This window comes from Pantherophis guttatus, chromosome 15 (assembly GCF_059756535.1).
Source record: "Pantherophis guttatus breed Tessera chromosome 15, ASM5975653v1, whole genome shotgun sequence".
Classification (NCBI taxonomy): Eukaryota; Metazoa; Chordata; class Lepidosauria; order Squamata; family Colubridae; genus Pantherophis; species Pantherophis guttatus.
In genome coordinates, this window is record NC_142077.1 from 8,887,813 (window position 1) to 8,957,471 (window position 69,659).

Sequence of the window (69,659 nt, forward strand, 5' to 3'; positions counted from 1 at the left end):
GTCTTTGGGTGTTAAGCGAATTTCGTTGTATGGGTATACTGTGTATACACGGACAATGACAATGAAGTTTTTTTTTAAAGTTTTTTATTTTTATTGCTCATAAACACATTTACATGTATAGTCATTTCCATTTGGGATAGTTTCTCGGGCTCCTGCCTCAGCAACGAATAAAAACAGCAGATTTGCTTTCTGGCACGTTTCTCAAAAGCGCCAGCGTTAATATTTAATGGTCCTCTTTGAGAGCAGCGCTTCTGGATTGTAGGCTGCGCTCCTCCTCCTGGGGATCGGCCCATCGTCAAATCCGTCTCGCGGGGGGGCTTTGCAGAAGGAAGAAGGAAACAGAATGGCCTCCGATCGATTCAACCAGACGAGAGCTTCGTAAAAGGATCGGTTAAATGTTTAAAAAACACCGACTTCTTTCCCCTTCCTTATCCACTCCCTGCCTACTTTGAGAGCTTCCACAAACATTGTGTGCAGCCTCTCTTACCCCTCTACTTAGAATAGAATAACGAAGTTGGAAGGGACCTTGGAGGTCTTCTAGTCCAACCCCTGCTTAGGTAGGAAACCCTACACCACTTCAGACAAATGGTTATCCAACCTTCTTAAAAACTTCCAGTGTTGGAGCATCCACAACTTCCAGAGGCAAGTTGTTCCACAGATAAATTGTTCTCACTGTCAGGAAATTTCTCCTTAGAACGAAGGAGAAATTTCCTGACAGAACAATTAAATCAGTTAGAACCAGGGGTGAAATCCAGCAGGTTCTAACAGGTTCTGGAGAACCTTTTGAGTAGTTCAGGGAACCGGCAAATCCCACCTCTGGCTGGCCCCAGAGTGGGGTGGGAATGGAGATTTTGCAATATCCTTCCCCCAGAAGTGGGGTGGGAATGGAGATTTTGCAGTATCCTTCCCCTGGAGTGGGGTGGGAAGGGAGATTTTGCAATATCTTTCCCCTGCCATGCCCACCAAGTCACGCCCACAGAACCAGTAGGGAAAAAAATTTGGATTTCACCCCTGGTTAGAACAATTAATCTCCTTGAAACTAATCAAGGAGAGAAGCAATAAGTTGCTTCCCTCCTTGATTAGTTTCCACTCGTTGCTTCTTCTCTATTCTATTCTATTCTATTCTATTCTATTCTATTCTATTCTATTCTATTCTATTCTATTCTATTCTATTCTATTCTATTCCATTCCATTCCATTCCATTCCATTCTATTCCTATTCCATTCCAATTTCTTTATCCTATCCTATCCTATCCTATCCTATCCTATCCTATCCTATCCTATCCTATCCTATCCTATCCTATCCTATCCTATTCCCTTCCTCTTCCTATTTTTATTTCTATTTCTATTCCTATTCCATGTCGTCATTTGGCTGAAAAGGTGAGAATCTGGGCCTTGGTTTCCAAGCCCTCCCCTCATCTTCTCATCACCCCACAATCTTATTAACATCCAAAGGGGATGCGCGTTGCCACATATGACCCTCTGACCGCTCAGAGCGGAAGGGCATTCGGTCTCCTGGGCACAGATACTGGCTGGCCCATTTCTTTGTGATGGCTTCCGGCCTGCTGCTGCTACGCAGCCCCTCCTTCTCCTCCTCCTCCTCCTCCTCGCAGAGCCCCCACACAGAGCCAGCCTGGGAAAGAGAAGCTGGAAAGCAGCAGTAGCTCTAGCCGATTTCCATAGCTACGCAGGAGGCGGCAAGGGGACCAAGGCAGACGGGAAAGAGGGAGGGAGCCTCACAGATGCCCCCCTTTGCCAAGCTAGGCGTCTGTTGTTCTTGGACGCTGGGATAACAACGCCACCGCTTCGCCTCCTCCAGAAAATGCTGCACAGGCGTCTCCACAGCAGCTTCCAGGACCAGGGATGAGCTGAGAATCAAGAGTGGGAGCCCTCTCTCTTCTCGACAACAGCATCTTCCCTGGCTGGGCTCCTCTCCTGGCCTCTCCCCCACTCATGGCCAAGAGCTGACGGGAAGAAGAGAGTAAGTCCCGGTGTTTCCTTCCACTGCCAAACACCATGATCCGCAAGAAAGCCTCGGCTCCGAGTCCCCCCGATGCCAGCCTCCTGCTCAGCGGTGCCAAGGGCTCCTCCGGGGGCCACTTGGGCGATGCCGGAGCCATCCGAAACGGGGCCTCCACCGGCAGCTTCGTAAGTACATGGGTAGAGCGAATTTAGAGTTATTGTTGGGATCCAATGTTGTTTTACAAAAAAAGATCTGTCCTGCTCAGGGATGGCTGTGGGATCTGGTTGTGGTGATGGCGTAAGCGGGCGAAAGCACTCTGCGCACGCTCGGGGTGCCAACTCTAGCATCGATCCCGTTGGAAGTACCCACAAGAGAACAAGGGCTGATTCAAACCCCCAGCAGCGCCTTAAAGCTTGATGGCGGGAGGTCTCTCGTCATGCAAATAAAAAAAAACCAGAAAGTTAAGAGGGTGAGAGTTGTAAGGTTCCATCAGGGAAGGAAGCTGGCTGTTCCCTTACGGGATTGCAATGAATTCGGGACCCTGAACATTATCGAGGTGTCAGTCTTCATGGGTTCTACGTAGAGGAAAAGGGAGAGCACGAGTAACTGCATCCTTGCCTAGGGCAATACATTCTGTGATGCCAAACCACCCTCTGCGATGTGTGGCACAGCCGGTCACCACAAAACGGGACGCTCTGGACCCCTGGTGCAGCACTAGGCAAGCAGTCAAGAGAGAGCAGGGTGGACACACACCGGATTTGTGGTCCGAGCTGATTAAAATCTCTAAAAAATACAGCCTCTAATAGAGGACAGCAGTACCATCCAATGTCCCCTGCTCAGTGGTCATGTTTTCCGAACCCACAGCCTGAGTTGGCTCCAGAGGCTTCCCAGACTCCTTTTCTCTGTCTAGATCTGTATGGTTTCACTTAACCTTCTTCTTGGTAGGATGCGGAAGAAGAGGATACGGTCTACATTTACAACAGAGACGTATATGATTCTTCCAACAGTCCCAGGGGAAATTACTTCAGGGATGGGAAAACGAAGATTGGTGAGCAATACCTTTCTCTGCCCTATATCTCGGTGGCATAAATGGATAGCTCTGGAACGGATCTCGGACGCTGTCCCAACTGAACTCTTGCTTGGTATGAGATTCCAGCAGAGTTAAAGTGTGGGCTGGTTTTGCGTTTTTTTGTTTTGGTTTGTTTGGAAGTTCATCCGGATGATTTGGCCGAAGCAGTATCCTTGATGAAACGGGATTCCTCCCCAAGAGCTCTTTCCCAATGGGGACGCGGTGGCTCAGTGGCTAAGACGCCGAGCTTGTCGATCGAAAGGTTGGCAGTTCAGCGGTTTGAATCCCGAGTGCCGCGTAACAGGGTGAACCCCCGTGACTTGTCCCAGCTTCTGCCAACCTAGCAATTCGAAAGCATGTAAAAAATGCAAGTAGAAAAACAGGGACCACCTTTGGTGGGAAGGGAACAGCGTTCCGTGCGCCTTTGGCGTTGAGTCATGCCGGCCACATGACCACGGAGATGTCTTCGGACAGCGCTGTCTCTTCGGCTTTAAAACGGAGATGAGCACCGCCCCCTAGAGTCAGGAACGACTAGCACATATGTGCGAGGGGAATATCTCCCAAATATCGAAGATAAACTATGCCAAGAACCAGCTTCCAGGGTGAGGGACAGCACTTGGGAAAACTCGGAGCAATTCAACTGCGTGAAAATTCAGAACACTTGCAACTTGTTTTATAATAATAAGGCAGCCTACTATGTATGAAAGCCTTTGGACCAAGGTTCAAAATGCCCATTTGGTTGGCTTGCAGACTTCGTGCTGGTTTGGGAGGAGAAAGCCCATCCCTCAAAGAAAAAGCATGGCAAACAGCTGCACCGTCAGGGAGAGGCAGCAACGGGCTCAAGAGCTGGCTGGGACCAACGCTACGGGCGGCACAAGAGATGGAAGCGGAAATTCCTCAAAAATTTGAGGAACACTGGCCTCTTGATAGAGAAGGTGAGGTCGGGGGTGGGGGCAGCACCTCTGGCCTTGGAAGGCCCCCCCCCATGGGTGGCAGTAATATAGAGAGTGCCATGTTGGCATCAGAGACTGTCTAGGTCGGGGGTCAGCAACCTGTGGCTCTGGAGCCGCATGTGGCTCTTTCACCCCTCTGCTGCAGCTCCCTCTCACTCAAAATATGTGTCACAACTTCCAATGTGCGACACCTGTCGACATGCGATTTATTGAGCTTTTCAACCCCCGGTACGCCAACCCCATGGGCAAATCCAAGAAAAGAAAAGTTTCAGAAGAAAACAGAACGTTTAATTCGACTACATATGCTAGTTTTGTGGCCGCTCAAGAAATAGTCAGGCACGGGAAGGGTTTTGTGGCTCCCGGTGTTTTCTTTTCTGTGGGGAAACGTGTCCAAATGGCTGTTTAGATTGTTTAAGGTTGCAGACACCCTGGTCTAGGCTCAGTTGGCATTGGCGGAAATAACATCCCAATCTGACGTTTCTTTGCATTGAAATGGAATTGACCCAAGTATTTGGCAGAGGGCAGAGCTCCTCTGTCCTCATCACTCAGAAAATTGTTGGCTTTTCATTGGGGTTCCTGGAGTTCTTTCTTGGGTGTTCTCCCCCTCCTTCTCATCTTGACACACTCCCCAACCCAAATGAGTTGCTTTTACAGGAGGAGATCCAGAGCGAACACAAGAGCATCCACTATCTGAAGCTGAGCACCCCCTGGGAGGTGCTGGTGTATTACGCCGAGGAGCTCTGCATGCGAGCACCTCTCCAAGTAAGCCCTTGGCTAATTTTGTGTGTCTGTGTGTTTCAGAGTGCGGTACAGGAACTCCACTTCCTCCCTGTCCTGCCACCTGGGTCCCCTGAGCGCAGGGGTAGGATTGAAAAATTTTAGCATCTGGTTTTCTGCCCAGTTGCTCGGTGGTCATGGCCATGGGGGCGTGGCCTAGTCGGCTTCCTGCACCATGGCAGGGGGGCATTCCCACCCTCCCCAGGCTCCGGAGGCTTTCCTCAAGCCTCCGGGATGGCAAAAACGGCCTCCTCCGGACTCTGGAGGGCCTCCAGAGGCCAGAAACAGGCCCGTTTCCGGACTTCTGGTAGACCTGTTTTTCGCCCTCCCAGAGCTCCCTGCGGGCCCTGCACTTAACTGGCATCCAAAACTGGCCATGTGGAGACTCCTGGGAGGGGAGTGGTGGGTGGGGTCAGCCAGTCCTTGCAACTACCGGTTTGGCGAACCAGATTAAAATTAACATCCGGTTCGTCCGAATCAGTCCGAACCGGCTGAATCCTACCCCAGCTCTTTTCTTCCCAGGCTCACCCCAATCCAGACAGAAATAGTTCCGACCACCTGCTTCGGAAGTTGTGCATCCCCAACGTCATGGATCAGAGGGTGCCTAACAAGCCTGTGGACTACTACACCTGTGCCTTCCGCAAGTCCAAGCTCGACAGGTAAGCAAGGGCAAGGGGTGCAAGGGCACCGGTGCTCTGATGGAGCATCGGCCTGGGTGAAGCGTTCTGGCTCCAAGTTGGCTGCAGCAGCAAAAGAGAGAATTTCCTGGTGCCTGTAGACCAGGGGTATCAAACTCACGGCATCGTGTGACATATTGGGACTTTTTTCCCCTTCACTAAACCAGACATGAGGGTGGCCAGCGCATGACACATCTGGCCCATGGGCCAGAAGTTTGACAGCCTGCTGTAGACAATCTCCTGGGAAGAGAGATCCCACTTTCCTAGGATTTTCCTCCACCTGACGGGAAGTGGGGTGGATTGCTGGACCAGAGGCGCAGGTTCAGGTCAAGGATGGCAACTGCACCCCACAAAGGCCGGTTCAGCTTTGAAGAACATTCCATGTTGGGTTTGGGCTTGAAATCTGTTGCTCTCTTTTCCAGGTTCCTGGGCAGTGATTTGCACAACTCCTACTTCACCAATACGCAAAGGCATCGCATCGTAAGCTCTCTTAGGGGCTGGGGCAGAAAGCTTTGGAACTGGGGCAGATGAAGCCAATTCAGAGGAAGGAAGGCCCCCCCTTTCTCTGCTGTTTTGGCCATGGGCTCGCTTTCTTGGGGGGATGGCCAAACATTGCCACTGCCACTCCGCTTTCCTTTCCTTTTTTTTCCCCTGAATTTTTATTTTATTTTATTTTGATTCAAACATCATCTTCCATTAAACTGTGTGTCGTCCGGGTACAAATATTTTGTGCAAATATTTTATACAGTAACAATTACAATTTGCAGTCATGTTTATTATTTTATCTAGTCTTAAGACTAATATTAATATATACCTGTGATGGTGAACCTATGGCACGCGTGCTACAGGTGGCATGCGAAGCCATTTCTGCGGGCACACGAACCGTCGCCCTAGATCAGCTCTACCGTGAATGCGCATGTGCCTCCCACTGGCCAGCTGATTTTCGGGTCTCTGCCATGCATGCGGGAGACGCGCGTGCATGCCCATGCTGCCCCTCCCCTCCCGGAGTCTCTACGCAGCCCATTTTGGATACCAGGTAAGTACAGGGCTCGCGCACAGGCTCTGGGAGGGCAAAAAACAGGCCTAATGGAAGTCCGGAAACAGGCCGTTTCTGACCTCCGGAGGGCCAGTGGAGGCCGTTTTCCCCCTCCTGGAGGCACCAGGAAGGCCTCCGGAACCTGTGGAGGGCAAAAAATGGGCCTACCAGAAGTCTGGAAAAGGGCCATTTCCGGCTTCTGGAGGCTTCAGGGAGGCCTGCTAGGCCCAAAACAGGGTGCTGGGCGGGGGGGGGGGGCAGCACAGAGGGGCGGGGCATGCATGTGGGCCATTGCATTATGGGTGTGGGCACATGCGTGCGTGCTATTGCGCGCACACACTTTTGGCACCCGAGGAAAAAAAGGCTAGCCATCACTGATATATACCATACCTAATACTGTAACAGTCTTCTTATTTAACTTTATTAAAACGTTTTCTCTACTCCTCTGCTTTTTTCCACTTTTCAGATTTATTCTCTAACCATTGATAAAATGATTCCCATGTGTTACAGTGATTGAATTGTTTCTTCTCTTTAATTTCAAGTGTTAACCTATTCATTTCTGCACATTCTCATCCGTAGGGATCTTTTCATTTTTCCAATTTTGTGCAAATACAATCCTAGCTGCAGTTATTACGCGAATTATCAAATATACATTTTCTTTATTGTTAAGTTTCTGATAAATATCCCCAACAAAAATAATTCAGGTTTCAGATCAAAACGCTGTTGTATCATCTCCTCCAACCGCCTACATATTTTTATCCAATATTTTTTGGCTTTTGCGCATGTCCACCGTTTCTTTTCTTTTATCGGCAGTTCTTGTTCTGGCTTTCTGTGTCCCGGTGCATGACCCGTTAATACCACCTGCAGGTGTATGAAATCTTGGCACGGACGATTTACGGGAAACGGAAGCACGCGGAAATAGGCATCGACCGGCTGCTGAACGAAGGAGTCTATTCCGCCGCTTTCCCGCTGCACGAGGTAAGCCTGTCATGGAGGCTTCCCAACCAGAGGTGGGATTCACTTACCTTCCCTACCGGTTCATAAATGTGAGTGTGCATGCTTTGCTCGCACACATCACCTTTGCACATGCGCACGGCCTTCTGTGAATGCTCAGTAGTCGCACATTATATCCGGGCGGGTGGACAGAGCCTCCCGCAGTCGCCGCTACCGGTTTGCGCGATCCGGAGAGAACCGGCTGAATCCCACCAATGTTCCCAACGGGGAGCAGAGCATCAATGCAGAGAGGTTGTGGCTGGAAGGGTTGGGTCAGTGGTGAAATGTAAAATGTGTTACTATTAGTTCTGTGGGTGTGGCTTGGTGGGGGGGTAATGTGACTGGGTGGACGTGGCCAACTTTTTTTTTTTTACTTTACTTTTAAAAGCATTTTTTCAGCCGAAGAGATTGTACAAAAAATGCTTTTAAAAGCCTCTGACGATCCCAACTGAGCCGCCGGATCATCAGAGGCTTTTTTTTTTAACTTTTAAAAGCATTTTTTCTACAACCTCTTCGGCCGAAGAGGTTTTAGAAAAAATGCTTTTAAAAGTTTTTTAAAAAAAGCCTCTGATGATTGCGCGGCTCAGCTGGGCATGGGGGATAGGCAGGGATTTTTGCTACCGGTTCTCCGAACCACCCGCCACCATCGCTGCCAGATCAGTGATCCGGTCCGAACCTGGAGCATTTCACCCCTGGATTGGGTCCATCTCGGCCCAGAGGTCCTGCCTCTTCAGCCCGAGTGCGGTCATCGGTCAACGAAGGGCTCCCCTGTCTTCTTCCTATCTTTTCTCTTTTGTGGTGCTCAAAGGAAAACAACACCTGGCATTTTTGAGCATCCCAAATCAGTCCTTCGCTAACCTTCCTGTAATATCCTTTAAATTTGGTTTTATTTTTTTTTAGGGATAAGTTGTTTGGGTACCGTTCTTCTTACTGGGTTCCATATTCCAGATCTAGCATTTTAAGAGCCCTGCAAAAGTCTTTGAGGATTGACCTCCTTGACTTGTGGATGATGGGTATCCCCTCAATCTCTCTCTGTCTCTCTCTGTCTCTCTCTAGGGCCCCTATGAGCTGCCAGACTACGAGGTGCTAAATGAAGAACTGAACCCCCGGCAGATCCTGTACCGTTTTTGGGCCCGCTGGGCTTGCTGGTACAAATATCAGCCCCTTGACCACATCCGGGAATACTTTGGAGAAAAGGTGGCCATCTACTTCGCCTGGCTGGGTGAGACATTGTTGTGGCTGGCCAGAGGCCAACAGAGCTGGCGGCAGACTCAGACAGTGAGGAGATTGGGGAGGAATGTGGGCCAGTCCTGGAGTCTGGAGAAGGTACTGATGAGTGCTCTGCATCGGAGGCAGAGAGAGGGCCAGGGCCGTCTGACAGTTGTCAGCTACCTTCGGAGTTAGACATCAGTGGGGCAGAAGAACAGCTGGAGCCTGTTCCCAGTGTGCGCATGCGCAGAGCTGCCAGGAGAAGGGAACAGCTTAACCCTTGTTCCTTAACAAGGGTCGACTCAAGAGTAAAGCCACAGGTGGACAGTGAATGGCCCCTCCCACAGGGAATAAAAGAGGAGCGAAAGGGGAGTGGAGTTTGCAGGAGACAATTAGTTCGCTTAATTGGTTCGTGACTCTCCGAGACTCCTTGCCAAGTTTGGAAGATATCGGCCTGGCAGGTCTCGAAGCCAGATAAGGTCTGTGATTGTATAATTCTCCCTTGAAAGACTTTCCTGGATGTGAATGAGAGGAATTCACAGTAACTTAATAAAAAGATTTTTTTATCGGGACAAGGAGTCTGCTCCGTGCTCTTGGGAAGCCTCGGTCAGAATAGACACATCCATAGGACTGGGGGTGGGGTGGGCCGGAGGTCTTGCTTCCTTTGCCCAATCTAACCTCTCCCCCTCCTCCTCTTTCAGAGCATAAAACATAGATCAGGCTTTGAGCAAACTCAAAGACTATCAAGTATCTTGCACAGACCCTTAGCAAAGTCAGATGTATTGGCACAACTCGCCTTTCATGGACCCATTGATTCGCTTTAACCTTTCTTTAATCCATACGCAGATCACATTGTGGTATTGGGCAATCTCCGCTCATATTTAAATTATGGCTTAATCTACTGTGAGACCCCTGAAGCCGTTTCATGCCAAAAGCAAATTAAACATACGTGTGAACCGAAGTGGCAAGCTTGTCGTGATCTCAAGTGTCTGAGCCTGGCCCGAACGAAGCTGTACCTGTGCTATATGATTTACCATCTCTGACAGATTACCATATTTTTCGGAGTATAAAACGCACTTTTTTCCCTCCTAAAAGAGGCTGAAAATTTGGGTGCATCTTATACTCCGAATGTAGCTTTTTCAACACTATTTTTCAGGCCTAACAAGGCGCTAGTGATCTTCCGGGCTTTGCCTGCTCCCTCCGACACTCAGCTGTTCTTTAGAAGCTTTTTTTCAGTGAAGTGATCCAGGCTTTGCCTGCTCCCTCCAACTCTCAGCTGTGAAGCTTTTTTTCAGCCCTAACGAGGTGCTAGCGAGTGAAGCGATCTCCGTGGTTTGCCTGCTTTTCTCATTACTTCTCACCAAAGATCAGTTGTGCTTTAGAAGCTGTTTTTTTTATCCCCAAGCAGGGGATAAAAACCAGCAAACTAATGTGCTGAAGCTGAGCAGACTAAGGACACTAACCAGATGAATACCTGGTAGGCAGATTTTTTCCGCCTATTTTCCTCTCCACTAAGCTGCGTCTTATACTCCGGTGCATCTTATACTCCAAAAAATACGGTACCTTCTCTAGGTGTGGGGAAAGGGCACGGGGGCCTCTTCCTGACCCCATTGTCTTCTTTGCAGGCTTCTACACAGCCTGGCTGATCCCATCCGCAGCCATTGGCAGCTTTGTGTTCCTCGCTGGCCTCTTCACCATGGACATGAATGTGCCGGTGTGAGTGTAGAAGGACGCTGGTGGGAAGGTGGGGAAGAGAGAGACATGGCTGCCTGGGGTGGACATCCAAGAGTCGCACCTTTCTCCTCCGAGTTGTTTAATTCCTTTTCCAAAACGAGCACTTATTTACCGAATTGACAGAGCACCATTGTGTTCACTGAAAGTAGCGGTTGATGAGGCTCTTCCTAAGAGAAATAGGCCACTTCCCTCAAGCCTGCCCTTACGCATGGGCACAGCCCTTTCATGCCCAGGGGCAGTGGTGAAATTCAAATTTTTTTTACTACTGGTTCTGTGGATGTGGCTTGGTGGGCATAGCAGGGGAAGGATGCTGCAAAATCTCCGTTCACACCACACTCCAGGGGAAGGATACTGCAAAATCCCCATTCCCACTCCACTCCAGGAGAAGGATACTGCAAAATCCCAATTCCCGACCCACTCCAGGGGAAGGATACTGCAAAATCCCCATTCCCTCCCCACTTTGGGGCCAGTCAAAGGTGGGATTTGCCAGTTTTACGAACTGCTCAAAATTTCCACTACCGGTTTTCCAGAACCTGTCAGAACCTGCTGGATTTCACCCCTGCCCAGAGGGCATCTCCATCTCTGAGGTGGGAGACGGAGGCTCTTCCTACTCCTTCTAACTGACTTGGCCCCATCTACTATCACACAGCATCCAGGTTGAAGGGCAGTCTACCTCGGAGCAACCAGGGCATCAATAGGGGCTGTTGGAGTCCTCCTGGAGGTCTCCTTAACAACAGAATCCCCTTAAGTTGAGGGGAGGCGAGGCTCTGGCACTCCGCAGAAGCCGTTTCCCCCAAAGGCTTTGTCAACCGTTCCAACTCAGTCGTCTAGCAAGGATGGCCATTTGTTTTTGCCAAGAGTATACTTTACTGAGGTCTTCCCGCACAAACAGGGACGCGGTGGCTCAGGGGCTAAGACGCTGAGCTTGTCAATTGAAAGGTCAGCAGTTCAGTGGTTCGAATCCCTAGCGCTGCGTCACGGGGTGAGCTCCCATGACTTGTCCCAGCTCCAGCCAACCTAGCAGTTCGAAAGCACGTAAAAAAAAAAAATGCAAGTAGAAAAATAGGGACCACCATTGGTGGGAAGGTAACAGCGTTCCGTGCGCCTTTGACGTTGAGTCATGCCGGCCACATGACCACGGAGACATCTTCGGACAGTGCTGGCTCTTTGACTTTGAAACGGAGATGAGGACTCCCCTAGAATCGGGCACGACTAGCATATATGTGCAAGGGGAACCTTTACCTCCCACATTTTTCTTTTCACCTCCCCCCCTCGGCCATCCCCCATTATCTGTAAATGTCCAATTAGGCGCTTGTATCTTGTTTAGGAAACAGGTTCACAGTTCCCAGCTCTGTATACCGATGGCTGGCACTATTCACATGGTTCAGCTGAGCTTCCATTTCCCCTCCCCTTCTTCCTACTTACTTTCCAATCTTTCTCTCCCCCTCCTCCGCCGTTGCTAATGTCAGGATGTCAGCTCATGAAACTTGGATCGGCGAAATGCAAGCATGACACCTCTTCTCTTTTCCACCTCTTTTCCAGGAAAGAGATCTGCAACAGTGGGGGGGAATTCCTCATGTGCCCTCTGTGCGATACTTGTGGCAACTGGAATATCTCCGAGATCTGCCCCATGGCAAAGGCAAGGGGGCTTCCCTCACCTTCGGGGGGTGGGGCGGTGCATAGCAATAGTACTTAAGACTTATATACCACTTCACAGTGCTTTACAGCCCTCTCTAAGCAGTTTACAGAATCAGCCTATTGCCCCCAACAATCCGGGTCCTCATTTTACCATCCTCGGAAGGATGGAAGTCTGAATTTTAGACTGAGATTTGAAGTGCGAAATTGCAGGCAGCCAGCAGGCTGCAGATGTAGCCTACAGTACTGCACTCTAACCACTGTGCCATTGTGGCGCATAGCTGAGGGGGAACAGGGCTCTCTTGTCACCTCAACAGTTGGAGGGGACATTTTTCTTAAGGAGGGCAAGGGAGAAGATCTAAGATCCACTGGCTCCCAAGACGGACACACATTAGCAGTTTTGAGTTCCACCTTGGAGAGGCAAAGGGTACAGGCGATCCGGCTCCTCCATGTGTAAAATAGGAACAATTGCCGAACTAAATCACCAGCTTGCTTATATATATTTTTTTCATTCCTCATATATTTGCTCAGTATCCCAAAAGATGACAGTTCTATCGTAGGGAACCACTGGAATCATAATAATAATAACTTTATTATTATTGTAATAATTGTATGGGTATATTCACAGTATACCCATACAGCGAAATTCACTTAACACCCAAAGTCCAGGTCCAACACACATACCGTGTTTTCCCGAAAATAAGACCCTGTCTTATATTTTTTTGAACCTTGAAATAAACACTTGGCCTTAGTGCCTTGTGCTCAAAAGCCCGATTGGGCTTATTATCAGGGGATGTCTTATTTTGGGGGAAACAGGGTAACAATCTCCAAACACACCCCAACCCACCACAAATTCATGAGGGCAAACCCAAAAAATCATGGGGGCAAACCCAGTATCCAAAGTCCTAAACCTGGAATTATTCGCTCTTATTTATTAGACTCGGGAATTAGATGCTTTTTTGGTGACTCCTGGGATTGTGGTGAAAAAGCAGGATAGATCCCTCCTAGGCCGAAGTTGCTCATCCCTCGCAGAATCGAAACGAGGGGAGGTAGCCACTTGCAAATCAAATCCTCCAGTCTGGGAGAGTTCTTCCCAATTCTGTTTCTCCATCTCTTCAGGTTGGTTACCTCTTTGACCATCCGGGAACGGTTTTCTTCAGCATCTTCATGTCCTTCTGGGCTGTGACGTTTCTGGAGTACTGGAAACGGAGAAACGCCACTCTGGCTCACCACTGGGACTGCATGGACTTCCAAGAGGAAGAGGCAAGGGCTCTCTTTTCCCACTCTTTTCCCGCCGCTCTGCCCAAGCAAGCCGGCCGTCATTCCTTCCCTTCTCCTGCTGTGCAGGAGAAGCCTCCGTAGAACCCCAATGGAAACCACTTGGAGCCATCACACTGAACGTACACGAGCCCACAATTAATATTAAGAAAATTCCAATTAAGTTTCGCCTTTTATCTTTGGATGGCCAGCAGGCATTTCCCAGAGCAGTTTACCAAAGAGAGTTAAGAGGTTGACTCAACCCAAAGAAGCTGTAATTCTGCCCAACTGAACATTGCCTCACTGAAAGGCATCAAATTCTGTTATTGATAACTCCAGTACAAGAGCAGAATAATGCCGGGAAGGATGCCGTTCACAAATCAGCTCGTAATAAGACCAAGTGAAAGACACCGTCCTCATCAGGGGTGGGATTCAGCCGGTTCGGATCGGTTCAGGCGAACCGGTAGCTCCGATGATCAGCTGAGAGCACACTAGTTCGCTCCGACAATCAGCTGGGCCTGCCCGTCTGCCCCTGTACTATACCGATCTATATTTCCTTTGTTTGAAGCCCAGCTGATAGGCGCGGCAGAGCAGATTGCCATGCCTCAGCTGTTTTACTCACCGGGGCTGCAGTAAAGGTAAATTTTAGAACTGTTTTCAAATGGACTGAGCATGCGCAGAGTGCGCGCTCAGCAAACCGGTTGTTACACCGGTGGAATCCCACCACTGGTCCTCATGTAACTGGAAGTAGCTCCTATTGAGAGAGTCTGCTTGATGTAAGTGCTTAAGGCACCATGTTACAAAACCGGGAGTTCTAATCCTGTCCTAGGCACAGCTGGCCATCTTGGGCCGGTCACTCTCTCTCAGCCCTAGGAAGCAGGCAAGGACAAGCCACCTCCGAAATCTTGCCAAGAAAACTGTAGGCAACTTTCCAGGCCAGGAATCAGCCCCGAGTTGAAGGCACAAAAACAAAAAACTAAACCTCCCATTGTGTTTACACAAAGGTTACTCCCTTGTTCATTCCCACCCTGATTTTTTTTTCCTTTCCTCTCCCACTCTCTCTCTCTCTCTCTCACCTGCTCCTAGGAACGTCCTCGCCCAGAGTTTGCTGCTATGGCCCCGTGCCTGGAACAGAACCCCATCACCGGACTGAAGGAGCCCCATTTCCCCGAGCACGACCGACTATCACGAATCTTGACCGGATCCATGGCTATTGTTATCATGGTGAGAGCAGGAGTGGGCTGCTACGGGTTTGCCTGGGTTCAGGAGAACCCGTAGCTAATGTTATGGATGGTTCAGAGAACCTCCAAATCCCACCCCTGGCTGGCCCCGCCCACCCTGCACCTCCCAGGAGTCTCCACACGGCCCATTTTGGATGCAAGGTAAGTACAGGGCCCACACAGAGGCTCGGGGAGGGGGAAAAACAGGCCTCCCAGAAGTTCTGGAATGCCGGAAACAGGCCCACTTCTGATCTCCGGAGCCCAGGGGAGGCAGTTTTCACCCTCCCAGCGGCTCGAAGAAAGCCTCTGGAGCCTGGGGAAGGCAAGAATGCCCCCCCTACCATGGTGCAGGAAGCCGACTAGGCCACACCCACCATGGCCACACCCGCCCATCAACCAGGCAGAGAACCCATTGCGGAAATTTTTGAAGCCCACCCCTGGGTGAGAGGCTATTGCCATCAAGGTGTGGGGAGACGAGAGAGTGATCCCTGACCCAAATCCCTGATGTTCCTCTCGTGTCTTGGCTCCTCCTCTTCCTCCATAGCTCTGTGTAGTGATGATCTTTTTGGTGTCGGTGATCATGTACCGTGGGATTGTCAGCACCGCAATGTACCACACCGGGAACCGAGTTCTGATGACGCAGGTGAGGGCTGCTTGGACTCCTCCTCCCTCAATGATTCCTTTGTGCTTCCCCAGAGATATTCCATATCGTCCTTTCTCCAGATTTAGGATTTCACAAGAGATTCACAGAATTATGGGCAGTTCCTCTTTTCGTTTGCACAGCGGGGAAAAAGCGTCTGTGAAGGCAGAACTTGATTTTAAATTATCCACAGTCCAGTTTGCTAATACTGTAATACAAGGAACCATAAGACAACAATAGCAGTCATATAAAGAGAGGCTTTTAACCTGCCTTCCGGACTTCTGGTTGGTAGCCATAAATTATGGTGATCTGAAATTACTTTCTGTGTAAATATTATCTTGAAAGCCTCTGGGCTCTTGTGTGCTTTAAGGTCAGCTATTTGATTATTGCTCTCTAGAATTTCTAGATAGGTTCGAATCCCGAGTGCCACGTAAGGGGGTGAGCTCCTGTTACTTGTCCCAGCTTCTGCCAACCTAGCAGTTCAAAAGCACATTTAAAAAAAATGCAAGTAGAAAAAATAGGGACCACCTTTGGTGGGAAGGGAACAGCGTTCCGTGCACCTTTGGCGTTGAGTCATGCCGGCCACAAGACCACGGAGACGTCTTCGGACAGCGCTGGCTCTTCGGTTTTGAAACGGAGATAAGCACCGGCCCCTAGAGTCAGGAACGACTAGCATATACGTACGAGGGGAACCTTTACCTTTAGAATTTCTTGCTGGGGTACCCTGAAAGTTCAGGAAAGTTCAGAGCAAAATGAGGTCCCCTCTGGGAGGAGAGCTGTTGAGGGAAGAGAAATCGGGGTGACATGGGGCCTCTTTCCCCCTCTTCCTGCAGGCAGGTAACATTGCGAATATCAGCAGCTCCATGGTGAACTTGGTGCTCATTCTTCTCATGAGCCAGGTCTACACCTCCTTGGCCGATAAACTTACCAGATGGGGTGAGTGGAAGTTCTTACCACAGGTGCAGAGGTGTTATTCAACTGGTTCTGACCAGTTCTGGAGAACCGGTATCGGAAATTTTGAGTGGTTCGGAGAACTGGCAAATATCACCTCTGATTGGCCCTGCCCCCATCTATTCACTGCCTCCCGAGGCCCAGCTGATCGGGAGGAAATGGAAATTTTGCAGTAACCTTCCCCTGGAGTGGGGTGGGAATGAGGATTTTGCAGTATCCTTTCCCTGGAGTGAGGAGGGAATGGGGATTTTGCAGTAACCTTCCCCTGGAGTGGGAATGGGGATTTTGCAGTATCTTTCCCTTGGAGTGGGGAGGGAATGGGGATTTTGCAGTATCCTTCCCCTGGAGTGGGGAGGGAATGGGGATTTTGCAGTATCCTTCCCCTGGAGTGGGGAGGGAATGGGGATTTTGCAGTATCCTTCCCCTGGAGTGGGGAGGAAATGGGGATTTTGCAGTATCCTTCCCTTGGAGTGGGGGGGGGAATGGAGAATTTACAGTATCCTTCCTCTGCCACGCCCACCAAGCCACACCCACCAAGCCACACCACGCCCACCAAGCCACACCCACAGAACGGTGGTAAAAAAAAATTTAATCCCACCACTGCACAGGTAATCCATTAGCCCACAGGATGTTTTGCTTTTATGAAACTCAAAAACTTTCTTTCACATCATTTGGGAAATTGTGGGGGGACGGAGGACACCACATTTCACAGAATTGGAACTTTTACCGCTGATTCTCGGACTTTCCTCTTGCTGAAAAAGGAACCTGATCAGAACTCCGGCTGGTTCTGTTGGCATCTACTGACCCCGACTGTCTTCATCCATCTCTCTTGCTTCCCCACCCCTTGCAGAAATGCACCGGACTCAAACCCAGCACGAGGATGCCTTCACCTTCAAAGTTTTCATTTTCCAGTTTGTGAACTTCTATTCGTCTCCTTTCTATGTGGCTTTCTTCAAAGGCAGGTAGGGGAACGCGGTGAAAAGGTTTCCGCTCGGAGGTAGGGATGGAAGGGGGCTCCTCGGAGGGGGGTCCTAGCGCAATCTGGCCCTTCTCACAAATCTAGGGCAGCGGTCAGCCACCTGCAGCTCTGGAGCCGCATGTGGCTCTTTCACCCCTCTGCTGCGGCTCCCTGACACTCAAAATATGTGTCACAACCGCCAATGTGCGACACCCGCCGGCATTATTGAGCTTTTCAATCTCCCGGTAGGCCAACCATGGATAAATCCAAGAAAAGAAAAGTTTCAGAAGAAAACACAACGTTTAATTCAACTGCATATGCTAGTTTTGTGGCCGCTAAAGAAATAGTCAGGCACGGGAAAGGTTTTGTGGCTCCCGGTGTTTTCTTTTCTGTGGGAAACGGGTCCAACTGGCTCTTTGAGTGTTTAAGGTTGCAGACCACTGATCTTGGGAGTTGCAGATTTGAGGAGCCTCTGAGTTGAGCTGGGGCTTCCCTGTCTTTTCAGCCTGCACTCTCAAGTCTTCCTCAAACCTTATTAGCCAAATCTGGATCTCTCCCTGTCAAAAGTCTGTGCTGGCCCAGAGTTGGGTTCATAACGCAAACACACAAGCAAGAATTGGGCTTCCTATCCTCAGGGCTGGACCTGCCCATCCTCGGATGACTTTCCGTTCTTTTCAATCCCTTCCATTTTTCCCAGCAGGTTTGTGGGCTACCCTGGTCAATACGGACAGCTCCTGGGCATGAGGAACGAAGATGTAAGCACAATGCAGCAGCGGGTCCTTGTGCATGCTGGCATTTCTGAGCACTGATAGCCTCTTCTCAAAAAGATTGCCCAATGGTGGAGGCCACATTCCACCATGCACATCTGCATTTTCTTTTGCTGCACGGTCACTACTGAGCAAATGGGTTCGGTCGGTGAATGCAATATTTAATGTTATGCCTATTTAACCAAGGCCACGCAGAATAACAACAGAGTAGAGTAGAGTAGAGTAGAGTAGAGTAGAGTAGAGTAGAGTAGAGTAGAGTAGAGTAGAGTAGAGTAGAGTAGAGTAGAGTAGAATAGAGTAGAATAGAGTAGAACAGAGTAGAGTAGAATAGAGTAGAATACAACAGAGCAGAGTAGAGTAGAGTAAAGTAGAGTAGAACAGAGTAGAACAGAGTAGAACAGAGTAGAATAGAGAAGAGTAGAGTAGAGTAGAAGAGAGTAGAAGAGAATAGAATAGAATAGAGTAGAGTAGAGTAGAGTAGAGTAGAGTAGAGTAGAGTAGAACAGAGTGGAGTGGAATAGAATAGAATAGAATAGAATAGAATAGAATAGAATAGAATAGAATAGAATAGAGTAGAACAGAGTAGAACAGAGTAGAACAGACAAGAATAGAGTAGAGTAGAGTAGAACAGAGTAGAGTAGAACAGAGTAGAATAGAAAAGAGTAGAGCAGAGTAGAAGAGAGTAGAGTAGAATAGAATAGAGTAGAACAGAGTAGAGTAGAGTAGAACAGAGTAGAGTGGAGTGAATAGAATAGAATAGAATAGAGTAGAACAGAGTAGAGTAGAGTAGAACAGAGTAGAGTAGAATAGAATAGAGTAGAACAGAGTAGAGTAGAACAGAGTAGAGTAGAACAGAGTAGAGTAAAGTAGAACAGAGTAGAGTAGAACAGAGTAAACAGAGTAGAGTAGAGTAGAGTAGAGTAGAATAGAACATAGTAGAATAGAATAGAGTAGAACAGAGTAGAACAGAGTAGAGTAGAGTAGAATAGAATAGAGGAGAACAGAGTAGAATAGAGTAGACCAGAGTAAAGTAGAACAGAGTAGAGTAGAGTAGAACAGAATAGAATAGAATAGAACAGAACAGAAAAGAACAGAATAACAGAACAGAACAGAATAACAGAATTGGAAGGGACCTTGGAGGTCTTATAGTCCAACCCCCTGCTCAGGCAGGAAATCCTATAGCATTTCAGACAAATGGTTATCCAACATCTTCTTAAAAACTTCCAGGGTTGGAGCATTTACAATTACAACAGTAGAGTGAGCAGCAAGTGTCTTTTTAAGATTCGTGCCTTATTATTCATCGTGGCCCAAAGTGACAGCTTGTAAACCAGCGCCTGGAGTTTTCTAGGCCGTCTTGAGGCTCCAGTAACGGTTGTCCTCGATCTAAAGAGATGACGTACATCTATGTCCCCCACTCTCACCCTGCAGTGCGGTCCCGGCGGATGCCTCATTGAATTGGCCCAGCAGCTGTTCATCATCATGGTTGGGAAGCAGATCGTCAGCAACATCCAGGAATTCTTCGTTCCGTGAGTTGCTTTCTTGGGAAACGGGGTGAGAAAAACGGTTTGGTGAAAGGAGTGCCAGGACCCGAGGGGGACAGTCAATCTGAAGTATTCCATTTCTTTTTTCCTGCAGAAAGCTGAAGGCTTGGCACCAGAAAAGGAAGCTGGCCAAGGTGCGAGGGGGACAGATCTGCCAGGAGCCCAAACGGTGGGAGGAAGACTACGAACTGATCGAATGCGAAGGCCTCTTCGAGGAGTACCTGGAGATGGGTGAGCAGGACGGGAGAACAGGATTCAGCTCCTTTGGAACACAGAGGAGCAAAAAGGAGTTTGGGGGTCTAGATTCAGCCCATCCCTTGGTCCAGTGAGACTTGGAGATCCTTTCTACAAGTGGCTGTCCAAAGATCGACAGCTACAATGATTTAGTGGTGGGCAGCAGACTTGTCCGCCCTCCCAACTTCCAAAAGATAACCTTTCAGCAAAGCGAATCCAAATGATATTGGATGCTCCCACTTTCGTTAGACTTAAGATGTTTAGGATAACTGAATTCCTCCAGTTCTTCTGAAAGTTTGGTCATCCAAACAGCCTTTGATTTTTTCCACTAGAACAGGGGTCAGCAACCCACAGCTCTGGAGCCGCATGTGGCTCTTTCATCCCTCTGCTGCAGCTCCCTGTCACTGGTCAGCGCCACAATTTTGAGAGGAACTTCCGGTTGCCGGTGGGGAGGGGGAAGCATGGTGTGCCAGGAGGAGACTCTATGGCAATGGATGGGTTTTCCAGTCAGCTCCACAATTGATAGGGCTTTTGGTTAGGACAGGTAGAGGAAAAAGGACACCGCACTAGGAGGAGACTCTATGGTGGGAGAACCGGATTTCCAGTCGGCTCCAGAATTGAACGGGGAGCTTCCGGTTAGGACCTTTGTGACTCTTTGAGGGTTTAAGGTTGCCGAGCCTTGCACCAGAATGACACGCAGAGCAGTGGTGGGATTCAAAAATTTTTACTACTGGTTCTGTGGGCGTGCCTTGGCGGGCATGACATGGCTTGGTGGGCATGGAAGGGGAAGGATACTGTAAAATCTCCATTCCCACCCCACTCCAGGGGGAGGATACTGCAAAATCCCCATTTCCTCCCGATCAGCTGGGACTCGGGAGGCAGAGAATAGATGGGGGCCAGTCAGAATTGTTACTACCGGTTCTCCGAACTACTCAACATTTCCGCTACCGGTTCTCCAGAACTGGTCAGAACCTGCTGAAACCCACCTCTGATGCAGAAGTAAGGAAGGGCCACCCAAAGGAACGTCTTGTCAGTCTTAAGAGACACAAGCCTTGCTCCTCTGGTCACTCCGAGGATTGTTTAGGATTCTGTAAAACAGTGACACTAAATATGGCCTCTTCTTTCTTCCTCTTCTTTCTTAGTGCTCCAGTTTGGCTTCATCACCATTTTTGTAGCGGCTTTCCCACTGGCCCCTCTCTTCGCCCTGCTCAATAACTGGGTCGAAATCCGTCTGGACGCCCAGAAATTTGTCTGCGAGTACCGCCGACCAGTGGCTGAGCGAGCCCAGGACATCAGCGTTTGGTTCTTCCTCCTTGAGGTCTTGGCCCAAATCTCCGTCGTTGTCAATGTGAGTCTGGAAGAAACGGCGGAGATCCTCAAGCTGTTCCCCACTGACTGGTGGCTTCCAAGATCCCTTTCCTGGGGGGAAAGTGGAGGTCCGCACCTTCTCCAGAGCTATGAGTTAAAGAGCAGAAAACCTCCCCCTCCTGATGACGGTCACTCTTGCCTGTTTGCCCCCAGGCCTTTCTCATCGCCTTCACCTCGGACTTCCTGCCACGGCTCCTCTACCAATATGAGTATGACAGCCACCTCCACGGCTACGTGAACTTCACCTTGGCTTACTCCCCACCCGCTTACGTGCACAGCAACCATACCATGTGCAGGTGAGCGGAGGGTCTCCATCGCCAGCAAACATGGTTAAGTGTTCTGACCTAGGTTTCCTGAGTCAGTAAAACACACGAGTGGTCCCAAAAACCTGTTTTATTTTAACAGCTGTGAATTCTGTTCATTCACTATCCCAAATAGTTGTAAAGAGTCCTTCGGGATAAGGCTCATCATCACCCACCTTTATCTCCCTTGACACGCTGCCAAAGACCTAATTGGCAAAGCTACACGGAGTCCAGAATCAAACAGAGCTTCAGACTTTAAACTGCACAGAATTAACAATGTTGCTTCCTGCAAAGGCCAACGTGCCTTTGCTCCTCTTTTAAATCTTATGGGAGGGGTCAATCATCTCCTAGCCCTACTCCCGAATCTTCCCTTTTGTTTTAACTGTTCTTGCCTTCTGGCAGCTCTGCACATGGGCACACTGGGAACAGGCTCCCTGTTCCTCTGCCTCTCTGAGGTCCGACTTTGGAGGCTCCGGAAACAGCACGTACCTCCCTGATGGCCCTTTCTCTGCCTCCGATGCAGAGCCCTTGTCCAAGCCTTCGCCAGACTCCAGGACTGGCCCATGTTCCTTCCCAGTCTCCTCACTGTCCCACTCTGCTGCCAGCTCCACAGGCTGCTGGCAGACCACAACATTAGGCCTCCCCCACCCCATGATACTGATCTGCCATGGCTCATTCACAGGTACAAAGCCTTCCGCGATGCTCAAGGGAACTACACCCTCTTTTATTGGAAACTTCTGGCCATTCGCCTGGGCTTCATCATCGCCTTTGAGGTGAGTCCTTTTTATGAAAAGAGTTTGAGTAGAGAATTACGACCATGTTTCCCCGAAAATAAGTCCTGTCCCAAAAAATAAGTCCTATCATGTTTTATGCACGTGCACCCAAAATAAGCCCTACCCCCCAAAATAAGCCCTACTTAAGTGCCTGTGCAGGCACCCAGTATTCTGTCTGGTTGCTCATGGTGGCACTTACTCTGCCTCCGATGTACGAGGGGAGGGGAGGGGAGGCAGGGGTGAAATCTAAAATGTGTTACTACCGGTTCTGTGGGCGTGGCTTGGTAGGGGGGTAATGTGACTGGGTGGGCGTGGCCATTTTTTTTTTTTTTTACTTTTAAAACCATTTTTTCTACAACCTCTTTGGCTAAGAGGTTGTAAAAAAATGTTTTCAAAGGGCTCTGAGGATCCAAGCTGAATTACCTGATCAGCTCAGGCTTTTTTAAAAAGCCTCTGCCGATCAGGGAACTCAGCTGGGATCGTCAGAGAATTTAAAGGAAAGAAAAATCCTTGTTTTCTTTTAAATGCTCTGACGATCCAAGCTGAGTTCCCTGACTGCAATTTGGCAGTTCAGATCTCACCAGGCTCAAGGTTGACTCAGCCTTCCATCCTACCGAGGTGGGTAAAATGAGGACCCAGACTGTTGGGGGCAAGAGGCTGACTCTGTAAAACCGCTTAAAGAGGGCTGCGAAGCATTGTGAAGCGGTATATAAATCTAAGTGCTATTGCTATCTTCCTTCCTTCCTTCCTTCCTTCCTTCCTTCCTTCCTTCCTTCCTTCCTTCCCTCCCTCCCTCCCAGTGGTGAGCATACAGTATTGCAGGCTAACTCTGCCCACTGCAAAGAGTTCAATCCTGACCGACTCAAGGTTGACTCAACCTTCCATTCTTCTGAGGTCGGTAAAATGAGGACCCAGATTGTTGGGGGCAAGAGGCTGACTCTGTAAACCGCTTAGAGAGGGGCTGTAAAGCACTGTAAAGTGGTATATAAGTCTAAGTGCTATTGCTATTGCCATAATTCTGGGATGGGCGGCTCCTCTGGGCCCTCCTCCCTCCTTCTTTTTCCAGCATGTCGTCTTCTTCTGCTTGCGCCTGATTGATTGGCTGGTGCCAGACATCCCCGAATCCCTGGAAGTCAAGATCAAGAGGGAGCGTTACCTAGCCAAGCAGGCACTGGCTGACAACCAGGAAGCACTGTTGACGACGGTGAGTGACGACTCTTCTCCCACCCCAGGTCAGTCCACGAGTGCGGCACAAAGCACAAAGCACGTGTGTATCCGTGTGTGTCTGTATGTATTGCTCCAGTGCCAAGAGATGGGTTCAGAAGAGGGAGAGGCAGTGGTGGGTTTCTACTGGTTCGCCCCGGTTCAGGCGAACCGATAGTGGCGGCAGTGGGAGGCTCTCTCACTCGCCCGGACATCATCACAGAACCTCTGCGCATGCGCAGAAGCGCCGCACGCAAGCAAAGCGAGCGAGCATACGCGCACGCTACTGCTTCCGAACCAGTACTGAAGTTAAGAGGATCCCACTACTGGGGAGAGGGATGGACCCTTCCCCAGAACCAGCGCCACTTGGGCTTCCACGTTTAACAAAGGGCCGTGCGTCGCACTCTGGGCAAATCCAGATTTCCAGCCGAGAAACTCAGGCAGACTTTTAGCCCCCCTCCCCAATCTCTCTGAATCTGTGCCTCTCTATTCACCGCTCACTGCAAGTTGAGCTACTGTAGTGTGGTGGTGTGATCGCCCTCTGTGTCGTGGTGCAGTCTGTAGTGTGACGCTTGTGCCATCTGTGCTTTCTGTACGGCAAGATTGTCAGAAGGTGGCCCCCGCAGTGAGGTCTTCTTGGCTGCAAGGGCGACTCGGCTCCAGAATCGTAGGCGTGGTGGGGTGGGGGAGGGGTGTGTCTTTCTTTCCACTGGAGGTATTGAAATATGGAACCAGTAGGGGGGAAAAAACTGGATTTCACTCCTCTGAGGCTCGTTTAGCTGAGGATGCAGTCCTGAGGCTGTCTAAATCAGGAGTCTCCAATCTTGGCAACTTTAAGCCTTAGCGGACTTCAACGCCCAGAATTCCCCAGCCAGCTTTCTGGCGGACTTCAACGCCCAGAATTCCCCAGCCAGCTTTCTGGCGGACTTCAATGCCCAGAATTTCCCAGCCAGCTTTCTGGCGGACTTCAACGCCCAGAATTCTGGGAGTTGAAGTCCACCAGGCTTAAAGTTGCCAAGGTTGGAGACCCCGGTGTAGATAACAGAAAAGAAAACAAGTTCGGAGGTCACACAGAGAGAGCTTCCTGATCTGCTGATCTGACCCGGCCCCCGATCATTTTCACAACTTATTGGGTTAAAAAAACCGCTTCTCCCCTTAAATACTCAACTAAAATGACTGCTTTCCTAAGAGCTTGCCCTTTCAATTCCTCGCTGCAAGCCGCTCTGCAGAGCGGTGTTGAGATCTTGGGGAAAAACCGGAGCAAGCTTTTGCTCTCCTAACTCTAAATACGCTCTTCTATTTTATTTCTACTTCTTTCTGTGCAGCAAGCAGCCTCTTATCCAGCAGTGTGAATTAGCAATACCACGAGTGAGGTCGAAGCATGGGCACCCGGGGCATCCACGTTGATCAGGAAGCGTCTTCTCTCGACAGCGTGAACAATGCCAGCGGGGACAGGAGGGAGGCCCTTTCCTGCAACAGTCTTTGGAAGACCCAGAAGATTGGAGTTTTTTCTGTGTTACCTGAGATTGTCTCTCTCTCTCTCCACTTCTCTCTCTCCACTTCTTTCTCCATTTCTTTCTTTCTCTTTCTCCCTCTCCCACTCCCTCCTTTTCCACCTTTATCTCTCTCTCTCCGTCTCTCTCATTCCCTCTCCCCCTCCCTCCGTCTCTCTCTCCCTCTCCCACTCCCTCCCTCTCCACTCTTTCCCTCTCCCATTCGCTCTCTCTCCACTCTTTCCCTCTCTCCCTGTCTCTCTCTCCCTCTCTACTTTTTCTCTCCCACTTCCTCCCTCTCTACTCTTTCCCTCTCTCTCCTTGTCTCTCTCCCTCTCCATTCTCTCCCTCTCACTCTCCCTGTCTCTCCCTCTCCACTCTCTCTCCCTTTCCAACTCCCTCCCTCTCCACTCTTTCCCTCTCTCCCTCTCTCTATCCCTTTCTCTCTCTCTCCCACTCCCTCCCTCTCTATCCCTGTCTCTCTCTCGCCACTTTTTCTGTTTCTCTCTCCCCCTCTCCCTCTCCACTCTTTCCCACTCTCCCTGTTTCTCTCTTTTTCCCTCTCCCTCTCCCTCCCTCTCCTCTCTTTCCCTGTCTCTCTCTCCCTCTCCACTCCCACCTTCTCTCTCCATTTCTCTCTCTCCCTTCCTCCCTCACCCCTCTTCTCTCAGCTTCCCAGGCAAGGGGCTTCGGAGACCACTTCTGGGGCAAACCCACTCAGTCTCTGCTCTGATTCCCTCCAGCCTTGGGCAATCCTGTTGCCAATGGCTTCTTCTCGGCAATTCAGATTTCAACCTATGTCTGCATCTCACCCCTTCCCATCAATACCTAGGCTTGCCTGGAGGGAGGGGAGGGAAACAGTCAAACATTTGAGTCCCCCAAAATGAAACTTCAATCAAACCACCAGAAATCCTGGTGGAAGGCAAGAGACATGGGGGACGGGGACGAGGCTGTGGAATGTGGGAGATGTGGTGCTTTCCTACCTCCCCTTGTCCCACAGCTGTGGCTGATGGCTCGGGGAGTGAAAGCCAACATTCTTTTAGCACGATTACGGTTCAGTCCTAATCCCGTCTTTCTATCTGCCACCACTATTCAGAGTTGCTACTGTACAGCTTGTTATCATCAGGGGGTTTAATAAAGTCTGGAAATGATATGGATTTCTTGTCTCTCTGGGCGGCTGAGGGAGGGGCGGACCTAGGTTCTTTGCTGGTGCCAGGGGTGCTATTCAGCAGGTTCTGACAGGTTCTGGAGAACCGGTAGCGGAAATTTTGAGTAGTTCGGAGAACTGGAAAATACCACTCTGGCTGGGCCCAGAGTGGTGTGGGAATGGGGATTTTGCAATATCCTTCCTCCAGGAGTGGGGTGGGAATAGGGATTTTGCAATATCCTTCCCCTGAAGTGGGGTGAGAATGGGGATTTTGCAGTATCTTTCCCCCAGGAGTGGTGTGGGAATGGGGATTTTGCAATATCCTTCCCCTGGAGTGGGGAGGGGAGGGAGATTTTGCAGTATCCTTCCCCTGGAGTGGGGTGGGAATGGGGATTTTGCAGTATCCTTCCCCTGGAGTGGGGTGGGAATGGAGATTTTGCAGTATCCCCCCAGAAGTGGGGAGGGAATAGGGATTTTGCAATATCCTTCCCCTGGAGTGGGGTGGGAATGGAGATTTTGCAGTAGCCTTCCCCTGCCACACCCACCAAACCACACCCACAGAACCGGTAGTAAAAAAATTTGAATTCCAGCACTGGAGCCTGGTGCCATTCTATAATGAAAATGCTGGCGTCTTTGATATTCCTGCATTGTTCATTTCTATCGGGGGAGGGGGGAGAGAATAGGATAGAAGGCCAATCAAAGGACAAGATTCAGGCCAAAGGAAAACAAAAAAATCTGCAGCTCACTTTCTTTTAAGTGAAAAAAAAAAAGACTCAACTGAGTCACTTCTACAACACAGACCCAAACCGCAAAGCAGTAAGTGGGGTGGAGGGGCAGTGGTGGGATGCTGCCGGTTTAACAACTGGTTCGGCGATCGCACATTTTGCGTGTGGTTGTACAAAAGATTAACCTTCTGTGTTACCGCTTCGAAGTAACGCAACTCAGGCACAGCAATCCGCTCTACCGCGCCTATCAGCTGAGAAGATAAAGGTAAGTAAAGCGCAGGGACGGGCGGAGAGGGGCCGACCTGATCGTCGGAGCGAACCAGTTCGCTCCCAGCTGATTGTCAGAGCTACCGGTTCGCCCGAACTGGTCTGAACCGGTAGAATCCCACCCCTGGGGGGGGGGCTCTTCAGCTGTGGCAGACAGAAGACAGGGAGGGAAGGGGGAGCGCAGGGAATATGGGATTGCAGAGTCATATTGGAACCAGGCCGAACCAGGAGGAACCCACCACTGGGCCAATCATCTTCTGGCCTTACTCTCGAGTCGTCCTTTTTGCTTCAGCTGTTCTTGCCTTCTGGCAGCTCTTCGCATGTGTGCACTAGGAACAGGCTCCTCCTGTTCCTCCGCCTCTCTGCTGTCCACCTCTGGAGGCTCTGGAGGCCGCGCATCACTCCCAGATGGCCCTGGCCCCATCTCTGCCTCCGATGTAGAGCACTCGTCCGGGCCTTCCCCAGACTCCAGGACTGGCCCATGTTCCTCCCCAGCCTCCTCACTGTCTGACTCTGCTGCCAGCTCCGCAGGCTGCTGGCGGAACACAACAGAGGGAGTCAAGGCTGCAGTTGCCAGCTTTTTGTTCCAGTTCTGTTCCTTGGTTGAACAGCCTCCAAAATGTGCAGGAAAAACAAAGTGTTGGGGAAATTAACAACTTCATTGACTGTATCTCAGAGTGAAAGCGAAAGGAAGGAGGGGCGGACTTAAAGAGGCCTTGGGCTTGAAGAGGATGAGGGCCCGGTGAGAAATGGCAGCTAGACAAACATGCTAACAATGGGATGTTAAATTTATATTTTACTGAGAAAGAAATAAGGGAAGACTAGTATAGATTTATTTCAAGCTATTTAGCTCTCATCAGCTAGCCATATCCTTCTGGGATTCGAACCTGGGTATGGCTAGCTGAGAAGAGCTAAATAACTTGAAATAGATCTATACCAGTCTCTATTTCTTTGTCAGTAAAATATAAATTTTTAAAAGAGACGCAGTGGCTCAGTGGCTAAGATGCTGAGCTTGTCGATCAGGAGGTTGGCAATTCAGCGGTTCAAATCCCTAGTGCTGCATAACGGAGTGAGCTCCTATTACTTGTCCCAGTTTATGCCAATCTAGCAGTTCGAAAGCACGTAAAAATGCAAGTAGAAAAATAGGGACCATCTTTAGTGGGAAGCTAACTGTGCGCCTTTGACATTGGTCATACCGGCCACATGACCACGGAGTCATCTTTGGACAGCGCTGGCTCTTTGGCTTTGAAACGGAGATGAGCACCGCCCCCTAGAGTCAGGAATAACTAGCACATATGTGCGAGTTATTACCTTTACCTTTACCTTTACCTTTAGTATACAGTAGATCTATTTCAAGCTATTTAGCTTTCATCAGCTAGCCATATCCTTCTGGGATTTGAACCTGGGTATGGCTAGCTGAGGAGAACTAAATAGCTTGAAATAGATGTATACCAGTCTAAACCCTTTATTTCTTTGTCAGTAAAATATAAATTTAACCCAAAACAGATTGTCGTGAAAGCAATAAAAGCCTGCGAAGGCTCCTGGATTGAGGCTGAAAGGGAAGCAATATGCTCCGACCCATATTTGGGTAGACCAGGTTGCCCTGATAGAAAAAAAAACACTTAAGCTAACAGGATGCCCAACAATGACTGAACAGTCGTAGTGGTGGGATTCAAATAATTTAACAACTGGTTCTCTGCCCTAATGACCGGCTGGGTGGGTGTGGCCATGGTGGACATAGCCAGAGGGTATGGCAGTTAGCACTCGGGCTCCTGCACCCCCCTGGGAGCAAAAATGGGCCACAGGGGGCCATGCTGCACCCCCCTTGCCCCAGTTTGGGTTTAGTAGGCCTCCCTGTGGCCTCCTGGGAGTAAAAATGGGCCATGGAGGGGGGCTGTTCTACACACACACCCTGCACCCCGTTTTCGACTCCATAGGCCTCCCTGCCCTTATCTGGGAGCCAAAATGGGGCACGTGGGGAGTCCTGGAAGGGGCAGGGTGGGGTGGGGCCAGCCAGCAATTTAACAAGCGGTTCACCCAAACCAGCTGAATCCCACCACTGCTCCCGTGCCACTCCAAAGCTATCGGTTATTTCCATGCTAGTCCGGAGCGCGTTCGAAGGAAAAAAGTCAGTTTCCTCCCGACACAAGAACCAGTTAGAAGAGGCCACCTTCAGTCCCGTGTACCGCAGAGCTGCCAAGAAACGACGATCTACCTTCGTCGGGAGCTGCTTTTGACTGATTTTGCCAACAAGAACTAGACTTATAAATTGAGGAAGGCGGCCAGACTAGAGCTGCCAAGAATCCCTCCGGCCAATAAAGCTATTTCATTGCAGAGAAAGCTCAGTTGTGAAGCCTTTAGAAAGGCAGCTCTCCAAACTGGAAGACGCAGAGACAGCAGAATTCAAGATGCTGGCATTCCCGAAGTCTCTGCAAGCAGGTACAAAATGATCTTGCAGGCTTGCTTAGAGAAGGACACATTGGCCCTCTGATCTAGGGGACACTGCAGTGGTGGGTTCCTCCCGGTTTGGGCGAGCCGGTAGCGGTGACGATATGACGTCACCAAACCGGTTCTGTTTGTTCGGGTGCTGGGCCCTCCCGCCTGCCCCCGCGTTATTCTTACCTTTTATTTGCCCTCACCCCCAATCTATTCGCTGCCTCCCGAGTCCCAGCTGATTGGCTAGAAGGAAAAAAACTGTTTAAACTCTTGCCGCGGGGCTTCAAAGAGCCGCCCTACAGCTGATCAGTGTTAAAAGGCAGTGTGGTGGTAGACCAGTGCGCTCGAAAAACAAATGGGTAGACCAGTGCCTCCAAAAACAAATGAGTAGACGGGTGCCTCCAAAAATAAATGGATAGACCAATGCCTCCAAAAACAAATGAGTAGACTTGTGCCTCCAAAAACAAATGGGTAGACTGGTGCCTCCAAAAACAAATGGGTAGACCGGTGCCTCCAAAAACAAATGAGTAGACCGGTGCCTCCAAAAACAAATGGGTAGACCGGTACAGCTCTGCAAGCAGTTAAAAGCCTGGTAGACCAGTATCGCTGCTAAATCCTATAGAATTGTCACATGACCATCAAACCACACCCACAAAGTAAGCCATGCCCACAGAACTGGTAGTAAAAAAATTTAGAACCCACCCCTGGGACACTGTCCTCCTGCCCCAAGGGCTCTCCATCTTTTCGATGTCCCTGTCCCCAATTGTGCATCTCCAGAGGAGACCCGCCAGCGTCCACTGGGCACAAACAAATTCCTTCCCATTCTCTAAGTTGGGTAACCCCTTGAGTCTTTTTTTTTTTTTCAAAGACCATGCGCAAGGGTGGGATTCAGCCTATTCGGTCCGGTTCGGGTGAGGCAGTTGCTCCGACGATCAGGTGAGAGCAAACCGATTCGCTCCGACCATCAGCTGGGCCCGTCCGCCTGCCCCTGCACTATACCTACCTTTATTTCGTTCGTTTGAAGCCCAGCTGATAGGAGCTGCAGAGCGGATTGCCGCGCCCCAGCTGTTTTTAGTGCTTTTAACACTGTTTTTAATGGTGTTTTGTAATGGAATGTGTGCGCAAAGCACACGCTCAGTGAACTGGTTGTTACACCAGTTGAATCCCACCACTGTCCACATAGCTCAAGATACTAGTGTGGGCACAGGGGCATTACTGCAGCGGGTGGAGGGAGCAGAGGGGCATTTGATCAGTATAGCAGAGGTGCTGAGATATCAAATGGCAGCTTCCCTCCTTCTGCCTTCCCCTCTCCCCACCACCCCCCAGGGGAAAACTCCTCCAATCTCCCTCCCACAAGGCCTTCGGGGACGGGTGGGTAATTACAGGGCTGAGGATTCAGTGGAGGGAGTTTCACAAAAGGTGCCAAGGAAAAAAATATTAGAAAAAAAGGGATTGGCGGGTTGTGTCTGCCTTGATTTAAGGATTTCCTTTCCTTGCTCTCTCCCAATGATTTGGCAGCCCGGTTTTCACAGATACAAGGGGCCAGTGGTGGCATTCAACTGGTGTAACAACCGGTTCGCTGAGCGCGCGCAATCCATTAGAAAACAGCATTAAAAGCAGTGTTAAAAGCACTAAAAACAGCTGAGGCATGGGCAATCCGCTCTGCCACGCCTATCAGCTGGGCTTCAAATGAACAAAATAAAGGTAGGTATAGCGCAGGGGCGGGTGGGTGGGCCCAGCTGACGGTCGGAGCAAACCGGTTCGCTCTCAGCTGATCTTTGGAGCAACCGGTTCGCCCGGACAGGTCTGAATAGGCTGAATCCCACCCTTGTAAGGGGCGGCGACCACTATTCTGTGTTATCCATCCCTGACGAAACCGAAAACGGGACCTTCTAAACCCTTGTTTTCCCCATCCATTGAAATAAAAGCTAACAAGGGCGACTTTTGCAGTCAGTGGCAGAAGAAGAAATCCCCCGGGGGAGTTTTGTGTTTTGACAACCAAGCCTTTCGAAAGCACAAAACAGCTTCCTTTTCCCCGACGGGAGATGAGGAGCCATCTGTGTGTGTTTGTGTGTGTGTTTGTGTTTTGCTCCCTTTTCTCAGTGTCTCTTTCCAGACTTGACAGCATCTAGCTGTGGAGCACGGAGCTACAAAGTTAGATGTCCTTCTCTGCCCACCACCTGGCTGCCAGGCCTATCGGAGACCCAAGAGGTCGCTAGGAGGTCCCCAGAAATGGCGTCCCAGAAACCGGCCCCTCGAGCTCCCCAGGAGAGCCTGTCCGAGGCCAAGGCACGGCCATGGCTACACCCGGGCACCAGGTATCCTCCAATGCTCACCTGAGCAAGGCTGGGGGTTGTGGGAAGAACCAAGCCATGCAGAACGTGCTTTGCTTAGGCTAGGCATTAACCATCCCCAAGCACTGCTGTCCAATGTTCTTCGGTTTCCCCTTGCTACTCTGGGAAAACGCTGACTTCGGATTAGTTGCCTTAACTCAGGGGGTCGGCAACCCGTGGCTCTGGAGCCGCATGTGGCTCTTTCATCCCTCTGCTGCAGCTCCCTGTCTCCGGTCGGCACCACAATTGATAGGGCTTTCGATTAGGACAGGTAGAGGAAAAAGGATGCTGTGCTAGGAGGAGATTCTATGGTGGGGGAATCGGACTTCCGGTCGGCTCCAGAATTGAACGGGGGGCTTCTGGTTAGGACCTTTGTAGCTCTTTGAGTGTTTAAGGTTGCTGACCCCTGCTTTAACTGATTACATTACATTGCTACATTACTGTTTTAGCAGTGTCACCAGCAAGGCTCCGAAGCAAACTTTCCATAGAAAAAAGCTTTTCAACGGTACTGGTCTCCCTACGTAATTCATCTGTACATCTCTTTGTAAAACAACAACAAGCATTTGGAGAGGCTTTGCATCTTTTACCCAAAGAGAATTCGAGGGCGTTTTGCAAATCTACCAAAAGATAGGACAGAAGGGCAATGAGGACAGCCAACGTCTCCTCAATCTCTTTCTCTCTCTCTCTCTCTTGCTTCTAGAACACTCTGGAGAAGTTCTGGAAAAGGGGCGAAGGAAGCTGACCATCAGCAGAAAGAATCAAAATACAGTACGGAAATGAGCCTTCACCCCGTGGGTTGTCTTTGGGGTGGAAGGAAGGATCTCTAGTCATCAGGGAGCCTTTTCCGCTTCTTCTGTAAAGGAGGACCAGGCTCCCTGCGCAGAGGCAACGTGACAGCAAATGAACGGAGTTACTGAGAAGGATGGCTGGCATTGGTCCCACTGGTTTTGGAGTGCTGGACTGAGCATCTCCCTCTGTCCCACTTTTCCTCTCAGAGCCCCTCTATCAAAACCCTGTGATGAACCGGATGAAGGCGCCGGTGGGTGCTGGCCTCTCTACCGCCGCCCTGCTCTCCTCCTCCTTGCTAGGGGCTGCCTCGCTGTCCCCCCAGCGCGATTACAGCTTCTCCTTCTGGCAAGAGATCCCAGAGGTGAAAAGCCGAGGGCTGCTGGAGGGCCTCCCGTCGCAGCAGCGCCACCTACAGGAGGTACCCGAGAAAGGCGTATCGTGGGGAAAAAGAGGGCACAGGCAGCAGCAGAGGCTTCTGGGAGGGTTGTAGGCAGGAGGCAAAATCTGGACAATTGGGACAACAGATCGGGTTAGCCATTTTGAGGACGGGGGCTGATTTTAAACCATGAGTTAGAGAGATACGCACGATTTTGTTTGTCCAAAAGTTTAACTAGTTAAGGTTTAAAGACTTTTCCACTGGATTGCCAGATGCTTAAGTGACACACGGACATAATTTTGGCTACGTACTCTGACCCAGAAGATTCTCGTTAAGTTACTAGAGAAAAACCCAAAACAAACTTTCCTCGTTGCACGTAGGCAAAGAGTTTACAATACCGCAAATAACTTTGACCTGTGCTGTCTAACGGAATTTACTGCAAAAAGAGAGCAGTGTTTTGGACAAGTTGTGCTTTCCTCTAGGGCAGTGGTGGCGAATCTTTTACTCACTGAGTGCCGAACTGGTACTCGCTTCACGCTTTCCATGCGTGTGTGCTTCCCACGCTAATGCATGGCTTCTCCCCAGTGCATTCCGTGTGCAACCACACCATCTGCGCATGTGTGCAGCTTTCGCATGGCTCCCCTATGTGCTGCATGTGCAATCGCACCATTTGCGCATGCACATGGTTTTCACGCATGTAATGCATATGTGTGAATGCCATCTATGCATGTGTACACTGCACGCAAGTACTCTCACACGCATGCACAAATGTGTGCTCGTGTGCAGGAGAGCTCCGAAGACCAGCTGGGTCCCCTGAATTGCATGCATGCGCACCAGAGGCCTGAACACAACTGGAGAGCACGCACATATGCAGCTGCAGGTGAGTTGGGCGACAGCTCGCGTGCCCAGAAAGATGGCTCTGCATGCCACCTCGGACACGCATGCCATAAGTTCGCTATCACGGCTCTAGGGAATACAATCTCTCCCTGCAATCTTGATTTGACAGGCACCGTAGGTATGATCCCTGGGTTTGGCAAAATTTGTTTCTGCTCCCAGCAACCCAACTGCTTTTGTCTCTCTCTGGCAGGCCATGTTCGAGGTGATCACTTCCGAGGCCTCCTACCTGCGCAGCCTCCAGGTGGCCGTCTTCCACTTCCAGCTGTCTCCCGCCTTACGTGGGGCTGTCACGGGGGCCCAACTGCAGCAGCTCTTTTCCAATCTCTCGCAAGTCAAGGGCACCAGTGAGAGGTAGGGTGGTCCTCTGTTCCCCTCCCTCTTCTGCTCCTCTTCATTAACCCACCAAGGCCTTTGGAAGCCTTCCAGGACAATCACCTGTGGGGGCATCCAACATGCTCCTTGTTGTGGCACGCCAGTGGCCAGTGGAGCTGGCAGCAGAGTCAGACAGTGAGGAGGTTGGGGAGAAACTTGGGCCAGTCCTGGGGGCTGGGGAAAGCTCAGACGAGGGCTCTGCGTCGGAGGCAGAGAGGGAGATAGACAGCAGTGAGGCAGAGGAACAGCTGGAGCCTGTTCCCAGTGTGCTCATGCACAGAGCCGCCAGAAGACAAGAACAACTCAAAAAGCAGGGTCGACTCGGGAGTAAAGCCACACCTGGGAGGTGATTGGCCCCTCCTACAGGAAATCAAAGAGGAGCGAACAGGGAGGGCGCTTTTGCAGGAAACAATTTGTTTGTTCCATGACTCTGAGAGACTCTGTGCCAAGTTTTGCCTTGTACTGCAGTTGGAAACAAGTTACGTGGCAGCTTGCCAAACGAGATAAAGTCTGTGTTGATAAATATTCCTTTGAAAAGCTGTTTGGACAAACCTTGCTGACTGTGAATGAACGTTAATTCACAGTTGTGTAAATAAAAGAGGTTTTGCCAGGACCAGTTCCTGCCTCCTGCTTGTTAAGGGAGCCTAGGTCGGAACACTCCTCCTCCTCCTCTCTGTCCCCTGCAGGTTTCTGCTGCAGCTGGAGGATCACCTGGATGAGGATGTCTTCTTGCCGGGTCTTGGGGAAGTGGTCCTGAAAAACTGCCCTGCTTTCCACCGGGCTTACGTTCCCTACGTCACCAACCAGATGTATCAGGAGCAGCTCATGCAACGGCTGATGTGAGGAGCGGAGGGGATGCAGGGTGGCAGCCCCACTGACGAAAGAGTTGGGGGTCGCTGGCTGAAGCAAGGGACCGGTCCATCGGTGGCCCGCTGCTCTAGCCAAAGCATCCCTTCGACTCATGCCACAGATTCACATGGGATGTTGGCCCATCTTACCTCCCACCCGACGTCCACCTTAGGCCTAGCTTTCCTCAGCTCTGATCAACTGGGGCATGTATTAGTGCCCCGAGGGCCTCCTGATAACTTTTCTTTGTTCCCTCCACCAAGCCAGGAAGGGGAACAGCCGCTTCCTGCACGTCCTGCGCACGCTGGAGGAGCAGCCCATCTGCCAGAGGCAGCCCTTGAAAGCCTTCCTGGTCTTGCCCTTCCAGAGGATCACTCGGCTCAAAATCCTACTGCAGGTAGTGGGGGGAGAGAGGGATGCTTATTCAACTTACTACCGTGTTTCCCCGAAAATATGACCTACTCCAAAAATAAGTCCTAGCTTGATTTCTACCCATGCGTCCAATATAAGCCCTAATTAAGACCCTACAGGTTGCACGGGTAAAAATTAAGCTAGGTGAGGATACGGGGGGTGAAGCTACCCTACTACTTACCTTCGCACAGTTGCAGCCAGGTCTCGCACACCCCAACACCTGCCTTGCTGGTCCATTTCTTCTGCAGCCAGCAGGTGCGGCAAGGCTTTCCCGAAGGCCTTTGCAGAGGCCTTCAGGAAAGCCTTGCCGGCTGCAGAAAAGAGAAGTTCCTGAAGGCCTCTGACAGCGAAAAGGAGGCCGGGGGGCGACGCGCGCAAGTGAGGTGAGTCAGTGGATGACATCCCCCGAAAATAAGTCCTGGTGCCTTTTTTCGGTGGCAATAAATAAATAAATAAATTAGGATCTTATTTCTTCTCCTAGGCAAGGAATCAATATTCCTTCCCTAGGAAAAGTGGGGGGAAGAGAACCAGTTTGACATGCCCATGGCTTTCTCTCCCTCTCTGTCAGAACATCCTGAAATGGACCAGACCCGATTCTGAGCTGGCAAAATCAGTGGGCTTGGCCCATGAGGCCGTGGGGGAGGTAAGTGCTGCCGGGGGAGACTCTTCCACATTTGCATTTCCTGGCTCCTTCCTTCCATTTGTCCTCCCTGCCCGTCAGGCTCCTCCGCTTTGGCCCAGCGTGGCTCTCCCCGTGCAAGACAAACCGCTTGCTGCAGTGGTGAAATCCAAATTTTTTTACTGCCGGTTCTGTGGGTGTGGTGTGGCTTGGTGGGCGTGGCAGGGGAAGGATACTGCAAAATCCCCATTCCCTCCCCACTCTGGGGCCAGCCAGAGGTGGTATTTGCCGGTTTTCTGAACTGCTCAAAATTTCCGCTACCAGTTCGCCAGAACCTGTCAGAACCTGCTGGATTTCACCCCTCTCTTGCTGCCTTTTTCAGATTGTGTCCCAATGCAACAGGAACGTCCAAGCCATGAAACAGAAAGAGGAGTTGGTGATCCTGGAAAAACGGATGGACTTCTCCAAGGTCAAAGTGAGTTGACCTTTCACGCCTGTGAAGTTATCATGGATTAGAATGATAATTATAATTATGGATATAAATACCGCGATCCGGCATAAGGGTTACAACATCCTGTTTTCCTTAAGGTTTGAAAAAAATTGCAACTGCTCCCGAAAGAATATTGATCAACCATGAAACTGCTTGGATAAAAAAATATTGTCGGGGGGTGGAACAAATGAATATGGAGGGCAAGTGCAGTTCTGCATATTCGCAGGCTGTCACGCAGAAGAGAAAATTCTCTTTTATGTTCTACCAATATGAGTCTTCAAAGTCCGATCAGAGGATGCTGGATGAGAAAATGACTCATCCTTGGCCGGAACCAGAAAAGTTGCATCTTTGTTATAACCTCTTTTCATCTTTCTGCTTGCCTATATCACAGTGCCAAATTTCTCTGCCAATTGGTCAGTAGGGTTGCCAATCTTGGCAATTTAAAGAGAACAAAGTGTGTTGTCCATTCCTCCTTCAATGCCAAATACCATATTTTTCGGTGTATAAGACGCACTTTTTCCCCCATAAAAGAGGGTGAAAATTTGGGTGTGTCTTATACACCAAGTGTAGCCAAAAATGCGAGGCACGGAGGAGGCGATGGTCTGTGGCAATCCCTGCAGCCTGGAACAGCTGATTGGAGGTATTTCAGGAGGCCAATCCACCTGCAGATCAGCTGCTGGTGCTGAAACAGGCTGCAATAATGTGCTGAAGCTGACCTGGCTGTTCGCTATTTGCTGCAAGGACGTGTCAGAGTTTGCAGCAGCAATCACATCCAGAAAGCACACACAAGTAACTGATTCAGCAGGATTCAATAACTTCTCTTTATATATATAATATAACACGTGAAGTAAATATACAATACCAAAAGCAGGTTTTCCAATGTGGTAGTAAATACAAGCAAAACACAAGCAGAGGAGAGGAGTTTCAGTTTCAGTGATCAGCACAGCATGCAGACAGTTGAACTAAGCCATGCCCAGGCTCCTTGCTGTCTCCTTCCTTGTTGCTCACACAACAAATGCTGTTTCAGTTTCCAAACAGTCCTCAACTCTCTCACACACTGACAGGATGCTAGCCAGATGAATACCGATGGATGCTGGTAGGCAGAGTCAGATTTTTTTTCTTATTTTCCTCCCCAAAAACTAAGGTGCGTCTTATACTACGGAGCGTCTTATACTTTGAAGAATACGGTAGCTTGCAAACTATTTGCAACTTAAAATGATTCTGAATTTTACTTTCAGAGGGAAATAGTGGTGGGAATTCCAAGTCCTTGCTCTTTTTTGAAGAAACACACTAACTGATGCTCTGTTTTGCTGTGTTTTTTTGAAGGGGGGGAATGCATTTATTTGGAGGGAAAGCTGAATCGTAAGACAAAGCCCCATTTAATTTTCGCAGCCCCTTCCTCCCATCAGACCCCACCTGCCTAAGGTAGCCTGGATCAGATTCTCTGCAACAAATCCTACTAAAGAGCTAGAAGCCGAATGTCCCAAGAGATGCCCTCCTGAGCTGCTCTCGTATTTTCCTTAAGGAAGCTGAGCCTCCATCTTTTCTTCCTGCAGCCTCTTCCTCAATTCAGCCAGGGTCGCTGGCTAGTTCACGAAGGAGAACTCCGGCAGGTCCTAGTCCAAGAGGCCGGACTCGGCTACCGGCCCCAGGTCAGCATGAAGTCCATTTATCTACACCTGTTCAACGACTTGCTGCTGCTTTCTCACCTCAAGGAGTAAGTGCCCCTCTGCCTTGAAAGACCCTCACCCAGCCTAGTTAGGAATCTGGAGTCTAGGGGTGTCAAAGTTGATTTCATTGAGGGCCGCATCAGGGTTGTGTTTACCCGGGGTGGGCATGGCCATCTTGACATCACTTGTATCAGGGGCGCCTGTGGTGCAGAGGTTGGTTTCAGCAGGTTCTGACCAGTTCTGGAGAACCGGTAACAGAAATTTTGAGTAGTTCGGAGAACTGGTCTCTGACTGGTCTGGCCCCCATCTATTCTCTGCTTCCCGAGTCCCAGCTGATCGGGAGGAAATGGGGATTTTGCAGTATCCTTCCCCTGGAGTGGGGTGGGAATGGAGATTTTACAGTATCCTTCACCTGCCAAGCCCACCGAGCCATGCCCACAGAACTGGTAGTAAAATTTTTGAATCCCACCACTGCCGTGGTAGCCTGAGTGCTCTGCCAGCAAAAACGGGCTGCCGAACTCCACTTTCAGCAACCATGGCCTCCTGCCGTCCTCTGCCAGTGAAAACAGAGCTCGGGGGGGCAGGCCACATCCGGCCTGCGGGCCTTGAGTTTAAAAACCCTGCGTTAGTTGGAGGAGATCTAGCATGGTCACAAAGGCTAAAATGTCTCCTTCTTTCTCTTCCTTCCAGAGACGGGCGCTTCTTGGTGATGGACTACGCCTGGGCTGGTCACGTCAAAGCTGAGCTTTTCAGAGCAAAACCCTTGGGACTCCCAGAATGGAGCTTCTACCTCTCCATGGCCCGGAACCACAGAGATGAAAGCAGAGATCTGGTCCTCAAGGCAGGGAGCGAGTGAGTTGTTTTCCTCTCCAGTAAATGAGTGATGTCCGTGATGTAAGGTACCTTTGGTCACAGAGAATTCCAGATTACAGCAGCCGCTGGCCAGGACACGACTCCCTCCGATAGATGGAAGTGATCATTCTAGAGCAGGGGTGTCAAACTCAAGGCCCGGGGGCCACATTCGGCTGGCAGAGCGCTCGGGCCGCCAAATGCACCCCTGACACAAGTGATATTAAGATGGCCACGCCCACCCTGGCCACGTCCCCATGCCCTCTCCGCATCAAACACAACCTTCATGAAATCGAGTTTGACACCCCTGTTCTAGAGCAACTTAACAGTCAGTGTCACAAGTGGTGGAAGTGCTTAATCAAGCTTGGGTGGATCTCCAAAAGAAAAGCTAAGCGGCTCAGACCTGGCTTGGGCTGAATGTGATGCCAGCAGGAAATCCCAGTGGTACTGTATATAGATTGCACAAGGAAGCCAAAGCAAAATGAAGGGAATGGGCGGCCATCCAGTTCCACGCTGCTGCGGAGGTGACATCACCAATGCCACATGCCCTCCAGACGTCAAGGCAAACTCCTTTTACAGCAGGAAGGGTTGGTGCCCTCCCTCCCTGCAAAGGCAACTGCATCCTCCTTTTCCTTCCCACCCCCACCTGGTAGCGGAGCAAAGCAGGCGAGCCAGGGAGCTCGGGCAGGGGTGGGATTGAAAAATTTTAGCAACTGGTTCTCTGCCCGGTGGCTGGGTGGGCGTGGCCCAGGGGTGGGTTCTACTTAACTTTACTACTGGTTCGCAACAGGATCATGTGCAGATCGCTGATGACAACATCCGCGGCGGTGGGCGGGGCTTCCCGCTGGTTTTACTACCAGTTCTTGCGAACAAACCAGGGGCAACCTACCACTAGCATGGTCATGCGGGCATGGCCTAGTCGGCTTCCTGCACTACGGCGGGGGTGTGTGTGTGGCTTTTCGCTCTCCGCAGGCTCCGAAGGCTTTTTTTGAGCCTCTAGGAGGGCAAAAATAGCCTCCCCAGGGCTCCGGAGGCCCTCTGGAGGCCAGAAACGGTCTCATTTCCATACTTCCGGTACTTCCAGCCCATTTTTTGCCCTCCCAGAGCCTCCGCGTGGGCACTGCACTAACATCCGGTTTGCCGAAACCGGTCCGAACCGCCTGAGCTCAGGTCCTCTTCACTGGGGAAGTCTCCTTTGAACTGTCTGGTTGCTTGTTTGTTTGTTTTTGTTTGTTTTTTTTTTTTCTCCCAAGGGCCCAAAGACAGGAATGGATTTCACGGCTAACAAGCCACTGAAACCTCGAGGCAGGAATTCCCAGGAGCTTCGATCCGACTCCCCACCTCTGCCAGGCCTTGCTGTTCTGACCCTAGGCTTCCCCAAAAAGCACAAAGCAGAATCCTGGTCCCAACAAAACCCCTTTTATTAAACAGACAGTGAATTCTTCTCATTCACCTTCAGCCAAGTCTTTCAAGGGAGAATTTACAGTCACAGACCTTATCTGGCTTGGAGAGCTGCCAGGCCGATATCTTCAAAACTTGGCAAGGAGTCTCAGAGAGTCACGAACCAATTAAGTGAATTAATTGTCTCCTGCAAACTCCCCTCCCCTTTTGCTCCTCTTTTATTCCCTCTGGGAGGGGCCATTCATTGTCCGCCTGTGGCCTTACTCCCAAGTCGACCCTTGTTCTTTAGCTGCTCCCTTCATCTGGCAAATCTGCATATGCGCACACTGGGAACAGGCTCCAGCTGTTCGTCTGCCTCACTGATGTCTGACTCCGAAGGCAGCTGATAACTGGCATACGGCCCTGGCCCCCTCTCTGCCTCCGACGCAGAGCCCTCATCAGAGCCTTCCCCAGACTCCAGGACTGGCCCATGTTCCTCCCCTAACCTCCTCACTGTCTGAATCTGCTGCCAGCTCTGCTGGCCGCTGGCGGGTCACAACACAGGCTGCTTCTAACAACCAAAGGACATGTCTTGCATTGGAACTACCCACAGAAGGCTTCAAAGCATGGAAACGGGGCAACCGTTGAGTCCAAAGAGGCTTTAGGTAAAGGGGAGGCCTTGATTTCCTCTTCAAAAGAAGTTGGCGAATATCAGGGGTTTCCACGACCTTCAAAGCCACAGAGACTAAATGGAAACAAGGGGATCTTTTTTCCATGGGGATGCAATTATTTTGAGGGTGGACAACGCAGAAGCAGGCTGAGCTGGCCGAGGCGTTTTGGCAAGTGATGCTGCTTCGTTAAATACCCAACGTTTTGCTAAAATTGTTAAAATAAAATGGTTAAAAATTGCTACCATAAGGTTGTATTTATTTTTATAGTTAGTAAGGTGACTTTAGCATGCTTGGTCTCACAGACGCAGAAGAGGAGACTTTTAAAAGTATTCCATTAGCAAACGAGCCACAGAATAACAGAACAACTTCATGACTTTCTTATGCACAGCAGCGACTTAAAAGACAGCTGTAGACTCTTTAATTTGGAGTCACGCTGCAAAAAGCCCAATCTCTAATTGCAGAACCAACCTAAATCGTAAATTCTGCCTTTCAGCACGGAATGTCCCCGTGCTTTTCCCGATCACAAGGGGGCAGCAACATCCCATCAGTCAAACAACGGAGTTTTTCAGCTGGCTTTGCCAGAAATTACAAGAATAAATAAATAATAAATATGGCCAAATAAAAATGCAGGTTTGAAACGGTAGAATAGGTTAAGTTTTCGGCTGGCAAAAGCAAGTCACGCTTCTGTGATTTGGGGTGGGGGAAAACTGCCTTTCCTCAGCAAGGCTTTCAATTCCATTATGAGAAAACCTTAAAAGAATTGGGGTTCAGCGCTTCGTATTCTGTAGACACAGATCTATACATTTAGATTTCTTTAAAGCGAGTCACAGGCCTTCTATTCCCCCCCTCCCAAACCTTCACAGAAGACCTGCATTTCTTCATGTCTCTACCGTGTTTCCCCGAAAATAAGACCCTGCCTTATATTTTTTTTGAACCCTGAAATAAGCGCTTGGCCTTATTGCCATGCACTCAGAAGCCCGATTGGGCTTATTACCAGGGGATGTCTTATTTTGGGGGAAACAGGGTAGATAGATAGATAGATAGATAGATAGATAGATAGATGGATGGATGGATGGATGGATGGATGGATGGATGGATGGATGGATGGATGGATGGATGGATGGATAGATAGATAGATAGATAGATAAATAGATGATAGATAGATGATTGATAGATGATAGACACACTGTTTCCCCGAAAATAAGACCCTGTCTTATATTTTTTTGAACCTTGAAATAAGCGCTTGGCCTTATTGCCATGCACTCAAAAGCCCGATTGGGCTTATTATCAGGGGGTGTCTTATTTTGGGGGGAAACAGGGTAGTTACAGATCTCCTCTGAAGAAGTTTATCATTGATGAATATTTTCAATGTAAGGGAGCAAGAGAGGGCTGGCTTGGCGGGGTCACTCGCCCTCATCAGCACCCCCAGAGTGACAGTTCCCCAGGCAGAGAGGCAGCCCTTCTGAGTAGGGCGAAGTAGGGAGGAAAAGACGGAGGGGGAACAGGACTTCTGGGCCACTTGGAATGATCTCCATTGAAGCTGCCGGAGAGAGAAGGATGCATACAGTTCAATCCTGCCACGGAGAGTAGTTTTGTGTGTGTGTGTGTGTGTCTCTCTGTGTGTGTGTGTGTGTGTGTGAGAGAGAGAGAGAGAGAGAGAGAGAGAGAGAGAGAGAGAGGGAGAGAGAGAGAGAGAGAGAGATGAAAGAGAGGGAGAAGGAGGAAGGGAGAGAGAGATTGTGTATGTGTGTGTGTGTGAGAGAGAGATATGAGAGAGAGAGAAAGAGAGGGAGGAAGGGAGGGAGGGAGAGATTGTGTGTGTGTGAGAGAGAGAGACATGAGAGAGAGAAGAGAGAGAAGGGGAGAGAAAGAGAGAGATGTGTGTGTGAGAGAGAGAGAGATATGAGAGATATGAGAGAGAGAAAGAGAGGGAGGGAGGGAGAGATTGTGTGTGTGAGAGAGAGAGACATGAGAGAGAGAAGAGAGGGAGAGGGAGAGGGAGAGAAAGAGAGAGATGTGTGTTTGTGTGTGAGAAAGATGAAAGAGAGGGAGAGATTGTGTGTGTGTGTGAGAGAGAGATGAGAGATATGAGAGAGAGAAAGGGAGGGAGGGAGGGAGGGAGGGAGGGAGGGAGAGAAATGTGTGCGTGTGAAAGAGAGAAGAGAGAGGGAGGGAGGGAGGGAAAGAGAGATGTGTATGTAAAAGAGAAAGATGAGAGAGAAGAGAGTGGAGAGAGAAAGAGAGTTGTGTGTGTGAGAGAGAGATGAAAGAGAGAGGGAGGGAAGGAGGGAGGGAGAGATTGTGAGAGAGAGAGAGAAGAGAGGGAGGGAGGGAGAGAAGTGTGTGTGTGTGTGTGAAAGAGAGATGAGAGAGAGAGAAGAGAGGGAGAGAAAGAGAGATGTGTGTGTGAGAGAGAGATGAAAGAGAGGGAGGAAGGGAGGGAGAGATTGTGTGTGTGAGAGAGAGAGACATGAGAGAGAGAAGAGAGGGAGAGGGAGAGAAAGAGAGAGATGTGTGTGTGTGAGAAAGATGAAAGAGAGGGAGAGATTGTGTGTGTGAGAGAGAGAGATGAGAGATATGAGAGAGAGAAAGGGAGGGAGGGAGGGAGAGAAATGTGTGCGTGTGAAAGAGAGAAGAGAGAGGGAGGGAGGGAGGGAAAGAGAGATGTGTATGTAAAAGAGAAAGATGAGAGAGAAGAGAGTGGAGAGAGAAAGAGAGTTGTGTGTGTGAGAGAGAGATGAAAGAGACAGGGAGGGAAGGAGGGAGGGAGAGATTGTGAGAGAGAGAGAGAAGAGAGGGAGGGAGGGAGAGAAGTGTGTGTGTGTGTGTGAAAGAGAGATGAGAGAGAGAGAAGAGAGGGAGAGAAAGAGAGATGTGTGTGTGAGAGAGAGATGAAAGAGAGGGAGGAAGGGAGGGAGAGATTGTGTGTGTGAGAGAGAGAGACATGAGAGAGAGAAGAGAGGGAGAGGGAGAGAAAGAGAGAGATGTGTGTGTGTGAGAAAGATGAAAGAGAGGGAGAGATTGTGTGTGTGAGAGAGAGAGATGAGAGATATGAGAGAGAGAAAGGGAGGGAGGGAGGGAGAGAAATGTGTGCGTGTGAAAGAGAGAAGAGAGAGGGAGGGAGGGAGGGAAAGAGAGATGTGTATGTAAAAGAGAAAGATGAGAGAGAAGAGAGTGGAGAGAGAAAGAGAGTTGTGTGTGTGAGAGAGAGATGAAAGAGAGAGGGAGGGAAGGAGGGAGAGATTGTGAGAGAGAGAGAGAAGAGAGGGAGGGAGGGAGAGAAGTGTGTGTGTGTGTGTGTGTGTGTGAAAGAGAGATGAGAGAGAGAGAGAAGAGAGGGAGAGAAAGAGAGATGTGTGTGTGAGAGAGAGATGAAAGAGAGAGAAAGAGGGAGGGAGGGAGGGAAGAGAGATGTGTGTGTAAAAGAGAGAGATGAGAGACAAGGAGGGAAGGAGGGAGGGAGAGATTGTGTGAGAGAGAGATGAGAGGGAGGGAGAGAGGGAGAGAATGTGTGTGTGAGAGAGAGAGAATTACAAGGGCATGACTACCACTGTAATGGGGGAGGGGCACATTCAAGGATTTAGTGAGTGTAACATCCACCCTCCCCCATCAAAAAGCTACAGCTACCTGTCCGTGGGAGGGAGAGGCTGCAACTTCCACCCCCCACCCCCCACCCCCCACATTTTGTGGGGCTGAGCCCAGGAGCTCTGATCCCGCTCCGCGTCTCGTGGAGAAGGAAGAGGTAAATAAGTGACCAAGGATTTGCTTCGGTGAATGCTAAGTGCCACCTGCCAAGCAGCGCCAAATTGTTGCCCCAGGAATTGGCTTCCCCTCCTTCTACCCAAGAGGCTCTGCTCTCTTCTGGGCATTTATGGTTCAAATGAGCTGACAAGAAGGGCTTGTCCAGCCAGGGTGAGATCCAACTGGCTCTGCTCCCCGTTCCCTCCCTTCTCCACCCAAGGGCACCTCGAATTCTTTGCTCACCATCAGACTAACGATTAACCTACAAGTAGCCCCAACCAGCATTCGCTGGTTCCTTTTCAGTAAGCCGTCTCCTGGGCCTAAGGCACATCCTTGCCTGGAGTGATGGAGCAGAGAGGGAAGAACTAACTTGGAGCCAATGCTGCGTCCTTGCATCCAGCTGCCTTCTTCAAGAGCAGGGGGTGTCGGGAGCCAGATCTGCCCTGCGGGGTTCTTAGATCTGGCTCAAGGGGCCGCCATGGAAACAGCGAAGGACCGGCCCGCGGTGCCTCCACCAGCGAAACAAAGCTAGGGAGGGCCGCGTGCAGCTCTCTCGAGCTCCATTTGCGCTGGCCGAGGGTTGCAGGAGGCCATCGCAGCCGGAAATGGAGCTCGGGAGTCCGTTTTCGCTGGCAAAGTGCTCGGGCCCCTGACACGAGTGATGTTGAACTGGCCACGCACATTCTGGCCACGCCACGCCTCCCCCCCCAACATCAAACACAACCCTGGTGCGGCCCTCAATGAAACTGAGTTTGACGCCCCTGTTCTAGAGAGTCAGCTGAAAAAGCTACCTATTTCATTCCGCTGTAAGCTCTCACCATTTATGACGGACGCCCGGGCGTGACTGAATCAGAGAAAGGGCAAAGCCATCTTCCTTAGAGGGAAAGCAGCATATAAATCTAATTAATCAATAAAATAGGGGAAAACATACTTGGTGCTATCAACACACTTCGACCTATGCCGACAGACGGAATTGGATTAGAAAAGAGAAACGGGGTGGGTGGAAACAAACATAAAAGAGGAAAACAAGGTTAATTCTTATGTGGGGAGGAGACATGGTTAACTTAAAGGTAAGGTAAAGGTTCCCCTCACACATATGTGCTAGTCGTTCCCGACTCTAAGGGGCGGTGCTCATCTCCGTTTCAAAGCTGAAGAGCCCGCGCTGTCCGAAAACGTCTCCGTGGTCATGTGGCCGGCATGACTCAACGCCAAAGGCACACGGAACGCTGTTCCCTTCCCACCAAAGGTGGTCCCTATTTTTTCTACTTGCATTTTTTTTAACGTGCTTTCGAACTGCTAGGTTGGCAGAAGCTGGAACAAGTCACAGGAGCTCACCCCCGTTACGCGGCGCTAGGGATTTGAACCACTGAACTGCCGACCTTTCGATCGACAAGCTCAGCATCTTAGCCACTGAGCCACTGCATCCCCTTGGTTAACTTACTGAGGGCCAAAGAGCTTGGAATATTTTGGGAAGGTCTCAAGTGGTGAGTCCAGCAAGGCCAGAGGTGCTCCGAGATCTGCAAAAACAAGCAGCAGTCGCCACCGCCACCCCCAGCCCCACCCCGGATTAAATCCAAAGCCTTGTGTTAAAAGAAGACCAAATCTCACTGTGGGTCACTTCAATTTTCCTGACCCTCCCCGCTCAGGCAGCTCCAGCTCCGTGGAGCAGTTCAGGTTTTCCAACCTCCCTGGAGATAGGGCAAAAGGTGGGGACCTTCCTGGATGCCCAGCCGGTGCGCCGCTGGGGGGAGGGGGTGAGCTGTCTCTGCCTCCCCTGCCTTATTCCTACCGGGCTGGGGGAGCCTCTGGAGGGTGTGTATGTGTGTGTGTGTGTGTGTGCGTGCCAGACAATTAATCCCAGCCCTTCCTGGGAGTAACTTTTCTTACTCAGCAAACACCGCCACCCCATCTGTCCTTTGATGTTGTTTGAGGAACTGGGCTGAGGCACTTGTGGCAACTCGTTGTGTGGTTGTGGTTTTTTTTTTGTTTGTTTGTTTTGTTTTTTTTGCAGCTCAGCCATTCCCTAGCCTTAGTCCGAAGATCATCGGCTTGCTTAGCTTCCTATCTATCTTCAGCTCCGCTTAGAAGGAATGGAAGGAATGTGGCAGGTCAGCAATGGAGGGGAGACGGGAGGGGGAAGGGGAAGGTTTCGCTGGACCCAGCGAAACGAACTCTGATCTTGAAGGCATGACTGGCAACGGGCCAACTCAGGGGTGAAATTCAGCCGGTTCGATTTGGCTCTGGCGAACCGGTAGCGGCGGTTGCGGGAGGCTTCGCCCACCTGCACGGACATCATGACAGTCGGGTTTTTTTGCGATGATTTTAAGCCTCCGCGCATTCGGAGAAGGCTTTGTGAATGCGCGGACAACACGCATTTGTATGCAGATTTACGAACCGGTAGGGAAGGGAAGGGAATTTCACCCCTGGGCCAACCCCCGCCAATTTTTGTCCTGCGAGAAACAATCAGCTTAAAATGCCCGGAGCCATTTTGCTTCCCTAACCCACTGGGCATGCCTCCACTGGCAGTCAGGTGAGCAAAGGGACAAAGGAAGCGCTGGAAAGCTAAAATGTTTTTCCAGATGTCTCCTGTAAACTAGCCAAGCTACACTGTCTAGTAATAGCCCCAGCAGTCCGGGCAGCTGCAGCATGCGCTTGTGATGTGATTATTCGGTTAGCCGACGAAAGAGGCCACAGCCAGATGGGTTTCGAGAAGGGAGAGTGGGGACAAGTCTTAAGAATGCCAGCTACCCGCAAGAGAAAGGCCGAGGATGAAAAGTCTACTAAGTTTCCTGCAGTGGTGGGTTTCAAAATTTTTTACTACTGGTTCTGTGGGCATTGCTTGGTGGGCGTGGCAAGGGAAGGATACTGTAAAAACTCCATTCCACCCCACTCCAGGGGAAGGATACTGTAAAATCTCCATTCCCTCCCCAACCCAGGGGAAGGATACTGCAAAATCCCCATTTCCTCCCGATCAGCTGGGACTTGGGAGGCAGAGAATAGATGGGGCTGGGCCAGTCTACTACCGGTTCTCCGAACTACTCAAAATTTCCGCTACCGGTTCTCCAGAACTGGTCAGAACCTGCTGAAACCAACCTCTGGTTTCCTGGCCTTTTAAGGGTTAACCGTTCCCGCTCATGGAAATTTAAAAAGGCTGGGAGGAAATGAAGAATTGATGTTTGGAAACTGCTTTTCCTTAACTTTAACCTCCGCTAAGGGTAAAGATCCACATTTTCCTGCCAGCTGCATCCAGCTTCCTCTCAGGCCAAGTGCTATCAAAGCAGGAGCAGCCAAAGTCAACCTTTTTTGGCAAGGCGGGAAGGAAGGCAAGCCTCCTTATCTGTGGCACGTTTCCCAGGAGGAGAAACGTATTCGCCGTGGTATGATATTTCTAGCGGGGAGCCAGCTTCTCCCACCCACCCACCCGTCTGGCTTGCCTCCTTTCCCTGGAACTCACCTCCTCTGCCAACCGAGGCCTGGCAGAACGGGGACGGACAGGGGCTTCGCCTTCCATGGCCCTGCGCACCAATCCCCACGGAAGGAAATCCCCTGCTCCTCTTAGCCAGGGAAATCCCTTCCTCTCTTCTCCCAACCCTCCCCGGGAGTCCATTTTCTTTCTGGAGAATCCTAGTAATCCAAAGGTGACATCTGCAAACTCCTGAAAAATTCCTCGGGTCAAAGTTAGAAAGAGAGAGAGAGAGATGTAAGCCAGGGGTGGGTTCTAACCAGCTTTACTACCAGTTCTCTTTGTGTGCATGCTTCGTGCGCGATTGCCTCTTCGGTCGTGCGCTTTGCTTGCGATCGCCACGCACATGCTCGGTTTGCTCGCAGGCACACCAAACGAGCGCTTCGCGCAAGCGCGTTGCGAATCTGCCCAGCTGAGGTGCGGCAATCCGCTCTGCCGCACCTCTCAGCTGGGCGAAAACAGCAGAAATATAAGGTCAGAATAACGCAGAGGCGGGTGGGAGGGCCCAGCTCCTGAAGAAAGAGAACCAGTTCGGTGATGTAATAGCGTCACCGCTACCAGCTCGCACGAACCGGGCCGAACCGGGAGGAACCCACCACTGGTGTAGGCCAAATCTGCATTTTAAAAGATTTTCTCACCAACCAGTTCCAATGCGTTCATCTCAGTGGTGAAATGTAAAATTTGTTACTACCGGTTCTGAGGGCGTGGCTTGGTGGGGAGGGTAATGTGACTGGGTGGGCGTATCCAACTTTTTTTTTTTACTTTTCTAAAGCATTTTTTTACAACTATTCAGGCGAATAGATTGTAAAACAATGCCTTTAAAAGTAAAAAAAAGAGGCTCTGATGATCACAGCAATGGTGGGTTGCCCCAGGTTCGCACCGGTTCAATAGAACCGGTAGTAAAACCGGCAGGAGGCTCAACCCACCGACCCCGACATCATCAAAACGCTTCTGCGCATGCGCAAAAGACTGCACGCGCGGCCCCACTTACTTAAAGGTAAGTAGAACCCACCCCTAGATTACAGCTGTGGCGTGTGATTGACAGAGCCTTTTTTTACCTTTTAAAAAGCAGGAAGTAACGATACCCAGGAGGGTGGGCGGAGCCTCGTGCCACCATCACTACCAGTTCTCCAAACCACCTGCCACAATCGCTACCGGATCGCCCGATCTGGTCCAAATCAGGAGCATTTCACCTCTGGTTCATCCTGCAGCAGCATTGCCAAAAGGCATTAAGAGTTGTTAACCTAATTTTGCAAAGCTTGTTCTCCGGCAACACTGTACTGCTAACTAGGGCGTACAAAACCTTTGCCAGACCAATTCTCGAATACAGCTCATCTGCCTGGAATCCACACTGTATATCGGACATTAATACGATTGAGTGGGTCCAGAGGTATTTCACGAGAAGAGTCCTCCACTCCTCTACTCGCGATAGAATCCCTTATGCCACCAGGCTTGAAATGTTGGTTTTGGACAACCTAAAACTATGCCGCCTGCAGTCTGACCTAAGCGTAGAACACAAAATTGTCTGCTAAAACATCCTACCCGTCAACGACTTCTTTAGCTTCAACCGCAATAATACATGGGCAAACAATAGATACAAACTCAAGGTAAACCGCTCCAAACTCAATTGCAGAAAATATGACCAGCAACAGAGTGGTCAATGCCTGGAATGCACTACCTGACTCTTAGATGACAAAGCACTGTGCATGAGTAAAAATGAATTCCTGTTTTAGTTTCTGCCTCGCAGCTGGAGAGGTGATACTGCAAAATCCCCATTCCCGCCCCACTCCAGGGGAAGGATACTGCAAAATCCCCATTCCCTCCCCACTCCAGGGGAAGGATGCTGCAAAATCCCCATTCCCACCCCACTCCAAGGGACGGATACTGCAAAATCTCCATTCCCACCCCATTCCAGGAGAAGGATACTGCAAAATCTCCATTCCCAACCCACTCTGGGGCCAGCCAGAGGTGGCATTTGCCGGTTCTCCGAACTGCTCAAAATTTCCACATCTGGTTCTCCAGAACCTGCTGGATTTCACCCCTGCAGCAGCCCCGTCTCATCCCTCCTTTCCTTCCCTGCCAGAAGGCCTGCTTGGGGAGGGGGTGGCGAACGTGGGCGAGAGCCAGATGACAGGCTCAAATAATGACGGCTAGCTTTGCTCTCCTCTGCCTTGTAAACGTGAAGGGACAGCACCTGGTCAGAACAAACCGCACTTAGGTTAGAGAAGAATGCTTGTCTTGAATTACAGCCTTTTGTAGAAAGCCGAGATATAACCTCAGTAAATAAATAGCCGAGATGCCTGATCGGTTATTAGCAGGTCTCTCCGCTTAACGTCTCAGGTTACATTTTACAAATGTAGTACCTCTAAGCGCATTTCCTGCCCACTAACTTGGACCAATACAAGGCGGATCGGCCTCAGCACACAAATGGAGGTTTCCTGGAAGGATGAGAAAACGGCAACTTAGCAACTTTGGAGTAGGGGGTGGAATGAACCACAAAACAGATATGATCCAGCAAAGCACAACCCACTATCCTAGAGAGTCAGCTGAAAAAGCTACCTATTTCATTCCACTGTAAGCTCTCACTGTTTATGACAGATTCACGGGTATGACCGGTACGCTCCCATAGAGAGGGGCTCCTCCGGGTGCCGTCAGCCAAACAATGCCAACTGGCGGCCCCCAGGGGGAGAGCCTTCTCTGTGGGGGCACCTACTATCTGGAACGAGCTCCCCCCAGAGATACGGAGGATCCCGGATCTGCGCACCTTCCGCCGCGCCTTAAAGACCTTACTATTTCACCAGGCCGGCCTGGCCTAATTTTCCCCCTCTTTTATAAAAGATTTTTAAATATTTTTTAGTATTTATATATTCAATTTTAAATTGGTTTTAAAAGTTTGGGGTTTTAAATTTGTCGGGGCCAAAATTATTTAATTTGATTTTATTCTATTTTTTAAATTTTGTATTGTATGTGTTTTTATTGTTTGGCTGTGCACCGCCCTGAGTCCTTCGGGAGTAGGGCGGTATAGAAATCTAATTAATAATAATAATAATAATAATAATAATAATAATAATAATAATAATAATAATAATAATAATAATAATAATAATAATAATAATAATAATAATAATATGACTGAATCAGAGAAAGGGCAAAGCCGTCTTCCTTAGAGGGAAATTTTAATTTTTTAAACTGAAATTTTAATTTGTTTTAAATTATGGGGTTTTTTAATTGTCTTGGGCTAAATTATTTAATTTGGTTTTAAATTGTTTCTAACTTTTGTATTTATGTATTTTATTCTGTGCCTGTTCACCGCCCTGAGTCCTTCGGGAGTAGGGCGGTATATAAATTAAATAAAACATAAAACAAACAAACAAAGCAGCATATAAATCTAATTAATCAATAAAATAGGGAAAAACATGCTTCGTGCTATCAACACACATCGACCTATGCTGAAAGACGGACTTGGATTAGAAAAGAGAAACGGGGTGGGTGGAAACAAATATAAAAAAGGAAAACAAGGTTAATTCTTATGTGGGAAGGAGACATGATTAACTTAAAGGTAAGGTAAAGATTCACCTCGCGCATAAGTGCTAGTCGTTCCCGACTCTAGGGGGCGGTGCTCATCTCCGTTTCAAAGCCGAAGAGCCAGCGCTGTCCAAAGACGTTTCCGTGGTCATGTGGCCGGCATGACTCAACGGCAAAGGCGCACGGAACGCTGTTACCTTCCCACCAAAGGTGGTCCTTATTTTTTCTAATGTGCTTTCGAACGGTTAGGTTGGCAGAAGCTGGGACGAGTCGCAGGAGCTCACTCCCGTTACGCGGCAGCGCTAGGGATTCGAACCGCTGAACTGTCGACCTTTCGATCAACAAGCTCAGCGTCTTAGCTGCTGAGCCACCGCGTCCCATGAGTTAGGCAGAGCTTCCTTGACTGAATCCAGAGGAGGATGGGCAATGAATGCCAGGCAGGGCAAGTCAATTAACCAGCCTCTACGGGTCAGTGGCAGCCTGTGTCCAAAGACTCTGGACGGATTGTCAACTGCAGAAAACAGGAGTCCCACCACCGAGAGGGGATGGGTGAGTGAGGGGGAGCCAGACCAAATTCAACTCTTCATTCCTGTGGATGTTCTCACTGGGTTATTATTCTTGATGTATTTTGGCTGTCCTCCCAGAGCAGAGTTTTCACCAGACTTTCCATTATTAATTCATCTTGTGTTTGAGTGATCAACGTATTGATCGGTTAATTAAAAGGCAGCGACCTTGAAAAAATAAGATTTCTGCCTAGCTGACCATGCTCGTTAAAGGACACTTTCAATGTTTGATTCGTGTTTATGGTGCTGGAGAAGACTCCCGCGAGTCGCTTGGACGGCAAGGCGATCCAACCGGTCAGTCCTAGAGGAGATCAACCCTGACTGCTCTTTAGAAGGCCAGATCCTGAAGAGGAAACTCAAATGCTTTGGCCACCTAATGAGAAGGAAGGACTCCCTGGAGAAGAGCCGGTCACTCCTAACTGGTCACAACCGGTCACTCCTGGAGGAGATCAACCCTGACTGCTCTTTAGAAGGCCAAGATCCTGAAGATGAAACTCAAATGCTTTGGCCACCTAATGAGAAGGAAGGACTCCCTGGAGAAGAGCCGAATACTGGGAACGATGGAGGGCAAAAGAAGAAGGGGACAGCAGAGAACGAGGTGGCTGGATGGAGTCACCAAAGCAGTCGGCGTGAGCTTCAATGGACTCTGGAGGACGGTAGAGGACAGGAAGGCCTGGAGGAGCGTCGTCCATGAGGGTCGCGATGGGTCGGACACGACTTCGCAACTAACGACAACAAATGTCTGTTTTGAAGCATTTCTCTGAAACTGGATAAAAGGAGGCCACATGCTGCTACAACAATCAAATGCAAACATCAGCCCCCTCACACCCCGCAAACACCCCTAACAATACTTCAAGGGAGAGGCTGGGTCTCAGCCAGGGAGAGGGGACGTAAGTCTCTTCCACTGTTAATTACACCTGCTTGTGACTCCGACCCGGAAAGAAGTCGATTGCCAGCAGCTGCTATAATCCCCCTCTATCCGGGGGGCTCAGCAACGTGGGGTACAGTTCCTGGCACCTGCTTGAAGGAGGAATTCCCCAGTCTCTTTCTCTCGTGGTTTCTGTTTTTGTTTTTTCATCTGGGAGAAGCAGAGCAGGGTTAAAACACAGCATCATCATTCCCCTGGAGAATTGGGAGTTGGGGGCTGAAGGATGGGGCTCAAGGGAGGCACCGCAGACTGAGTGGAGCACAGCCTCTGAAGCTTGCAGGCCTCGGTTCTGTACTGCAAGTATAACGGTAATAGAGTTGGAAGGGACCTTGGAGGTCATCTAATCCAACCCCCTGCTCACGCAGATGACCTATACTAGGGATTCAAACTGCCGAGCTGCCGACCTTTCTGAGCGACAAGCTCGGCGTCTTAGCCACTGCACCTCCAGCAACCTTCTGTCCTTCCTTCTTTTTTTCCTTCCTTCTTTTCTTCCTTCTTCCATCTATTTTCTTTTTTCCTTCCTTCCTTATTCTCATTTCTATCTCCTTCCTTCCTTTTTCTCCTTGCCCTCTTCTCATTCCCTTCCTTATTTCCATCTTCCTTCCTTCTTTCTTATTTCCATCTATTTTCTTCTTCCTTTCTTCCTTCCTTCTTCTCATTTCTAGCTCCTTCTTCTAATTTCTTTCCCCCTTCTGATTCCCTCGCTCCCTCCCTTCCTATTTCCATCTATTTTCCCCTTCCTTCCTTCCTTCCTTCTTTCCTTCCTTCCTTCCTATTTCTGATTTTCCCGCCCTGAGTCTCCGGAGAAAGGCGGCATATAAATTGAACTAATTAAATTAAATTAAACTCTTCCCCTCCTCATTCTATTCCTTCCTTATTTCTATCTTCCTTCCTTCTTATTTCCATCCATTTTCTTCTTTCTTCCTTCTTCTCATTTCTTCCCCTCCTCATGCTATTCCTTCCTTATTTCTATTTTCCTTCCTTCCTTCCTTCCTATTTCCATCTATTTTCTTCTTTCTTTCTTCCTTTTTCTCATTTCTATCTCCTTCCTTCTTCTCATGTCTTCCCCTTATTCTATTCTTTCCTTATTTCTATCTTCCTTCCTTCCTTCCTTCCTTCCTTCCTTCCTTCCCTTCCTTTTCCACTTCCTCCCTCCCTCCCTCCCTTAATCCACCTTCTGATCAAACGGGGCCCGTCCGGCCGGTGTTTTCCAGGCTCATGACCCTTGAACTTCCTGCCTCTGTTGCTCCGGCTTGTCTCCGGGGCCTGATGAAAAGGAAATGCCAACCTCATCAGCTTCAGCTGATAATGCAGCCTGGCTGCCCACGCCAGCTCCGGCTCAGTGCTGCGCTGGGAACCAGCTTCCCCATTCAAGGCTAAATTCCCCATGGTTGCGAATGCTTTGTCAGCTCAACAAAAAACAGGAGGTCGCCGTTTAACAAAAGATCCTCCTGTCCTCCCGTGTCCTTTTTTTTTTCCCCCAGCGGGGACAGCTCACTGCTCCTGCTGTCGTTTTGTGTCCCCCCGCAATACTTTGCACTAAGATAGCCAGCCACCTTCCCAACGGTGCTTCTCTTTGACTTGTCCAAAAGAGAGCAGAGTTGGGAAGTTTTCTTCATTATCAGCAGAAACCACCACCGAGGAAATAAACACATCCAGGAATCAGAGTTAAGAGTCTCAAAACATCCCTTCTGCTGGAAGTCAGAGGTGGGAAGCGCTGCCAACACAAACAGTAGCAGCAAATCTCCTCTGTAAGAAAGCCAAGCCTGATTTAAGAGAAATCTTAAAATCAGAAAAGCTGTTTCCAGCTCACGAAAGCACGTAACTCCCCACTCCGGCAAAGCTGGCATCATGCTCCCATGGAGGCCGGGCCGCATCCGTCTCAGGGGGACTCTTGTTATGAGTCCCCCCCAGCTCCCTTTAATTTGGCCAGACTTAATCATCCCTTTCCTGAAGAAACGGGGAGGAAGGAAATGTTCTCACGCACAAACGCTCCAAAGTTAGGCACCAAAGCGAGCTTCGACAGATGCTCTTTTTCCCCTTCCTCGTGTGCGAGATCAAATTCTTTTAAAACTTTCCTTATTCATTTAATCCCATGTTTATTTTTAATCCCTGGTTTCCTGGGTTTAAAAAAGCAGAATCCTCATTTTGGCTACTGTATTTTTAGGAAGGGAGCTGAGTCCTGCTGGAATGGCTCCCACAGGAGGAGGTTGCCACACTGGCTTCTCACCTCTGCGATGGAGGTTTTTTTTTTTTTTTAATCCTTGCCAACCTCACACCACGCTCTCAGCTTCCTTTCCCTTGGCACCTGCAGGGCCTCCTGATTCCCTCCTGACTCACCTCAGCCGGCCTGGCTGCCCCATCCCATAATTCAGCCCTGACTGAGCCTTTGGGGCCAGTGCTTAGCAACCAGCTGCCTTTTGCAAACACCAAGAGGGGGGGAAAAACGCCACCCTCGCCCAGCCGCCCGCCGAGTCCACCTCACTCAGGCCTTGGAACCTGACACGCCTTGGGAAGGAATGCGGTTTTGCATTCTTGGCTGAGTGCGCTGGAGGAAGGGAGGGCAAGGACAAACCTCAACAGCAGGGAATAAAAATGACATCTCCCTTTTTCCACCAAGTATATCTCTCTCTTTTTTTTTTTTTTTTCCAACAATGGTTTTCTCGGCGCTCAACACGGCTATAATTTAACATAGCAACGCAATCATTATCTAAAGCAAACAGCATTCCTTTTCCTGAAGGGAAGAATGATGGATGGGGGAGGAGAAAAAGCAAGCAGATTAAATCAGGGGTTTCCAACTTTGGAAACTTTAAGCCTGGTGGACTTCAACTCCCAGAATTCTGGATGTTGAAGACCACCAGAAAGCTGGGTGGGGAATTCTGGGAGTTGAAGTCCGCCAGAAAGCTGGCTGGGGAATTCTGGGAGTTGAAGTCCGCCAGAAAGCTGGCTGGGGAATTCTGGGAGTTGGAAGTCCGCCAGAAAGCTGGCTGGGGAATTCCGTCAGAAAGCTGGGTGGGAATTCTGGGCATTGTAGTCCGTCAGAAAACTGGGTGGGAATTCTGGGCATCGAAGTCCGCCAGAAAGCTGGGTGGGGAATTCTGGGTGTCGAAGTCCGCCAGAAAGCGGGGTGGGGAATTCTGGGAGTTGAAGTCCGTCAGAAAGCTGGGTGGGGAATTCTGGGTGTTGAAATCCGCCGGAAAGCTGGCTGGGGAATTCTGGGCATCGAAGTCCCCTAGGCTTAAAGTGGCCAAGGCTGGAGACCCCTGTATTAAATGGTAGACAAGGGAAATGTGGAAAAAAGCGCTCTCAATCAAAGGTGCCTGGAAATTAAGCTGTTGAATCTTTGCAAAAAGAACTTTTATTTTCCCATTTGGAGAATCCTGACCGAAAAACTGATTTCATGGTGGGCTAATGAAATGAAGGTTCAGATCTCAGGGTAAGAGGCATAGAAACGATAAAAACCCATAAATGGGAACATATTGGAACATGCTAACGCATGTTGGAATTCACAGGCTAAAAACAAAGAAGCTTGAAAGTCCAACAAGCAGCTCTTCTGTCTTTTGCAACAAACCATGGCTAGAGTGTGGCCAGCGTCTTTTTTTTTTATGAAAAAAAATTCAGGATAGCCTCCAGCTGCTTCTCACACTTAACTCATCTCTCAGGAATCCTTCCCATGGTTGGCAAAGATGAGACAAACCAGGAGCTTCCTGTTCCACTCAGCTCACCCCACCCCACTGAATTTGCATTCTTTCCCTTGCAGGTATTTTTGGGTGACTTATGGTGACTTTGCAAAGAGTTTTGGCTTAGATATGAATCAAGCCGCAGAGAACTACCAAGTCGAAAAAACCCGGGTAATAACAGCGAAGATTTCCACCTGTACTCTGATGCAAAGGTTTCCTCTATCATACAGACTATCGAAATTGTTACTACTGTGTTTCCCCGAAAATAAGACCCTGTCTTATATTTTTTTGAACCCTGAAATAAACGCTTGGCTTTATTGCCATGCGCTCAAAAGGCCGATTGGGCTTATTATCAGGGGGTGTCTTATTATCAGGGGGGGGAAACAGGGTAGTGGTTTGATCCATTTGCAAAATATTTAATGCGGTGAGTTGCCCAAAGAGGCAACAAATTAAATTAACTGAAACTGCCCTGAAGAAGCCTTGGTGGTGCAGCGGACTAAAGTGCTATTAAGTAGCACTTAGCTGCCAGCTGCCTGCAATTACTGCGAGTTCAAATCTCACCAGGCTCAAGGTTGACTCAGCCTTCCATCCTTCCGAGATAGGTTAAATGAGGACCCGGATTGTGGGGGCAATAAGCTGACTTTGTATAAAAAAGAAGAACACCGCTTGGGGAGGGGGGCGAAAGCCCTACTAAGCAGGTATATACAAAAGGATGAAGGCTATTGCTTAATGCATTGTAAGCCGCCCTGAGTCTCCGGAGAAGGGCGGCATATAAATCGAACCAATAAATAAATAAATAAATAAATAAATAAATAAATAAATAAATAAATAAATAAATAAATAAATAAATAAATAAATAAATAAATAAATAAATAAATAAATAAATAAATAAATAAATTTTCAACATGCCAATTGCATAAAGTCATCTTTGTGTTCTTCCCCTCGCTCTCTTTTGCTCAGGAGGAGAAGAAATGAGAGGAGGGGGATTCCTCCCTCGGACTGACCAGGCCTGTGCTTTGACTGCAGTGGAGTGCGCACTCAGCATGTGTGAACCCAGTTGGACTGGGCCACGGAGTGGCGGCCGACACTGGTCTCCTGAAACCCATTCCGTCAGAAGGCTCCGAAGACAACCTTGATGAGAAATTCTGGATAAAACTCCTCTAGCCCCCCTTTCCCCCCCCCTCCCAATGCATGAGAATCCACACATCAGGTGACTCTTGCCGGCAGCCAAGGGGAAACCACTGGCTGTAAAGGGAGAGGCAGGAAAAGCTACTGGTGTAAAGGCTGCTCTGCTCGGGGACTTGGCACCAGGAGGGGTCCTGGGGTTCCCCACAGCCAAAGAGGTGGGCGAATGGATCGAGATGCAGACGGGTCCCAGCCAAGAGAGAGCAAGAGCTGCTAGCTTCCCTCCTTCATGCCACGGCGAAGGAGCACAATGGCAGTCTGAGCCAACTGGAGTTGATATTGCCCCTTTCTTGGCCCGGGTGCAGGAAGGAGGGAAGGAAGTTCCCGGTTCCGCCTTGGCCAGAGAAGGAAGCTCTGGCGGGGACAAAGGAACACAAAACATTCCAGACTGGTTGCAGTTCGCATAAATCTTCGTGGGCAACATCTCCACGCGATCCCGGGGATTTAATCTGGGATACGGTACCCTGTTTTTGTTTTAGCCCAACTCAAGCGCCCAAACTGCTCAGGACAGTTAAATCATTACCCAAGAGTAAAATAGAATTGTTTATTGGCCAAGTGTGATTGGACACACAAGGAACTTGTCTTTGGTGCATAGGCTCTCAGTGTACATAAAAAGAAAGGACACATTCGTCAAGAATCATAAGGTACAACACTTAATGATAATCATGGGGTACAAATAAGCAATCAAATCATACTAGGAAACAATCAGATAGATAGATAGACAGAAAGACAGACAGACAGACAGGCAGACAATTCTTTATTGGCGAAGTGTGATTGGACACACAAGGAACTTGTCTTTGGTGCATAGGCTCTCAGTGTACATAAAAAGAAAAGACGCATTCGTCAAGAATCATAAAGTACAACACTTAATGATAGTCATAGGGTACAAATAAGCAATCGAATCGTACTAGGAAACAATTAATATAAATTGTGAGGATACAGGCAACAAGTTACAGTCATACAGTCGTAAGTGGGAGGAGATGGGTGATAGGAACGATGAGAAGACTAATAGTAATAGGCATGCAGACTTAGTGAATAATATGACAGTGTTGAGGGAATTATTTGTTGAGCAGAGTGATGGCGTTCGGGAAAAAACTGTCCTTGTGTCTAGTTGTTCTGGTGTGCAATGCTCTATAGCCTCGTTTTGAGGGTAGGAATTGAAACAGTTTATATGCAGGATGCGAGGGGTCTGTAGATATTTTCCCAGCCCTCTTTTTGACTCGTGCAGTGTACAGGTCCTCAATGGAAGGCAGGTTGGTAGCCATTGTTTTTTCTGCAGTTCTAATTATCCATTGAAGTCAGTCCGCAGCAAGTTTCATTCAAATGAGAGCAAACCCACTCTCCTCCCGGCTTCTAACCCGTGAACCTCTCTGGGCCTCGTTTTCAGTCTTAGCATGCAAATATTGGGTTCTCCTTTCCGTAGCGCAGCTTTTCAAAATAACGAGAGGAACCGTTATTAAAACGCATGGCGCGCCCAAGTAAGCCAGCCTGATTCAGCATGGACGGAAGGATCTATTTTTTTAGATCTTCCAGGGGGGGGATGACTTTAAATATTTTCAAGGGGAAACCCCTCTATAAGCAGTCGTTGGGAAGAAATATCCCTTTCTGAGAAATTAGCATCTTGTGAGAGGAGGGATCCATCCACACCCCTCTTCTTGAAACCTCAAAGCCACAAATTTCAGGAAGTAAGCAATATTGCTTCAATCTTGAATTTAGTAGGGATAAAGAGAGGGACATTTGCACTGCAATTAAAGGCTATGTTTAGTCTCTCTCTTTGTGTGTGTGTGTGTGTGTGTATGCAGCCTGACACACATGCTAAGCAACACCTCTGTGTCGGAGGAAGGGGCTGGATGTGGGGGAGGCCATCTGCATCTGAGGAGGAATGCAAAGTGGCTGCCAGCAGCACATCATCTATGTGGCACCTTCAGCACTCCTGCAAAGTGGGGGGGGGGGGTGTCTCCTATTCTGGATGTTTAATGAGCAAGGGAAAAGCTACCTTCGGATCAAAACGGCTTCTTACCAAAAAGACAAATTAGAGACAATACGCGAACTAATGTGAAACACATTAGAATAGTATGAACTGCGCTCAGAGAAACAAACGGCGTCGTTATTTTTAGATGCACAAAAGGCGTTTGACAACGTTCATTGGCAATTTGTGATAAAACGGCTGAAAATGGTGGATTTGGGAGATAAAAGATTTATAAATATGATCCAAACTATATATAGAGAGAGAGACTAAGCGGCAAAGGGGATGGGAAATGGTGAAATGACAGAGAAAATACATATTGGGAAAAGGCCCTGGCTGGGACTCTGCAGCAGTTTCCCCTGCCCCCCCCCAAGTCTGGCCTGTTTGCTCCCCCAGCTGTTTATGAGGACTGGCCTCCCTTCCTGGCCTCCCACTTGCCAAGGAGGGCCCCTTAATTGCTTTAGAAGGAGGTAGGAGGAGGGGGGGCATGTGTGCCGCTTTCTTCTGAAGAAAGCCCAGCTTGTAAAATATTCCCTTCACAGCACCACGTGTGGCTTCTGGTTGCTTAAGTCAGAAGTTCCGGCTTGCCAAGGAAGCCAATAAATATTTTATTTATTTATTGTATTTATTAGTTCGATTTATATGCCGCCCTTCTCCGGAGACTCAGGGTGGCTTACAATGCGTTAAGCAACAGCCTTCATACTTTTGTATATACCTGCTTAGTAGGGCTTTAGCCCCCCCCCCCAAGCGGTGTTCTTTTTTTTATACAAAGTCAGCTTATTTGCCCCCACAATCCGGGTCCTCATTTTACCTACCTCGGAAGGATGGAAGGCTGAGTCAACTTTGAACCTGGTGAGATTTGAACTTGCAGTAATTGCAGTGCTAGTTAACAGCACTTTAGTCTGCTGCACCACCAAGGCTCTTGGAAGAAGAGGGAATTGGGATATTTTTTTAAAAAAAATAATAATTTTTTTTAATTAGATTTATATGCCACTCTTCTCCGGAGACTCAGGGCAGCTTACAATGCGTTAAGCAATAGCCTTCATACTTTGGTATATTTATACAAAGTCAGCTTATTGCTCCCACAAACTGGGTCCTCAATTTACCTACCTTAGAAAGGATGGAAGGCTGAGTCAACCTTGAGCCTGGGGAGATTCGAACATGCAATAATTGCAGACAGCTGAATGTTAATAACAGGCTTTTAGTCTGTTGAGCTATCCTGGCTCCTGGATATTGGGAAAAGAAGAACCAGAACGAGGGACCAAGCAAGAGGAGGACCCCACGATGATGAGTCTGCCATTTTGCACCGTCCCTGCCCCCCCCATCGCCCTCGCCCCCATCCCTTCTGGCATCTCAAAGGATTCAGCACACTTTAATCATAATCATCATCGTAAGTTTATTTGTCAAGCATACATAAGATAACAGGTAAAAGTATAAACATAATTTGAATACAGGAAAAGAGTAAGTAAAAAAAGGAATATTAAGACAGGGACGGTAGCTTGCGGGAGCCTCGGTGCAGAGCTGTTGGGCTGGTTTCGTTTCGGGACATTTCCCTTTCCATACCGCCTACCCTCCTGCACATCATCAAGGACACTCTGCGCATGCGCAGAAGGGCCACGCGTGAGCGAAGCAGACAGACACATATGCGTGCTCACAGTTCTGAACTGGTAGCGAAGATAAGTGGAATCTGCTACTGAAAAGCAGCTTCAGCTTCAGGAGGGCAGAATCCGTGAAGCAGCCGGAAAGTGGCCGCATGACAAAGCAGAAGGAGAGAGAAAGCCAAACTGATGTCTTGGGCCTAACTTAAACCTTCCAGTTGGAATCTGAGAATGAGAAACGAGGGAGGGAAGGAAGGAAGGAAGGAAAGAGAGAAGGAGGGAGGAAAAGAGGGCTAGCAAGCAGGAACCGCTCTCTTTCAAAACACTCTTTTTGTGTTCGACAACCGGGATGCCCTGAAAGTCACAACCCTCTGATCTGCGCTTGAGCTGCTCCAGCGCCCACAGCCATGCTCCTCCATCCCAGATAATGTTCGGGGCACAGATGCCAGGGGCTGCTTAACGGCTATCTGTTCTGAAGCAAGGGTGAAATTCAGCAGGTTCTGACAGGTTCTGGAGAACCGGTAGCGGAAATTTTGAGTAGTTCGGAGAACCGGCAAATGCCAACTCTGGCTGGCCCCAGAGTGGGGTGGGAATGGAGATTTTGCAGTATCCTTCCCATGCCATGCCCACCAAGCCACACCACACCCACCAAGCCACACCCACAGAACCGGTAGTAAAAAAAATTGAATTCCACCACTCCTCTGAAGTGCCCACCCAGAGCAGCCTATGGGGCTCTCTCTTGCTGAACCCCCAAAAGTAACCTCCAGGGAGAAGGCGATCTCCATCCCTGCAGTAAAGGACGTGCTCGGAGCGTTTCCAGGGACCCTTGTTGCCAGCTGGGATTATTCCTGCTTCCGTCTCACGATCCCTGGGCACTTCTGCCTTTCCCAGATCAGGATGAGTGTGGAAAGAAGAGGGTCTTTATTTTTTTTTTAGTTGTTTGTTTGTTTGTTTGTTTGTCAAGGTATAAGCATAAACATAGACATGAACATAGGAAATGAATACAAATAAATGGGAACAGTAGGGACTCTGGTGTGCTTATGCACGTCCCCTTACAGACCTCTTAGGAATGGGGTGAGGTCCACGGTAGACAATCTAAGGTGAAAGTTTTGGGGGTTTGGGGAAGAAACCACAGAGTCAGGTAGTGCATTCCAGGCATTGATCACTCTGTTGCTGAAGTCGTATTTTCTCCAATCGAGTTTGGAGGAGTTTACCTTGAGTTTGTATCTATTATTTGCTGATGTATTGTTGTGGTTGAAGCTGAAGTAGTCATTGACAGGTAAGACGTTATAGCAGACAATTTTGTGTACTATGCTTAGGTCAGACTGTAGGCGGCGCAGTTCCAGATTGTCCAAGCCCAAAATTTCAAGCCTGGTGGCGTAAGGAATTCTATCGTGAGTAGAGGAGTGGAGGACTCTTCTCGTGAAATACCTCTGGACCCGCTCAATCGTATTAATGTCCGATATACAGTGTGGATTCCAGGCAGAGGAGCTGTATTCAAGAATTGGTCTGGCAAAGGTTTTGTATGCCTTAGTTAGCAGTACAATGTTACCAGAGAAGAAGGTTCTCAAGATTAAGTTAACAATTCTTAGTGCCTTTTTGGCAATGCTGTTAACAGTGAGCTCTGGCACTTCCTTGGCATCTGCTCCTGAGCCCCGTGAGGGGCAGCTATGAGGAGTGCCAGGTTGGTAACGACTCTCGTAGTTCTTTGCCATGTTGGGTCGGCCATCCTGACTGAAGACTGACCCAGCAAAAAAAAAAAAAAAATTATTGCATTACAGAAGCTCATTACAGAAGACTTGGCAAGCAAAACTTGCTGCCTAATTCAGAAATCTGGGCGTGACGTTCGGTGGGAAAACAAGTAACACAGGCCCCAAGATGACCTCGATTCCTGGTTTACGGTTACTTTCTTGGCCAATAAAACGAGGGCTCAAAATGTTACAAAAATAGGGAGTCATAAGAGGCAGTTTACTAAGGTGGTTTAGAAAATAATGTTTTGATATCAAAAAGGTAAAGGTAAAGGTTCCCCTCGCACATCTGTGCTAGTCGTTCCCGACTTTAGGGGGCGGTGCTCATCTCCATTTCAAAGCCGAAGAGCCAGCGCTGTCCAAAGACATCTCCGTGGTCATGTGGCCGGCATGACTCAACGCCAAAGGCGCACGGAACGCTGTTCCCTTCCCACCAAAGGTGGTCCCTATTTTTTCAACTTGCATTTTTTTTTACGTGCTTTCGAACTGCTTGGTTGGCAGAAGCTGGGACAAGTCACGGGAGCTCACCCTGTTACGCGGCACGAGGGATTCGAACCGCTGAACTGCCGACCTTTCGATCGACAAGTTCAGCATCTTAGTCATTGAGCCACCGCGTCCCCTGTTTTTACATCAAACATTACATTAAAAAAAAAAATCAAAACCTGCTAAAAAGAGCAACACTAAATATTATCTATCACTGGCTTTAAAAACTAGTCTAAACTCTTGTTTATCTCTCGCAATACAGCTGGGGCTCGCATTCACTAAATGGGGAACCGCTCTCCAATTCTTACTCCTCCACCACGTTTCTTTCTTTTTACAGGGAAATTCAACTATGATCTTTTTAAAAAAAGGCACCGAGCAGCCTTCCTCCCTTCTCTAGGCATGGAAAGAGTGCAAAAGGGGAGTTCTGACAAGAGAGAAAAAATGTTAACACAGGCAATGGCTCCTTCCAGGAAGTGTGCGGGGATTATACGCTCCGCTGCCTGGATTAAAAACAACCCTTTTGTGTTTGTGATGGGGATGATTCCCACTGAGTCGACGGCCTATTTTTGGAATCTGCCCAGCATCATTTAAGCTACAACTTCCTCTCCTCTAAAACCTACGAAGGGGAGAAAAAAGAAGAAGAAGAAAAAACAACAACAAGGCAACGTACTAATTAAAGGGCTTAACATAAGAGGAAATGCAGTTTATAATTTGGGGGGCTGTTACTGCTTTGTCTCGTCAGATCTTCTTTCCTCCCCATCTCTTCCCACCCCCTTTTCTTTTCTTTTTTTCTCCTTTCCCCTTCCTCTCACCCCTGATGGGGGATCCTTTGCCCCGGCAGAGACGGTCTTTCCTGGCCCGTTTCCAAAGAGAAGAAAAAAACGACTCAGAAGAAGATTAAAGATGAGGCTTTAAGACAGATGTTTGAGAAGAGCAACTGGTCCCTGACAGATCCCCGGGGTGGGTGAGAAGCAAGCGGGAAGTGGGTGGGGGGAAGGAGGTGTAGAAGAAAAAGCAAAAGGAAACACATGGAAACAGGTATGCACCAAGACAAATTCCTTGCGTGTCCAATCACACTTGGCCAATAAAAAATTCTCCTCTCCTCTCCTCTCCTCTCCTCTCCTCTCCTCTCCTCTCCTCTCCTCTCCTCTCCTCTTCTCTTCTCTTCTCTTCTCTTCTCTTCTCTTCTCCTCTCCTCTCCTCTCCTCTCCTCTCCTCTCCTCTCCTCCTCTCCTCTCCTCTCCTTTTCTCTTCTCTTGTTCTATAATTTAGCAGGGATCCTGGAGGGGATCACACACGGATATATGGAGTCCGTTTGATTTCTGCAGGGCATCCCAGGGATATATGGAGTTCCTCAAGCAATCGGGGACTGAACTCAACTCCCTTAATTCCTTGCAGAGGGCTCTTCGTGGCTAAACGCTCTCCTCAACTCCTTAGGATCAGAGCTAGGAGAGCCAGTCCTCTGGCTTCTCCTTCAATCCTTAGAAGCCTGAAGGTCGACAGGTTTGCCTGTAGTAGCCCTCTCGCCTTCTCAGATTCGGAAGGGACCTTGTAGGTCACCTCGTCCAACCGGCCACCCAAGCAGGAGACCCTACATCAGGGGTGAAATCCAGCAAGTTCTGACAGGTTCTGGAGAACCGGTAGCGGAAATTTTGAGCAGTTTGGAGAACTGGCAAATACCACCTCTGGCTGGCCCCCGAGTGGGGTGGGAATGGAGTTTTTGCAATGTCCTTCCCCCAGGAGTGGGGAAGGAATGAGGATTTTGCAGCATCCTTCCCCCTGGAGCGGGGTGAGAATGGAGATTTTGCAGTATCCTTCTCCTGCCACGCCCACCAAGCCACACCATGTCCACCAAGCCACGCCCACAGAACTGGTAGTAAAAAAAATTTGGAGTTCACCACTGCCCTACATCATTTCTGACAGATGGCAGTCCAGTTTCTTCTGGAAAGCTTCCAGTGATGAAGCTCCCACCACTTCCGAAGACAACTTCTGCTCCATGGGTTGATTGTTCTCACTGTCAGAAAATTCCTCCTTATTTCCAGGTTGAATCTCTCCTTGATCAGTTGCCTGCCAAACTTCCTGTGGATGTGGCGGGCATTATGGAAAGGAAGTGCAGGGGAAAGTTAGGTAAGTACGTGTAAAGGGCTTTGAATTTACAAGTGCAAATTGTACCTAAAGGAGCTCTTGCGATTTGGGAAGGAGATAAAGCAAGGTGAAAAAAGGCAGTTTGCTGCAGCTTAGAGACAACATGGCAAAAACAGCAGCAGCCCACATCTGGCTTGCAGGATAGCCAACGCTAGTGGCTCCCTGGAGTGGGGTTGGGGAAACATGCTGGCCTGGAAGGCAAAGGGGATGAGATGCAGTCCTGATAATGCCATTCGCTCCTTTTTCCCTGCGGGATTAAAGTTGAGAAGTTGCCCACAGCGAGTTTGGCCAAAATGTTTTCAAATTTACCTCCCGAGTGCTGGAAATGCAACCACAAATTAGGAACATACTATCATATGTGGTGGACGTGCGCCAATCATTATTTTTTTATACTGGTGTAAAATTAAGAGATGGCTGGAAGAAATTACGCAACAAAAGATAGAACTTAAACCAGAGCTGTTTTTATTAGGACTATTAGACTCGAGAATGGAGAAAAATTCACAATATATAATACTACATATATTAAAGGCAGCCAGGATTGCAATAGCACAAGACTGGAAACAGAGTAACACACCTTCAGAAGAAACAGTGATCCGAAAAATACTGGAATGCGCAGAAATGACAAAATGACTATGGAAATAAAGGAAAGAGAAGATTTGGACTATTATAAAGTATGGAATAGAATGTATAAGTGGCTAGAAAACAGAAACCTAAATAAGAAAGAGAAGTTTGAAATAAATATTGACTAGATAATAATTGAAGCTATTCATGACTGTCAAAATTAAATTACAGATTGTGTAAGTATAATGTAAATATTTGTAAGTAGCAGGGTTAAAATAGTTGTTATAGTTGTTATTAAGGATAGAAGGGAAAAGTAGAAGAACAAATTACAGGTACAATATAATGATATATTGTTATGTTTGTCTTGTTTTGTCTTGTTTTTTTTCTTCTTCTGTATTTTCTGTTTTTAAAGGTGAAAAAAGTTCAATAAAAAAACTTTTTTAAAAACAGTTGAGAAGTTGACATAAAAAAGCAAAAACAAAACGATCACTCCTCAAACTGCAGTGGAGAAGAGAGAATTGGAAGAGCTATTCATTAAGACACCTAATAATAAGCTGTTAAACTGGTAAGACCCCATTACCATCTTAACAATGGTAATGGGGATCAGGATTTCTGTCGTTCAGCGAGATGCAGTCGTAAAATGCGACCTCACACAATCCCATCAGTTAGCCACAGGAATTCCGGCACTCCCTGCGGCATTGCCATTTCCTGACGGCTTCCAACAACAAAGTCAATGGGGAAGCTGGCAGGAAGCTGCAAGTCCCAGGCTGCCACCGGGTGTGTGAGGGGCCGGTGCAGTGTGGCATGGTGTGAGCACAGCAGGGCTTGGAGTGGCTGCTGCAGGGTGCATCAAAGAATAGGGAGGCCTGGCATTGAATGGAAAGAAGCTCGGGGGAGACCGCTACCCCTTTCCAACAATTCCTCCCCTTTCGGCGAAGAGATTTTGCAGCAGAGTCAGAAGAGGGTGCTAGAAATGAAGGTACCGGGGTGAAGGAGAGAATTGGGCACTTGTTGAGACTCAAAATACCCTTAAACTGTCAAGCCACTCCTCTAGGGAGGGAGCTGTGCAAGTCTATTGGAAGAATGCTGTTGTAGGAGGCAGCCACTGATGACCTATGCAAACCCAGAGACCCCAGGCAGAAGAGGAAGGTAGGGGAGGGGCAAAGTCAGAAGGGGGCCACTGGTAGGCTGAGCCACGGGCACAGCTTAGTGCCCCAGGGAGGCCTCGTCCCCGAAGTCGGACTGGGCTGCATTCTGAAGAGGGAAGCTTGTCAGAGTATTCATGACTGGGAAGACATGGTAACAAGGTCAGCCAATGAATAGGCGTAGCAACTAAGTCAGCCTATCGGGAGCTGAGACAGACTGGAGCCAGGGCGTGTCTTAGTCTGCAGCTTCTGAGTCTGTAAAGAGAAACTGAAACCAGTGTATGTGTGTGAAGCTCCGAGCTGTGAAGCTATGTGTGTGAACTTGTCTACTGATCTGAGCTGAAATGAAACTGTGACTCTGCTGTTGGTATTGTAAATTTGCTTCATGTATTATATGTATATATAAAGAAGTGAATGAATCCTGCTGCATCAGTCTGCCTGTGTGTGCTTTCTGGATTTAATTTCTGCAACAAACCCTGACAAAGCTTTGTGCTTTGTCGGGGATGCCTGCGATTGAAGCCACGGGCACAGCAGATCGCGGTCGAGCCAAGTTCCTGAACTCGGATTCACACTCTCTGCATGTCATAGCTTGTTAGGACTAAACCTGTTTTTTGGCCTTCAAAATGCGGAAACTATTTTGCATACCAGGCCAGAGTGGTTTCAAATCCATCACACCAAGCAACAAAAAATGACAAGGTGCTCCAAATTTATTTGGGTGACCGAGAAAATTCAACCTTGATGCAACACCTGGCTGCACAGAAAAAAATACTCAAAAACTCCTGGCATAACTGCATAATTTAACCAGAACTCTTCCCCTCTCCACCCCCCCCGCCTCATCCCCGCAAGCAGGATCTACTATGGGGGGATCTCTTTCTTTCTTTCTTTCTTTCTTTCTTTCTTTCTTTCTTTCTTTCTTTCTTTCTTTCTTTCTTTCTTTCTTTCTTTCTTTCTTTCTTTCTTTCTTCCTTCCTTCCTTCCTTCCTTCCTTCCTTCCTTCCTTCCTTCCTTCTTTCTTTTTGTAATATTTTTATTGTACATTTTGCTTCATTTTGTATCACGTTTTCAACTTTCCAACAGTGCTATACTGGTTATATCAGCAATTTTTTACAATAGACATACTATTATACCTCCTAGTTACGACCATTTAACTCTTATTAATACAGTATCATGTTTATATCTATTGTTTCCATGATTCTAATGTAGATCTCTATATATTTATCATTCTATGTATTTTAATTTACACTTTTGTACACTTGCCATAATCTTGTTTAAAATAAGTATTCTCCTATCTATCATTATACTTGTATTTATTTCTGGTTTGTTGACCTTCTTTCATCATTGATTTTCTAATCTTTGCATCTATTATCTAACCAATTATACAATTTGTCCCAGATTGAATAGTATTCTGTTTCTCCTTTGTCTTTAATTTCCATCGTCAACCTGTCCATTTTGGCGCAATCTAATATTTTCTTTACTACCGTTTCCTCTGTGGGTATATTTCCATTTTTCCAATGTTTCCTCTTTTTAAAAAATAGAATAGAATATAATTCTTTATTGGCCAAGTGTGATTGGACACATAAGGAATTTGTCTTGGTGCATATGCTCTCGGTGTACATAGAGAAAAGATACGTTCATCAAGAATCATAAGGTACAACACTTAATGATAATCATAGGGAACAAATAAGCCAATCAAATCATATTAGGAAACAGTCAATATAAATCTTAAGGATACCAGCAACAAGGTTACAGTCATACAGTTATAAATGGGAGGAGATGGGTGATAGGAACATGAGAAGATTAATAGTAATGCCAGACTTAGTAACTAGTTTAAGAGTGTTGAGGGAATTATTTGTTTAGCAGAGTGATGGCGTTCGGGAAGAAACTGTCCTTGTGTCTAG

At 48.9% G+C, this 69,659-nt stretch overlaps 3 protein-coding genes across 7 annotated transcripts in view; 2 read left to right on the forward strand and 1 right to left on the reverse strand.

Moving 5' to 3' along the window:
- Positions 1-1,332: 1,332 nt before the first annotated feature.
- Positions 1,333-25,905, forward strand: LOC117654729 (anoctamin-7-like). 4 transcript variants are annotated; one of them, XM_060684543.2, is made up of 23 exons: positions 1,333-2,147; positions 2,908-3,010; positions 3,782-3,966; positions 4,639-4,746; positions 5,284-5,420; positions 5,861-5,918; positions 7,342-7,452; positions 8,524-8,689; positions 10,302-10,392; positions 11,953-12,049; positions 13,165-13,308; positions 14,389-14,526; positions 15,067-15,165; positions 15,996-16,098; positions 16,964-17,075; positions 17,769-17,826; positions 19,267-19,364; positions 19,474-19,610; positions 20,756-20,961; positions 21,135-21,277; positions 21,966-22,056; positions 23,123-23,288; positions 24,585-25,905. In XM_060684543.2, exons 1-23 carry the CDS (start codon positions 2,016-2,018, stop codon positions 24,614-24,616), a joined length of 2,715 nt encoding a protein of 904 aa, XP_060540526.1. In that variant the 5' UTR covers positions 1,333-2,015; the 3' UTR covers positions 24,617-25,905. The 4 variants fall into 4 exon arrangements, with proteins under 4 accessions (XP_060540526.1, XP_060540528.1, XP_060540527.1 ...); XM_060684545.2 differs by having other exon boundaries at positions 23,123-23,260; XM_060684544.2 differs by having other exon boundaries at positions 17,772-17,826.
- A 5,531-nt stretch (positions 25,906-31,436) lies between these two features.
- On the forward strand, positions 31,437-41,266 carry ARHGEF19 (Rho guanine nucleotide exchange factor 19). The gene is made up of 11 exons (XM_034401608.2): positions 31,437-31,645; positions 32,361-32,428; positions 32,656-32,867; positions 33,913-34,073; positions 34,781-34,933; positions 35,208-35,337; positions 35,920-35,994; positions 36,353-36,445; positions 38,017-38,177; positions 38,821-38,982; positions 40,233-41,266. Exons 1-11 carry the CDS (start codon positions 31,560-31,562, stop codon positions 40,273-40,275), a joined length of 1,344 nt encoding a protein of 447 aa, XP_034257499.1. The 5' UTR covers positions 31,437-31,559; the 3' UTR covers positions 40,276-41,266.
- Positions 41,267-68,770: 27,504 nt separating this feature from the next.
- LOC117654732 (uncharacterized) overlaps positions 68,771-69,659 on the reverse strand; it is a 68,746-nt gene continuing 67,857 nt past the window's right edge. For both annotated transcript variants that reach the window (XR_015729944.1, XR_004588381.3), the window contains one exon: positions 68,771-69,659. This exon is cut by the window's right edge and continues 643 nt beyond it. The gene's annotated coding sequence lies outside the window, so the exon portion shown is untranslated.

Coding starts and splice junctions, on each gene's coding strand:
- ARHGEF19 (XM_034401608.2), top strand. CDS start 31,560: ATGGCGTCCCAGAAACCGGCCCCTCGAGCTCCCCAGGAGAGCCTGTCC. Junction 35,995..36,352: donor CCCATGAGGCCGTGGGGGAG/GTAAGTGCTGCC, acceptor TGCCTTTTTCAG/ATTGTGTCCCAATGCAACAG. Junction 38,983..40,232: donor GTCCTCAAGGCAGGGAGCGA/GTGAGTTGTTTT, acceptor TTTTCTCCCAAG/GGCCCAAAGACAGGAATGGA.
- LOC117654729 (XM_060684543.2), top strand. CDS start 2,016: ATGATCCGCAAGAAAGCCTCGGCTCCGAGTCCCCCCGATGCCAGCCTC. Junction 16,099..16,963: donor CGATAAACTTACCAGATGGG/GTGAGTGGAAGT, acceptor CACCCCTTGCAG/AAATGCACCGGACTCAAACC. Junction 23,289..24,584: donor CGACTCTTCTCCCACCCCAG/GTCAGTCCACGA, acceptor CTTTCTGTGCAG/CAAGCAGCCTCTTATCCAGC.